This window comes from Poecile atricapillus, chromosome Z, assembly GCF_030490865.1.
Source record: "Poecile atricapillus isolate bPoeAtr1 chromosome Z, bPoeAtr1.hap1, whole genome shotgun sequence".
Lineage (NCBI taxonomy): Eukaryota > Metazoa > Chordata > Aves > Passeriformes > Paridae > Poecile > Poecile atricapillus.
This window is the reverse complement of record NC_081289.1, coordinates 135,641,455-135,713,543: the sequence shown is the minus strand read 5'-3', so window position 1 is coordinate 135,713,543 and position 72,089 is coordinate 135,641,455.

Sequence of the window (72,089 nt, the reverse complement as noted above, 5' to 3'; positions counted from 1 at the left end):
CTTGAAAACAGAGCTCATTTCATCTTAGTTCATCTTAAACCTCAGTTTGTTTATTTACCAAAATATCATCACACCCCAGATCTGAGGGAGAGGTGAATGACAGTATATTATGAACAAATTTGAGATTGTCATGACCCTAACAACAGGCTGCTTGAAATTAAAGCTAGGCAGTGTATATTGCAATAATACTTTTCAGTGTGTTTGTGGCATTGATTTTATGTAACCTTTAAAGGTTTTTGCTAGCTGTATCAATGTGAAAGGGCTTTGCTGTTTCTTCTGCTTTACATTTGTCATCCCTTAGTGAGATCTGCAGCTCCTTTTGTATTTCCTCTACTATTTATATTCTGACTGGAAGCATCCGTCTGCCTTTTGGAACACAGATATCTGGCTAAACTCGTGCTATCATAAAACAAGGAATAGCTCAAAGATTGTATCCTACTGGGCAGATAGAGCTGCTATTGATAATAAAGGTCAATTAATGTGTCTATGTATATATTTTAGCACTGTGATAAATTATACATAAAACAGTTGAATTACTCATGCCAACATGCATACTTCCCAAAGGAAGTAATTTTCTTCCTACTTCGATTATTGTCTGTAGTGACGGTACTGGACAAATGCTTTTCCCCCTGTAGTGGTTGTGAACAGCTTTGAGAATATCAGTGAGATAGTTCCTGGGGGAAAAGCTATGAGAGCTGTCACATGGATGGATATCCTTGCCATAAGCGAGGGTATTTGTAATTGTAATGGTTTAGTTAATAGAAAGAAAACTTGTTTGTATGGGCTGCCTGAAAAGTCCCTAAAGTAACCTGTAGTACATTACAGATTACAGATGCAGTAAACTTTTTGTGGTGATGTAAAGACTGCTCTTCTGTCTAGAGAAACCTTTGAACAATATTAATTTGCCATAGGTCTGTTTCTATATAACCCAATTTTTATCTTCTTTTTTTTTTTTTTTTTTTTTTTTTTTTTTTTTAAATTTTTATTTCAGAGTCATATCAGTGTATGTGATATAGCCCCCTTTCAGTAGTAGGAGAACTAGTAACTGAGTCATTCGTGTGCAGCTGGGGGGGGAGAAGGCGTATTATCTCTTTTTCATACAGTAATTACTATGTTAATATTTAATAGTAATGTGTCTTTCATTTATCCAAACAATTTGTTGTAACAGGAGAATATTTCTGGCTTATCTATTAAATTGTTTGGGAACAAACATTTTGGTGTTTTGGGAAAATTTTGTAAACAAGTTATCTGGGTATTTCCGTCACTCCTATAAATGGATTCATGACTTGGTGTTTTAATTTTGTGGCAATTTTTTTCAGGAAACTGAACTTTTTTCCTTGTGATCCTCAAGGAGCTACAAAAATCCTTATTTTTAATGTGCCACAGTTTCGGATTTTGAAAATCAACTTGCAGAGGTCACGAGACTGCTTTGTAATCTGAGTAGCTGCTGAGAAGAGTCTGTTAAACTGCAAGCTTGTGGTAATGCCATGTGAGAAGGTGAGGACAGGGAAATGCACAAATAAAGAAATTATTTTTCAGAACCTTTACAGAACATGATCCAGAAAAGGTGTGTTTGCATTTTGAAGGCAAAGACTAACCTCAAAACCACTAAAAAGCATTCTACTTGAATTTGAAACTGCTTCTCTTCAATCACAAGTTCATCAAATGTGTCCTTTTTATGAAATATTTTTGAAAAACCTAATAGAAATGTTTGGGATTCCTTTTATAAAGAAATCTTCATAGATAAACACTATGTTTACCAATACAAAATTCTTAAAGATAAGTTTATACCAAGATACAATTTTTAACTGACTTCGTAGTTTTGACACTTTGAAACAATTACCTTAACTAAATAAGTAAATTTCTGGGTAGCTTTGTGAGGACTTTGAAGCTTTCTATAAGTGGAGGTTGTGTCCTTGCTTTAAGGAAGAGACATGTTAACTTCTTGTGTGGAATTTTTGGAAAAAGAAGCTGCTGAGTGTTCTGGGCAAGGAGTTTGATCTGCTTTAGATCAGTATCACCTCAAAGCCTTGGTACTATCAGTCAGATGTATTAAATGAAAGGTACAATGGACTTGTAAGAATTGTGTATTCCGCTGAAGTAAAATTTACATGGATATTTAGCATTATTGACTAAACTTTCTTTTTTGTGTGGTTTTGTCTTCAAGAGGATTGAGATTAGCACCTAGGCAAGAAATTTCTATTTCTGCAATTGATAGTACAGTTTAGAGAATGTTGAGATTTATTTTGCATTTAGTTTCTGCTTGAATCATTGCTAATGTACTTTCATAGGCATCGTTGATTAGTACAGCATTTAGGATGGGAGTCCTTGTGCAAGGTGGGGGAATACTGTTCTGTTTCCAAACAGATCTCTTTTTCCATTATGGATCTTTCAAATGCAGGATGTATGGAAAGCATGGACAAGTGGAATAAAATAACTGATATCACTGCTTTTCACTTCAATGTATGCAAGGTCTGAATTGAAAACCTTCCTATGAAACAGCATGACAAACTGTTGGCAAATCTTCAACACTGTGTGTAATAGTTCAGAGAAGTGAGAATCTTCTTTTTCCTGGATAAACCTCAATAATGACTTGAATATTTTCTCTAACAAATATTCAGACAAACATCTGTATAAGAGGCTACTAAATGCAAGTTTTGTGCTGGCAGCAATACTTAAGTAATAAGTTATGCTGCAAATATATGTACCGGTAAGGTTGGTGATGGGCTTGAGCGGTGCCTTGGCTCAGGCATCGCCCACGAGCCGGCCGGGCTGATCCCGTGGGAGCCATGCGAGGCCACATCTCCTCAAGGACCGAGGCTCCTGGGCCATGTCTTGTCAGGACATAGCAGCAGCAGCCCGTGCTGGGACCAGACAAAGCTAAGGCTGCCACAGCCACACAGGTGCACAAGCACCAGGGCAGTGTTTGGCTGCAAGTCTCTCACTCTGCCCTCTGTGTACCTGTGGCTGCCTCGAGCCACTGAGCTCTGCTGCTCTCGTTCTGCCGGGCCCTGACCTCCCTGGCAGCGGGGACAGCTCTCCAGGTCACTCTTCAGGGCTGAGAGACACTTTACCAGTGTCAGATCTCTACAGTGAGATAAGGAGCATTTTACTTTCAAACTAAAGGTATATTGTCTGCTAGTGACATTCATATATATTCATCTATTTATTTATTGCAATGTCCACCTATTTACTACAAGTGCAATAAATAGTACAGCATTTGACAGCTATCTGAATTACTAAGTCATCATTTAAGTCTTTGTCAGATCACTCATTAATTACCCTTAAGTGATCATTTAATCACCATTTGATTACCATCTAATTTCTAGTCAACCATCAATTACTTATCATTTGACCATAATTAAATCATTAATCAAATTCTTTTAGTCAACAACTTGACAATGGCTTGGTAAATCACTGGTGATACCTAGGTGTTACTCTATGCACTTGGATTTCTTGGCTGTTGTAGAGTAGAAAAGGTCATTGCAAGTATTTATTGTAGAACTGGACTTCTATTTGTGTATGGCATATAATAACACTGCATTACTGAGTAGGAGTCCTTCACTTTGAAAGCATTTCTAAACATTCCAGATACTTCTTATATTTTATATTCAGCCTCCTCCATGTTCTGTGGAGGACTCAGTTGGGAAAACATTATAGTCATCTCAGAGGGAGTATTGGGTAAGGATGGCAAATAGTTGTGAATAAAGCTAGTTGAGTTCTCTGTACTGCTGGCTGCCAGTACTACTGAGGCATTTGCAGCACTCAGAAATGTAACATCTGTGGGAGGGCTTTTTTCCACGTACTGAGACATGAATCTTCAGTAAATACTTTGAATTTGGTTGGACAGGGATTTGAGTCATTGTTTTCAAAGTAATGAGAGTTGAAATTAAGAACATTGTCTTAAATAACACCCTCTTACTGTGTTAATGATGGGACTGAGGATTTAGAGAACAGTCCTCAATAGTGCTCAGGAAAAAAGTTCCTGTGTCAATTCTTCGTGTTGAGTTAATTGTCCAATGTTTTGCAGATATATTTTTGTCTTGTTATGCAATATGTTAAAACAAGACAATGTTCATTGTTCAAGATACTTAGAATAATATGTCTGCTGTTGCAAAGAATTCTGTTTCAGCCTGTAGGAAAACTGCCAGAGCAATGAGATGAAAACCAGCGCAGACCACATGAGTCACATAGTGCCTCCATTGCCTCAGGACTTCACTATTTTGTACAACACTGAGCATTTACTATTCTTAAATATATGAAATTTACAATTTTGGTGAAGATGGATTGCTATATCTGGACTTCTTGGCTTGTCATCTGATGAGAGGCTCAACTCAAATCTGGTTTTCTGGTACTGAAATACAGTATTTTTTGTGCTATGAAGTGTGAATTCATTTCTCTACTATGTGCTGGTTCTGAATGATCATAACTTCGGTATTGTCCTGCTTTTTGTGATTCTCCCTAAACTATCTTTCATCCCTGTCAGCTTTTCAGTGCTGGTCTGCATGCTTCCTGGGATAGCAGGAGCAATGGCACCTGTGACATCCTGCTTTCTGCTTTGCTACCTGTTCTCTCCAGCACTCCTTGGTGCCTGCTAGAAGTAGACACTAGCCTTCCTCCAGCAAAGTCTGATCTGAAAGGAAACCAGGTACTGTTGCAAAGTACAGCAGCAGTCTCTTTGGCCCTTCCTTGATGGCAAAAAAGTAACACAAAAGTGTATGAAAAATATTTCATAGAATCATAGAGCGATTTGGGTTGGGAAGAACTTTAAAGATCACCTTATTCCAACTCTCCTGCCATGAACACTTTCCACTAGACCAGGTTGGTCAGAGCCCTACCCAGCCTGGACTTGGACACTTCCAGGGATGGGGAATCCACAGCTTCTCTGTACAAACCTGTTCCAGTGTTTTGTCTTCCTCAGAGTAAAGAGCTTCTTCCTAATACCTAATCTAAATCTGCCATCTTTCAATTTAAAGCCATTAACCCTTGTTCTATCACTATATGCCCATGTAAAAGTCCCTCTTCAGCTCTCTTCAGGCACTGTAAAGTGCTATAACATCTCCCCTGTGCCTTCTTTTCTTCAGCCTGAACCATCCCAGCTCTCTCAGCTGGTCTTGGTAGGAGAGGTGCTCCAGTTCTCTTGATCTTCATGTCCCTCCTGCGGACTCCTAGCAGATCCAAGACCTTCTTATGTTGGGCACCTCAGAGCTGGGCACAGTACTACAGATGGGAGTCCATTTCCTAGTCCAGTAACTGGTTTTCAAATGAACATGCACCTTCTGTCATGAGGAAATGACACAATTGTAATTTGGGCATTGAGAAAGGCTGGCTTGCTCATCTCTGGGTTGTCTGTTTTACTCCTGCACTAGGTGAGAGGCAGGATCATCCTATGCTCTTCTAAACAGCCAACGTTTTATGAAAATCTCAGACGTGCTTTGCATAATTCTGAAGAGAGGGAACTACCTCACAGTTTAGTCAGAATGTGGATATACAATTATTTCGAGTTTTTCTTCAAGGACCAGATGTTTCAGTTATTGTGGAAAATCTAAAAATGCTGCATAAGCAAGAGGTCTGTTCCTGCTTTCTGATACATTAGAAGGCAAATGCAGTGAGGGAGAGATGCATGAGAAGTGATCATCATTTCCAGGTGATGTATCTGTAAGATTTTTCCAGTTTTCTGGCAGTTAATATGAGCAGAGCTCAATATGGGGCCAAAAATGAGATACGTACAGTTTTTCTTTCCAGGACTTTATAAGAAAGAGGTTCAACCTTGTATAATTTAATTTCATTTGTAGCCTGTAGGTCTCTCAACAGAAAGCTCACTGTTCAGATAAGACAGGACAAGAAAATGTTAATATTTGGCTTCTTCTGCATGTGTTCTCTTCTTATATGGGTCACCTCAGACACTTTAACCCAGGAAGTCTCCTCCCTGGTCAGCTCAGGAGCAGCAGTGCTCTTAGCTGACAGTGAGGAGGAGTTGGGGTAGGGTAAGTATTCAACGTGCTTCTATCCAGATCGTGAAACCTCACTATTCTCAGACATCTGATATTTCTGGGAAAGTCTGGGATCTACTTAGTTTTTCTTCAGCTTCATCTGGCAGCAGTCTTGATCCCATCATCTTTTAATCATCTGGCCTGTAATTTATTTCATTACATGTCAATTTCCAACTGCAAAAGAGGGGGATTTTTTTTTTCCTGCCTGTATTTTTTTTAATTTAACTCATGTTCTCTGCAGAATTATACATTTTCTTTGTTTGAATAGTGCACTGTTTGAATAATTGGGAAAAATGTGTAATTTCCAGCTGGAGCCTCTTGCCTCCAAAGGGTGGAGGGTGGCACACATGAAGCTTTCAGACCTCTCTGAGTGCAGCCAGCCACTAGATGTCAGCATTATTTTAGAAATAAACAGCTGCGCTACCTATTGGCCATTCCTACTGATGTGAAGTTGATGAGACTTGGTAACTTAGTGCCTAGAGGCTACAGGCTTTCATGTTTATGAAATGCTCATTGACACCTGTGTGGCTAGCAGCATACCAGGGTGAATATTACTAATAATTTCCCACTATTTTAGACATTGTGAAAAAGATGCCTGCAAAAATGGCTGAGAACATTTAATTAATTTAATAATAAGACTTCTGAAACTCAATTGTGCTTGCATTCAAGTGTCAATCTATCAGTGAAGTGAGTGAGGCAGCTCCCTGTCAGAAAAAACTGCTTTTTCATGATGGAGCCCCTGAGGAAGGCTGAGGAACTTCTGTGTGCACCTTAGGGCTGCATTTAGTGGGGAAGTTAGCTAACTTGATTTAGTGACTCACTAACTGTAGTGTGTAGACAAGATAGAGTCTTTCTTATATTCTCTCCATTGCTCTTCAAGTGACTAATTTGATAGAAAATAAGCCAACAGGAACAAGCAAGTAGTTTTCTTTTGGGAAGATGATTCCTGTCTCATCAGATTACTGCCTCTGTCAGCCCAAGGGTAAGACTGTGCAGCTGAGGGCAAGATTAAAGAAAGGCAGAGGGACAACCCTGTGACAAATGTGAGTAATTCAGTTTTTCCTATTTTCTGTTTGCATTCCTTACCTGGGAGACACAATACCTACCTGTCCTGTAGACTCAATTTCCATCCTCTTGCTCCTTTTGCTTTGACAGCTATTCCTTCCTGTTTCCTGGGTAGAGCTCAAGTGTTCTCTGCAGTTCTCTGTGCCAATTTTCCTGTCCTCAAGAGAGGACTAATCCATTGTTTTACTAATCAATCTCTTCCCATTCACATCACTCTTAAACATTTCCTTTTTCTCTATTTCCCACAGTAAGTAATTTGTAAAAGTGCAGTTAACTCTTGCTCTATTTCAAGCCTTGTATTATTGCTTCAATGTAGTTTTTTGTGTAGCCATTGGGTTTGTCTTGGCAGATCTCTTTATCCATCTTGACACTTGGAGTTTGAGAGAAGTTAAGAGTTGGCTTGAACAAATGGCAGAGCGCCTGCAACTGTAAATCCAACAGGACAAGGGCTCTCTGGTGAAGAGCTGAATAAAATCTCAGAGCTTAACAACTAACAAAGAATAACATGATAATAGCTCATTTCAGGCTCTGCTTCAGGTCAGCATGTCTGCTGACTCACAAAGGACACATAATCTCACATTCTCACCCTTTTTGGTGCGTTCCTGTGGTTCCCATGCTTCATGGTTACTATGCAGTGCATCATTTTAGGTGCTTTATAATATTTTTGGTTTTCTGTAGGCTTTTGAACACCTTTTCTAGGTACATCTTTTGCTGAACTCCTATTTTATCTATTAGCATTATTCACTTGGGGTAAATCCCACTTGACTTTCTGGAGGAAGGAAAGAAGTTAGCCCCCATGGCTTATTAATCCCTTTGTCTCAAATGTATCTGATATGAAGAGATTTTAAATTGTTATTGAATCCTATACTCCCCGAAGCACTTGCATGTTTGCAGAATTGTTATGTTTGCCAGAATCCAGTAAATACCAGACGTATGCTTTATTCTGAGTTGGGAATTTCATATACTCCTGGAACAAAATTCCTTATTTCCCACAAGTTTTGACTACAATATATTGGCGCCACTCATGTCACTCCACTTAAAATTGTGTCAGCATTCTCATTACAAGTTATTTTTCAGAGGTTATAACTTGGACATTGGAAAATTTGCTTCCACTCAGAAACTTGGTCTTAGCCCAGAAGCAATTAAAAAAAACACCAACATTTTCTTTCAATATAATTTGTGTTATTTTGGGAGGAGAAGAGAGAATAAAAAAAAATTAACACTGAAAACCAGCAAAGTGTGCATTACAATTTGTTCAACTTTGACCAAATGATGGAAAAAATCAGAATTTGACAATCTTGTTAAGCTGTGAGCTTCAATGTCTTAGTTTTATCAGTTTGGTAGGTGGAAAGGTGGAGAGAAATAGGTCTGAATATGCATGAAGGGATTCATCTGATGCCTGCCCCTGCATGTAGGGTGTGCTGGTACTCTCCCTTCCCCATTTATCAAAAGCTGTGTTATATCTCTTATGTGTCTCAGAAGTTATGATGCATAACACCTTTCTCTGGGGTGCAGGATTACACGGAACCAAAGAACGGTAAAAGTGAGCTACTCTGTTTTTTGTGACAGGCGCATGTGGACCACGTTCCTGGGCACAGCAAATGGACAGAAGGGAGTTGAGATGCTCCAGGTGGGGCCACCTCTCTTTGGGTGAATTGTGGCCAGGTCTTCTTTGTAGGGTCTTTAAGTACCTCTGTTTGGTGAGTGATAAATGGATGTTGTGGTTTAACCCCAGCCAGCAGCCAAGCCCCAGGCAGCCACTCCCTCACACCCCCACCAGTGAGGGCAATTGGAAGGGTAAAAGCTGGAAAACTCGAGGGTTGAGATAAAAAACATTTCATAGGGAAAGCAGAAGCCACACATGCAAGCAAAACAAAACAAGGAGTTAATTCATCACTTCCAATGGGCAGGCAGGAGTTCAGCCATTTCCAGGAGAGCAGTGCCCATCACATCCAAATGTCACTTGGGAAGACAAATGTCATCACGCCAAACATGTCCCCTTCCCTCTTCTTCCCTGCACTTTATATCCTGAACAAGATGTCACATGGTCTGGAATGGCCCTTTGGTCAGTTGGGGTCACCTCTCCTGGCTGTGTCTCCTCCCGGTCTCCCAAGCACCCCCAGCTTCCCTGCCAGCGTGGCAGTGTGAGAAGCAAGAAAGGCCTTGGCTCTGTGTAAGCTCTGCTCAGCAGTAACTAAAACATCTCTGTGTTCAGCACAAAGCCGAAACACAGCCCCACATCAGCCAACGTGAAGAAAACTAACTCTGCCCCAGCCAAAACCAGAGCACTGGTTTACTGGAGTTACAGTGATTCTTGGGTTTTGTATTATCAAAGACTGGAAAAATGAGCAAAAAGGATTGTTTTGGTGTTTGGATTTGTTGAAAAGTTTCTGTAAGAGTCCACTTTAATCAGTGTACCTCTCACTATGTACACTTAGAGAAAACTTGAGGGAAAGGCTTATTATAGAATAAATGGGAAAGCCAGGTGATACAATTCTTATAGTACAAGTGGGAAGGCATGCTTCATTAATAAATCTGCTGCTGAAGTTATTTTTTACTATGAGGGGGGGCTCTAGAAGCCAATTTTAACTGCCTATTATATGTGGGATTATGGAAAAAATGCATTTCAGCAAGCGAGTATTCTGTGTAGTTAGAAGTTTCAGATGTGGTTATTGCTGAGAATAGCTGTGCTAATGCTTCCACTGACCAACAGAGACTTTTAGGTCAAAAAAAAGATGTCTTTTTACAGTGAAATGTGAAGAATAAGACAGGCTCTTCTCACATTTAAAACCCAATGACTGTGGAATGTTTTAGGCTTTCCGCCCTGTACAGAATTTTGTGAGACAAAGGGAGACCTCACATCCAGTGTAAGGTTTCAGAAAATATTAGTCCTTACAAAAGATTAAACAAATATAAATTTCTGCATAATAAATAGTTTGCAGCAACAAGTCCTTTGAATCAGAACAAACCAACCTGAATCTTACCATCGCAGTCAACAAATACAGTGAAAACCAGGCTCAGAAACCAGGGAGCCTCATCAATCCTCAGTGTTATATTGCCAGTAGTTTTTCAAGTTTTGTATTGGAATAAAATATTCAAAATGAAGGCTAATATATGATGCTTCAAAGGACAGAAAACAAAATAACTTTTCTTTAGAAATTCATTTTATAGGATTTAGTACAAACAAGTATTTTTTAAGTTCAAAAACAAGTCCAAAAGAAGTTTATTCTGAAATAGAATTTGATCATGAATATATGTCTCCAAAGAGTCAAATCCTGGCCTGGGAAATCTGTTATCATGAGTCTTCTCTAGTTCAAGAAAATGTCAGCTATGATTCAGACCTGTCTTTGTGAGTGAAGGTTATCATGAGCTGAGGCTGACTCTAGGCTGGTCTGTTTTACTGGGGAGTAAAGAGGTGGCTGGTAATGAGGAGATAAAAAAAAAGGTAAGTGAAGTATATTGCCCTCAGTGTAAAAAGATGGAGTGCAAGAATGTCTGGACTTCAGTGCAGAGAAACTTGGGATATGAGCCTTGACTGAGTTGGAGGGGAGGGATAACTTAGGAGGAGAGATAACTAAGGCCCAGCTGCAGGGAGGAGAGAGAGATGAAAATGCACTTAAGTGCAGTCTCTTAGGCTTCAGTTTTGCAAACTGATCTGTTCAGGCAAACTCGTACACCCACACAAAGCCCTGTTGAAGATAATAGGATTTTGTGCAGGCTCATAAGAATCAGCTTGCAGGAATGGGGCCCTGAGTTCTCAAGAGAAGTTTACACTGAGTAACACAAGGGATAGCTGGAAATGACACATCTCAGCAGTCTCTGATTTTGAATCAGGAATTGAGAGTGTGAGCTGGTCTTGTGGGGTATCCAAGATGACAGAGTTACACTTACATTGTTATGCTCTGTGTGCTTCTGTTATAACCCCCAGTGGAATTTACATTTGGTATCTTTTCCCCCACCCCCCAATATCTTTCAGGCTAAAATCTGGCAGATTAGCGCTCAGCCTAGAAGGCTGGTGACTTCTGAAATGTGAATGCAAGTGGTTTAGATGCTTGGCTTTGCAGGGCAGCTGGAAGGGGAAAAAATAACAGCTGGTTTTCAATTTGTTTTACAAAATAGTATTCAATGATAGAAAAACTAGGTAATGTGGAGAATGTTTTTTAGGTTTGTCAATAAGATAAATTAGATTTTTGTTTACCACAGAGCCTGTAAGAACATTTGTGATGTGTTTTAGAATTACTGTGGACTTAATCCCTTGGCATACATAATGTATGTATGAATCTCACTGACAATTTCTAAACAGTAATTACAGTTAGAGGACCTTTATGTATTTCATTTTACTGTGATTGCTTTACCTAGCACAGCCTGTCTACTCTGAGTGCCTTGTTAGACCCAGCTGCAAAGACCTAATGTGACAAGGTGATGACAGAGATCTTTAGTACAACTTGATTGTTCCTAGGGCAAAGTTATTATTTGGGCTTCATCTTCTTTCATAGCATAATTGAACTCCAGGTAGGCATTCTAATCTACCACTGCTGGCTGTTTTGTAGTCACACGTTTTACAGAGTTTCTATGGGAGGTGCTTTAACCTCCTGTTTTAGCTAAATCCATCTTGTCTATGCCTAAGAGCTATACTGGTACCTTTAGTATAAATCCCTAATTATGAGTGATGAATTCCTTTGATGATACTAGGAAAAAATATTTCAAAGACTAAACAGAATCTTGAATATTTTCCTTTCAAACCTTACTCTCTATCTGAGTTTTATCCTGAATACATATTTACTGAATAAATGGTAAATCTTGCCTATTTCTTTTTGCCACAAACTAAGAAGATCACTAGCTTTATTCAGAGGCAGACACTCTTGAACAACTAGACAGATCCATACCTATGTGAGGCCCCAGCAAACACTGTGACTGCCCAGATTTACAATTAGGTTTAGGAAACACAGAAGGCAGTGGATACATTAGAGGATTGCTGTTCTCACAACTCCCATGACACAAGAAGTAGGTGGCACTGGATGAAGCTAGTTTGAGACAGCTTGAGGAAAAGGAAAACAGTGTGGGAGCCTGTTGTAACAGGGGATGGTGGTTCAAAAGGATGTGACCAAAGCATGTATATAAAGGGAATCTGGAAAAAACCAAGGAGAAATGTACTCACTAACATCCCTGGTCCTGGATACCGGGAAAGGATAGGGGAATTGACACCAGAAAGTACCATTCTCATGAGGCCATGTATCTCATTTACTAATGACAGATATGCAGTAGTGGACTAAATGGACCAGTGGTCTGACTCAAGGGCAATTTTATACAGAGTCAGGGCTCTTACAGATCCTACCTCACATTTTCACTCATTAATGAAGCAGAGAGACAAGGTCCTCCTGTGTAAGAATCACAGAATTGTTAAGGCTGGAAAAAACCTCCAAGATCAGCTCCAACCATTAATCCAGTGCGGCCAAACCCACCACCAAATTGTGTCCCTAAGTGCCATATCTTCATGTCTTTTGAATCCCTCCAGGGGTGGTGACTCAGCCAGTTCCATGGGCAGCCTGTTCAGTGCTTGGCACCTCTTTCCATGGAGAAACTTTTTCTGATGTCCAGTGTAAACCTCCCCTGGTGCAACTCAAGGCCATTTCCCCTGTCCTGTCATTTGCTCCCTGGGAGAAGAGGTTGACCCCCAGCCGCTACACCCTCCTGTCAGGCAGCTGTGGAGAGTGATCAGGTCCCTCTTGGGACTTCTCTTCCCCAGGATAAACACCCCCAGCTCCCTCAGCTGCTCCTTACAGGACTTGTGCTCCAGAGCCTTCCCCAGCTCTGTTGTTCTTCTGATAACTGTCAGTTCAGACGTATGCAGTGACAGAACTGAAATGCAAAGTTTCCTTCTGAGTGGCTGTGACAGGAAATGAACTTTCAGGATAGTGAATAGCACCAGAAATGTGGCTTGTTGGATTAGTTCCCAGTTTTGCAAGATGTGGATACATGGCTGGCAAGGCTGATGCAGAAGTTTCCAAATGCAATTCTGTTGTGGTCAGTGTGATGGCAACAGAGATTAATTTGGCCCTGGGTATCTTTTCTTAGCTTATTGAAATATAATTCTAAAATATTTTATTTCAGCTTTTAATAATATTTTTCTTATTTTTGGAAGATCTGCAAATTAAGCAACATATGACTGATAAAAAGTGGCTGTAGCTGGAGAGAAATTTCTTAGTTCATTCTTAGAAAATAATAGCGAACAAGTATCAATCTATCTTAAACATGTAGATGGAATAATGTTTAGATGTACATGTGCCTTTCTGTGGCTTTCCTTACAGTTGGTTTCAGGTTAAATTTCTTTTTCATTTGTCCAAGTCTGCCTGACTCCTTTTAGTCTGTTTCCTGTGCAGAGCTGATCCACAGAACCTGTGGAATTTGATTGTTCCTAATTTGTCATTTTTCTTAGATGTTTTCTCAATAAGTTATTACTTGTCCTGTCAATCTGATCCATGTGGACCTTTTGTATCCATTTTTAGAGCAATTCTTTCCTCTCTTCAGTTATGCAAAATACCTTATTAAATAACCTGGGTCCTTGAGTGTCACAGTGAAAAACAGGTATTTAGGTATACGTTTCTAATCCATTCTGATTTTCTGTGTTTCAATTTGGAACCCTACAGACAACACTTACATTGCTGTTAATGTAGTTTCTTGATGCAGCCAGTGGGAAAAAAACCCAAAAAACCCAAAAGGAATGAAATAATATATTCTGATTTGGGAATAAGTGATTGCATTAATAAAATGCAAGGTAAAGAGGCCCTGTGACATCTTACAAAATGATAAATGTTTTTTTCAGGAAACACAGATTTAGTGTGACAATGGCAGTAAGTTCTCTTCCAGATTTGAATTACTAAGACTAAACAAGTCTGTTCACAGGGGAAATAAACTCACAAAAATATTTCCTCCAAGGCCTAGAAGAGACCCTTTTTTAATTTTTATTTCAGCCCTTCTACAACTGCTCTGTTACCTGCTTTCCATAGGAGATATGATCTGACAACATCTTTCACTCTTGAGTGTGCTGAGTAAGAGAACTTTCTTAGCTGTGAAGTTACTTGTCCCATATGGTAAACTTGAATTAAGGGAAAATGAGAAAAAAAATCAGTCTAAGTGGCAGTATCTTTATTATCTCTCAACAATACAAATTATTTTCTATTCTTTCCTAAAATCAATCAACCTGGAGGTAGAACCTCTTGTTTCAGCACCACTTTATTTATATTCCTGTATTTCTTCAAAAGGTTTTGTTGGCCATTAGTCTTCAAAAGCAAAAGCAAACAATGAGGAGTATTCAATGGCAAAAATCCTGTTGACTTCAATATTATTGGCTCAGTAAGGCTATAATCTTAATTAGCAAAATACCCAGGAGAATCTATTCTTCTGGATAAAACTAAAAATTTAAGCATTAGGCCATACTTAATATACTTCAGTGTATTCTTTTGAGGAAGCACAGAGAATATAATTCTTTGTCTATAACTGAATTTAAGAGGTATGAAGTGCATTACTCAATGTTTAGCACATTCTCACTTCTTTTATTAACTAGTAAATTATATCTGCTGCAAATGGCTTTTTCTGGCTCTTCCTCACCTCTTCTGCTGTGAGCAGTTTTGCTGACTGCTTCTCTTCATTTCTGCTTCTTGTGCATCCAGCAAACTGCATTTCTGTGCAGAGCTCTCTGTCTCCATCCTCAGGGCAGATTATTTCCCTTTATTTCGTGTTCCCGTCCTCGCCTGTTCTCACTGTCAGTTTGCATCTTGATCTCTCATTCTTGCATTTTCTTAGCTCTCTGAGTCTGGTGTGATACATATTCTCATTCAAGTTCACCTCTTGTGTGTTCTCTGCCCTTGTCTCTGCGAGTGCCAGTCCCACAGCCGCGTGTGTCTGCTGTTACAGGATCAACAGTGGGCTCCCAGTCTGCAGGGCTGGCCCAGAGACAGGTGAAGCACCATGAGTTAAGATCAGCTTTAGGTGGTTCTCTTTTTAGGCCTTGGGGGTGGGATGGGTTAGTATTCAGGTATTTCAGTGCATATCTTCCTATCTATGTGGCCATGCAGGCTGAGAGGAAAGAGCAGGAGCTTGGACCTGGGCATTGGGTAAGGAGTGAGCTCACTCTTTTTGGTAATCAGTATAGGCATAGTTCAGCTCTACTTGGTTTTTAAAACTACATCTTGACATTTAAATAGTTTAAAGAATATGAATGAGGGCTAAAATCTGTTTTATCTTAGCATATTTTGAATATGTCACTTAGACTAAGTTAAGGGACTGAAATCCTTTGGAAGGAAGGGGGTAACCTGGAAAGTAAAGTCTGAGGACTGTTTGTATCTGAGTAAAGCTTTGTTGTCCTCACAAAAGTGTGCATCTGGACATCTCACAATCTTTTGAAATATATTTATGCCTGTGAGAGAGAAGTGAGTGCTTTCTTTTATTGCTTCTTCTGCACAGTAAGTGACCCCTAGCACACCTTATGTTTGTGTTTGGGCTCAAATGGGGATGAGAAAGAAAACAACTTTTTCAGAAAGATTACTTTGGTGTAATATGAGCCACATAACATCATCTACCCTTTTTTAAAAGGGTAGGTCAATGAGATAAATCACAGAGGCTGAAATGCTAATCTTCATCTCTTTTATCACATGATCCTTTTCACCGAAATCCTTCTGGCTCTTGCTGGGAAACCAGCATTCAGTTCGCAGTCTGGTTTGAAAATCACAGTCCTCATTTGCTGTTACGTTTGGTGAAGTAACTGACTCACATATGATTAATTTTGCCTTTCTTTGAGTCCTAGATATGGGCTACTTAAATCTGGTTCATCACTGCAAACAGGAATCAAGAATAGTTTTGGCAGATTTTTATGTCTGGAGCATGTTCCCCAGTGGAAGGATTTATCCTACTTATTGCTTTGCAATGAAAGGCAATTTGTTTTCTTAATTTGTTCCAAAGTAAAAATTGATGGGATCAGAGATTTTTCCATTTCTAAAATCGAATCTTCAATTCCTTGATTTCCTGCTGCTGCTCATAATATTATCCCTTAATATAAATCAGCAAAGTCAGCACACAGGAGTGTTGCATTGAACATGCCCAGTTCCTCAGTACCTAAGTGACCCACACTGCATTGCTGCAGGAGCTCCTCAGTGATCAAAGATGTTTGTTCATCTTCTGGCATCAAGTGTTATGTCTCTCTCTCTGAAAATAGGTCCTATTTCAGCCTATTGCTTTACATAAGCAAAAAACTCCCAAAAAATCTGCTGCAGCTCCAGGGGTAAAGGCCAAAGCCAGTGTCTGATCAGCTATTCCAGTCAAACTCTCTTGAAACAAGACCTTGTTTTCTCAGTTGCAGCAGTTTTTAGTGTAATCTCTACGGGCTACATTAATCTTCTGGAGTCAGCGACTGATGGTGTCTCACGTGGGTTGTTACTTTATTTTCTCTGGACTTCAGTGCTGCTTTGGGCAGAGTAAACCAGGCTCTTTGGAAAAATGTCTGCAAGGGTACAAGGTTGTCTGCAATGCTGTTCTAGTGGCTTTTAGCTTTCCTTAGGAAAGGTTACATTGAACTTTAACTGTGTCCAGACTGTTTTTTTGTTTTTTTTCCCTAGCTGAAAAGATTCAAGATGGATTTTTATTTTGGAATCTTAGACCTAATCAGAAGTTAAACTTATTCAAACACCTTTCTATGGCTCACATGTACATGATAAAATGTTATGCTTTCTGAAGTAGTGGCTGCATTGTGCCTGTCTGATGTGGCAATAACTAGCTACGTGGCACATGTCAAATTATTTAGAAAATACTAGTGCTAAAAAGAGAATGGGAATAACTCCTCATTGATAGGGGCCAGAAGTCCTGAATGCTGTCTTTCTTTCAATATGCCTTTCATACTCTACCAAACTGTCTTCAAAACATGGTTTTATTCTTTGTATTTAACATAAATTACCTAGAGACTGTAGCTCTCTGGTGCTTGACACTGTGCGTGGCCTAACTTTTAGGCCCAGCATGTGAACTACTTCACATATATAAGCATGCAACAAAATGTACTTTGTTCCCATATACATGCTAACGAGTCATCATTAGACCATAGGGACAGTAACTGAAATACTGAGTGATCTGAGTTGTCAGAAGAATGTAAATATTAAACTTCAGACTCACATCACTGTTGCTGAGAGCATTTTCTTAGCTCTCCTGAGTGTGTAGCATTGCCTTGTAGATGGGACTAGAGCTAATGCACTGGAATTGCATTGCATTCCCATGCAAGAAACCCAGAAAAGTCTAATTTCCTTTCATTCCTGAGCTCAGGTTTCAGTATCTTTCCTGTTTCTTCTTGGGGGCCCAGGCTCTCAGGTTGTATTTGGCTCAGGGAATGCACTCTGAGACGTAAGTGTGCACATTTGTCACATCTCAAATCTGCACAGGGCAAGACCCCAACTTTGTGACCAAAACCTGAATGCTCCAGCCAGATCTGTCTCGATGAACCTGGAATCCAGAAAACTGAGACATGTTTCAATGCACCCTCCACCACTTGCTACTGCATAGGCTGCCACATTTGCCTGGAGAGGGGCAGATGAGACTTAGATGAGATTAGCATTGCATGCACAGCAATTCTGGCCAATGATAGCCCACCAGCCTGCCAGCTGCAGAGACCCTGGAACCATTGCCAACAACTCCCCTGGGTTTGCAGACACCCTTGCAGGTGCACTGACACGTGCAGTTGATACAGCAGTGACACTGTGCCTGGAGCAGGGGGGCTGCCCTGCTGTGTGGCTGTGATCCCAGAGCACGCAGAGATGCAGAGACTGGTGACCTTCAAAATCACAAATCCTCTAAACAGTGCAAATAAATTTCAAATTTCATGTGCAGTGTTCTGCTTGTTTTCCTTTCCCATCCTTTCTCTTTCCTGCTGAATGATGGTAAATGGAGAAGGGTCTTTGTTCATGTCTTCAAATTTATCAAAAGAGGAAAGCAGAGCAGTTGATGAAATATCCTTTTGGTGGGACACCATCCTGGAGGAGAGGTCAGGCTGCAGCTCTTCCACCAACTCCTTCTGCTCCCACTTTGGTGGCTCCTGCCATTAAAGAGGTGGTAAGAGGCAGTGCAGAAGAAGCAGAGACAAAGGAATGGTATTTGGGAGGAGAGTTTAGAAGCACAAGAGGTTTTCTGGAAAACTGCATCTTCACACTTGTTTTCCCTGTCATCTCTTTCAGTGTGCCAGGCAGCTCCCACCATGTACCCTGCCTATGGGCAACTGAATCCTGGCTTGAGCCACATTAGGAAAAATCAGTTTTGGGGATGGGGTGAGTGTCTGCTTCTCCCCCCAGATTTATGACTGTGGTGGAAGTTCCTGTCACCCCTCACTCGGCACCTGTGTTTCCAGCCGCTTCTGTATTGTTGTTATTTCCAAGTGATGACTGACTGAATCTCTGCTAATGCAGCAAGTGGGCTGGGGCTGCTCCAGGTGCATGCTCCAACTCTCCAAAATGTCCACTGGCCACAGAAGACCTGCTGCCTGCAGACCTAGACATGTCTGATTAAGAGGGACCTGCCAAAAAGTATGTTGTTCTATGTTGTTCTATCTATGTTCTATCTTTTTCCAAGGGTTCCTGCCAATTAGCAAGACAGCACAGATGCAGAGCTACTGCACAGGTCGTGGAGGAGGAAGTTGTTTCTTAGCTACAGCTAAAGGTGAGAGCCTCACAGATGTCTCCCTTGTCTTGGCATCTCCCCGGATGCAAACTCAGTAAGATGATGTGAATTATACTGGATCTGTGATGTTGCACTAGCACAACTCTTGTGTATCCGGTAATAGCTACTGCTGCCTCCAGTTTTGGATCAGTGCAGGGCTCACCCACCTTTCAAGGCTGCACTTCACATACACCTTGCCAGCCCTAGCAGTGAAACTCACAGTGAAAACTTCCAGTGATCCCTTTCCTCAGCTTTGCTGCAGTGTATTTGCAGCATTTCAAATGGCATAATTTGCTCCAGCAGGGTTAATCACCACCCAAAAAAAGGTGCTCTCTGCCCTTTTTAGTTGTTCAAGCCTCAGAGCTCTGTCCTGTGCCCATGGTCACTGGAGGGCTTCCAGCTCACACAGCTCAGTGGCCAACTGGAACTTGTGTGAAAGGGGTCACAGCCAGACTGATGGCCTTGAGACCCAGATCAGCTTTGAGGAGACATCCTGAGAAAGCCACCAAGTCCTCCAAAAGACAATTCAGTAGCAATCCCACGCAGCCCACTAGATACTCATTTTTTTGGTTAACTTAAAGGCTGCATCTCTTTAGGTACTTAGATAAATCTGTTACCCTCTACACATTCCATCTGAGTTTACAATAACCTTTTACTTTGTAACACTATTTCTATTTCAATTAGTCTGCCACTTTGCCTTAATGGTCACTCCCGACCTCCAAGTGAAAGGTTGGCCGAGACTGAGCCCCAGCACTCCAGAACAGCCCAGGTGGAGAGCAGGCTGATGTTAAGATTGCAGCTGAATCTCTTCACTCCATGTGCCTGTGTTATGCAGCAAACGACAAAGAAAAGCAGGACATTAGGGGATTCCACAGAATTCAATGAACTGCTAAGAATTTATTAACAAAATATGGCAGAAATGCATCATGCAAAGCAAAACTCTTTTCCTTGCAGCCTATGCTAAATACATAGATACAAGAACCCAAAACCTGGGGTTTAGGAGATGATAACCCATCTCCCTCTATTTTGTTTGTAGCTGTTAAAATCTTTTATGTAAATATTTGCTATAATGTACTGTAAAACCCTGAAGAACAGTTCTGCTCTTGCTTTTTGGGACATCAGATAATTTAACTCATCTGAAGCCATCTAAGGTTGCTCAATGAGTAGGCTCTTAATGTATCAAAAGATGAAGCACACCAGCTCCAGAGTTAGGCTTTTAAATGTTCTTAAAGACAAGGTTAAAATGTCTGATTATTTGGGCTTGTTTTGGGCTCAGCCTCCCTGGAAGTCAGAGTCATAGTAGTAAGAATTTCTAATTTATATGTGTATTTATATACTGTCTCATGCAGAGACCAGTAATTGAACCAGAGCTGTGTACCAGTGTTGTAACATCCGTACTTGCAGGTTTCCCTCTGGCTGGGGCAGGACATGAGGGCTGCTCTGTCTTTCTTGAGGCAACCTGGAGGCTACCTTCCCATGATAACACCAGTTCTCCTGGGTGAATGGTTTCTGAACAAAGCAGTGCCTTGTGAGCTGTGCATGACTGCTGAAAATGGGACTTCGTGCTGCCTGGCAGACACAGGCTCTTTTTCTCCAGTGAGAGGGCATTTCAGAGGAAATTACTATGCATTGCACAGGGTAAAATATTTTTCCCATTGTGCTGAAATGAATCTAGAGTGGGGAAACCACACTTAGGATATGGAAAGAAGGGGAAATAACATGGGGCTGTCTACAGTGCAATAAGGGGAAAAAAACACCAGGAGAGGCATCCTGAAGTATGCTTCCTGCATGTATTGAATGCTTTAAAACATGATGCTTTTCCTTTCAAAAACAGTGAACACACTGGCATTACAATCCCTTATTTTTTTGAGTTGAGTTGATACATTCCAATCTTTGTAGGACACTTTTTTCAGCTGAGATGGCATTTGGCTGTGGTTACTATGACAAACAGAGAAGAATTGGCATGTGGCGTGCTTCAATAAATATGCAACCAGGTTCTGTAGAGAAAAATATCTATAAAAATTAATCAGATACTTCATTGTCATCTATTGCATGTTCAGAGGTCCATGGTACTGAAAATAAACAATATTTATAAGCATTTCATGGGCCATTATAAAAACACACTGCATTTTACTTTGTAACTTTATAGGATGTTTTTCAGCTTGTGTTCCTTTACAAAAGAGCTTTCTTTATTAATTATTTATTTTCTTTTAGTGTGGAAAATAGTTTCAGGCTCACCAAAGATGAGAACACAATACAATATTTGATTAATATTCTTTATTATTGTATCTTGTTTCTCCAAGATGAAAAATGTGCTGCTATTCCCAGAACTTGGTTAGAATAGCAAACCAGTCTCTGCAGGGTAACCCTGAATCAGGCATCTTCTTTCATATGCCCAGTCATTGGTCAAAAGGAGGGGACAAAAACAGGACACACAGTGGGGCACATGGAATTAATGAGGTTTCTAAGGACAATTCATTATTCTATTATCCTAAGTAATAATATTTTTATTTCTTTATGTTTAGAGGCCTCAGGCTGGAGAACTGAGGGCACAGTGGGTACATTCCTTACATGAAATGAAAGACAATCCCTGTCTGAAGAATTTGGACTGTGTAAAGAATAAAAAAATATGCAGGAAAGAAGAGTTAAGAGAGTTAAGAATCCAAAGGAAGACAAAGGGGTCTGAAACAAGTTGACCAAAAGTGCCTGAATACAAAGTTCTTAGCTTTTTTTGTATATCTTGTGTGAAGTTATGTCAGAATCTTTTAATGATGAAGTAGTGTTCTTTTAATGATCAAGCAGAACTTGATTTCAGCAGAGACTGTCAATTGTCACTTGATTCTAAACATTTTACTGCTCTTCCTGGGAGCAACTAGGGATGAAATGCTGCAGCACAGAGCATTGTTGCTCATGAACAGTGTAGTTCAGGGAGGTTTTACAGCTCCAACTCCTCATAGGTACATTCCTGGAGTGGGTCAGCATTTCACACACACTTACCTGGCAATTTAGCACATAATGAGTAACCCAGTGAGAAATCACCAGAAAACACTGTAGAAATGTTGCAGATCATTTTAGAGAGAGAGAAAAGCTGAACAAAAATTATAGACCATTCACTCACTCTGATACTTTTGGCACATATCTGTCACATTGAGAATTGTCTAATAAAGCTGGTGGATTGTCTGGCCCAGTAGTTTAGAGCATGAGATAACATTTTTTTTACCATGATTTAGTATCACAGGCAATATCTAGCTACCTTCTAACTATTGATCTCAACAATGTATTAACTACTAATTTCTCCTAAGTAGGATCTGATGAAGGATATGAGGCCCTGTGCATGGGTGGTTTCAGCATCCATTTGTGTGCGACAGAACCAGACTGTCCAGATCACTTACACCTGATCCACGTGGCAACCTGTTGGTGCCCACAACAGGTGCTTCCTCAAGGGAAGAAAAGTAGGACAAAGCAATTGAATCTGCAGGCGTGTCAGTGTCCATGCCTTTGAGATGGAAAAGGTCAGTGGATGGAGGAAAGGCGGCTAAATTCTATGGTATTTACTCATGTCCAACTACAAGGGTGGGCAATGTTACTGCTGCAAACAATAGGTAACAACTGTGACTGATATCTCAAATGATGAGAAGACTGAGCAAACTAAGAATATGTAAGAGGAAGAGACAGGAAAGGAAAGTGTCTTGGAAAAAATACATGAAGTAATAGAGCAGCTGAGAGAGGAAAAACAGCTGCTGAAGTAAGCAAGAACACTACCAGCTTCAAGCAGAAGTCTTGAAAAGTTGTGAAAAGTGACCATGACAAAGAGTCTGTGAACATTCCATACACATGTACCTGAGAGCTGAAATTGCTGCAATCCCTGCTGTTCCCAAGACCTGCCCAGTCCTGAGGCTGGATCTCCCTGTCCAGTTTTGCATAGCTGTGTGTGTATCCAGGGCAGCTGATTTGTCAGATGTCCTGTTGCAATCTTGGCTGGTGATTGTTGCCCTGCACTCATCACTTCAGCATTTACAGGCCCATATTTTGAAGGTTCCTGGTTGAGGTATGTGCAATGTTGCCAAGGTGCCATCTGAAATCTCTGCTCAGAAGCAGATCAGTAATAGTGGGCAGCAGCTAAAGTCTTGTTTTCTCTTGTAAAACCTAGATAAGGTCCCAGCCTGCAAACTGAACATTATTATTTATTTATGTCAGCATCTGGCATGTGCTAGGCATTTTATAGACAAGCAAGAAATGATAAAATATTGGTTAGACAGAGAAGCAGACAGATGCAGGGGTGGGGCAATAGCAACAGATTATTTCGGTGTAAAGTTAGCACCGACCTCTTAAAGCAAAAAAAAGATTGGAGTGCATTTTCTAAAACTACTTGGAAAGAGTTGCACAGATAGCAGCTGAAGAGACAGATAAAGGAACTTGAAAGATGGGTAGACATTGACTAGACAGTGTTTGGGATTGCTTTGAGCGCTGTCTGTGCAAGAAGGATGGGACTAATAATATTAAGGCATTCAGAAACTAGATCATCTGCTTTTTTGCTTTTGGTTCTGCAAACCTGGGGTGGAAGCACCTTGTTTAAATGTGGACAGATTTTGGTGTTGCCAGCTACACTAAGAGAAAACACCATTCAGAGTTTTTTACTCCTCTGAAAACATTCACCCATTTGGGAGTCACATCTAGTGGGATATTTGATCAGATCTGAATCTAGCTTAAGCCAAATTAGAATTGTAAATACAGATAAATATGGTTTGGAACTCAAACTCATCCACAGCCTTTTTCTACTGGAAACAGAATACGTGAAACATTACGTGAAACAGTGGTCCTACGTGATTCACTTACTTATCCCCACCCTTAGAAAAAATATATTTTGGATGCCTCTCTTTTAACCTGACTTTAATCTTCATGAAAACATGTCTGATAGCTTTGGAGACAATATTGGTATGTTCTGTACAGAAATTTTACTAGCTGCTTTTTTACTTTTTTTTTTTTTCCTTTGGCATCAACATGAAAGAATTGTTGGAAGATGATGCCTGCTGGAAACATTTATCCATTTCATTTTAAGAATGTGAGTAATTGTACAGTGTATGTCATGCATATTAAATGTTTCACTATGAAAACAAATTTTACTCATTATTGCTTCTTATGACATTCCAATATGTTCTCCTAGAATATGCTCTGCTCTCTGCCATCTGCCCATTTCTGGAATTAGGATGCAGAACTGATCCAATACTTTGTACAGATCTCAATGGTTTAAAGATTAGGCTTTGCAAGAATGCATTCCAATGGCTCTCCAGCCTGGAACCAACAACAAATAACTATGTGATGGCCTGAAAGGACACAGCCTGCTGGGAGTTTCACATCGCGTGATCAAGTGATGGAGGAGTGTTGTTAAATTTGTGCCCTGGCAGACAGGTTGTCAGTGCGGCTGAGTTCTAGTAGAACATCCTTTTTCATTGAAATCCTACACTATTTTGGTTCCTTTGAAGATCTTTTTCTGAGCATGAACAAAAAGGCCTAATAAAGCAGAGACTCTGCACAAAGCTGTAATTCAAAGACTATACAATGTAATAGTTCAGAGGTCCCACACACAGAGTGACAGAAAACACCCTTGCAGGTGCTGTGTCATGCAGGAATCATAGAAATAATGGCGTGGAGACTCCTATGTAACCCAAAGATCCAGTCTAACCTCCTGCTTAGGTCAGAACTATTGCCAACACTGAATATTAATTCTATGCATGTGCCTGGATTTCTGTTAATGAAGAATCCACCAGAGGGCAACTAACAAAGTAGCAATGAGAGAAACTGCTGGGCATTATGAAAATCACATAACCAACACAACCTGGGGTTAAACTAGCTAAAAAAAGTGTGTGAAACTTAGAGAGAAAAGATATGAAAGAGGTCATGACTTCAATGATGCAGAGTGGAGTTGCTAACCAAAGACAAAGTGTAAAAAAAGGGTATAAAAGAAGCAAAGCTAGGACCACAGGTGGCTGTTTGAAGCAGTGGGTTGTTTACTTAGGAATGAGAGAAAATAACGCAGGCAAAGCACATCAGCAGATGAGGGCTGTGCACGGACATCCCCGTCATTTGGATCTGTGAATGAACACTGCAGTATGGAGCAGGACAGTCAGCCAAGTTGTCCTGACCTGCATGGTGCATCTGCCCTGCTGGAGCAATCCACGGCCCTAAGGTGATGACCAAGGAGTGTGATTTGGGACAGAACCATGGTGCTGCTCAGAGAGGAGGAATGTGACACATAGAGCCACAGTGTGGAGAAGAGGCTTTCAACAGTGTTACCACAAGAGGAAACGGCAGCGTGCAAAGCAATTTTTCCCAGGTTGTGACAAATGCAAGTTCTGCCATAGAAAATAAGGTATGTTTTGATGTGGCTACAGTTTTGGAAAAGGAGGAAAGTACCTCACCCCTCCCTCTTTCTCATCCCAATCCCTCACAGTCTGTGAGCAAAATGCATTGAAATGTGTGAGCCCTTGAGGAAAACAGCAAAGAAATAGGAAGCTCAGTTACGAGCTTTTAATGAAGCTTCAGTTCCTTAGAATCCTGTGAAAGCAATGGAAAGTACAGTGGATCACAAGGTACTGGAGTATGTATTGTGGTTCCCTGTGCGCAGCACGCAAGGTTTTGGAAGGGCTGGGATACTTCGTGCCAGCCTTTGGGGTGGACAGACATAGCAAGACAAAGCAAGACAGTCTTGCTTTATGTTCCCTGAAACAGCTTCTGGCAAGGCTGGTGAGATGTCAGCAGGCAAGACACAAAGACTGCCAAGGTACAGCCCAGAACCCCACGGTCTGGATCACTAAACACTGGAATAGGAAAGACCTGTAGGATCACGTGCCAGCTGGACAGCCGCAAGACTGGCCTTGCTGATACGTATCCAACAATGAAGAGGTACCTGATTTTGGAGCCCCATGTGCAGTTTATGCAGCTTGATGTAAGAAAATAGCTGCAGAAACCAGTCCATCACATGCCTTTTCTGGGAAGTTTGAGATCCAGAATGAATTTCAAGCATGAGACTGTCTCGGTTAATATATAGTGTGATTATACTTGAGTAAAATTAGGCATCTAAAAGCTGGATGTGAAATGGGGAAGCAAAACAGATTTGTCAGCTATCACAACTAGATCTCAAAAGCATGAAAAAACATAAGTTAATGATACAATAAATCAACCAGATTCAGAGTCATCAGGTTTCAAATGCCATTCCCAAATCTCACCAGACATCAGCTGTGTGCAAAAAAACCCCAACTCCAGCTAATGGCAGACCTTGCTTTAGCTTCAATAGGAGCTGAACATAGTGGTATGAATGTGCAATCCTGGCTCTGTGCCTGCTCATTTCAACAAGACTTTGGTGAATGTTGATTTTGGAAAGTAACTTGAATTGAAGTTAAAGGTCTGATGTCCCTCTCTCCATCCAAGTTCAGATGAATTAATATAGCTGTCAGTGCAGATGGTTTCTGCTTGCGATTGTTGCTTAAAATCATAGAGTCACAGAATCGTTTAGGTAGGAAAAGAACTTTAGATCATGAAGTGCAACCATTAGCCCAGCACTGCCAACTCCACCACTGAGCCATGCCCCTCAGTGCCTCTTATAGTCTGTTTCTGTCACAACTGCTAAACTCCTCCAGAGACAGTGACTCTGCCACTTCCCTGGGCACCCCGTTCTAATGCTTGTCAAACATATCAGAAAATAACCTTTTCCTAATGTCTGATCTAAACAACCCCTGACAGAAACTGAGCCCATTTTCTTTTGTTCTTTTGCTTGTTTATCTGGGAGAAGAGACCAATCCCCAGCTGTCTACACCCTCCTTTCAGGTCATTTGTAGAGAGTGACAAGGTCCCTCCTGAGCATCCTTTTCTCCAGGTTAAACACCCCCAGCTCCCTCAGCTGCTCCAGACCCTTCCCCAGCTCAGCTGTCCTCTGGAATCACTCCAGCACCTCAGTGTCTTTTTCGCAGTGAGGGACCCAGAACTGAACACAGGATTCAAGATGTGGCTTTCACCAGTGCCCAGCAGAGGACAGTCACTGCTCTGGTCCTGCTGGCCACATCATTGCTGATACATTCAGGATGTCCTTGGCCTTCTTGGCCACCTGGGCACACACTGGCTCATGTTCAGCCACTGTTGACCAGCACCCCCAGGGCTTTTCCCACTGGGCAGCTTTCCAGCCACTCTGTCCCAGCCTGGAGCTGCAGGGAGCTCTTGTGACCCAAGGGCAGGACCCAGCACCTGGCCTGGCTGAGCCTCACACAACTGGCCTCAGCCCATGGATCCAGGCTGTGCAGATCCCTCTGCAGAGCCTTCCTGCCTTCCAGAGGATCAGCACTCCCACCCAGCTTGGTGCCACTTGTGAACTGGCTGAGGCTGCTCTCAATCCCCTCGTCTGGATCAGCAATAAAGAGATCACACAAGGACTGACCTTAATACTTTTCACTGTGGGACACTGTGGGGGCAGGGAAACTGGCTGATTCAGAGATCCTGGCTCTCCCTTGGAGGAAAAGTGTCACTCCCAGAAATCTTCGAGTTAGTTAGGTTGAACTCTTACACTCCATTGGTGTTCTCCCCTGTATCCCAGTTTCCCCTGCCCCTCTCCTCCCCTATAAATACCCCAGTTTTCCCCGGCTCGGAGTGGCTGTAACCGGCTCCCTTCACTGAGAGCCCTGCTTTAATAAAGTTCTCTGCGGAACGCCACACAGCACTGTAGTCCCTCCTTCCGTGTTGCCTGCAGACCACTGCCGAGCTGAGATCGCTCGCTGGGCAGAGGACGTGCCTGTGCCCCTGCGGACCGCTTCTTCTGGGTGGCACTCCTGCCACCTCCACAGCCACGGCAGGACACCACCAGTGACTGGCTGCCAACTGGATGTAACTTCATCCACCACCACTTTCTAGGCCACCACCCAGTGGTCTGGTGGGCACTTCCACCAGCTCCCTCAGTGCCCTTGGCTGGATCCCATCTGGCCCACAGACCTGTGTGCATCCAAGTGGTGCAGCAGGTCACCATTTCCCTTTGGTCATGGGGCTTCATTCTGCTCCCCATCGCTGCTTTCCAGCTCACAGGGCTGTGTACCCCGAGAACAGGTGTTACAATTATACACTGAGGCAAAGAAGGCATAAAGCACCTCAGCCTTTCTTATCCTGTGGGAATTCAAAGCACAGAAAATTCCCAAAATCTTCTGCATGCAGCCCCAAACACAGAAATGAATAGAGGGTTTCACCTGAGACCTTGGAAAAGGCGTCCAGATTTAGACACCATGAACAAGAATGTGGGTTTAAAGTTAAATAGAAAAACATTAAGCTAGGTAGTGGAAAGTTTCAAGGTTTTAAAGTTAAGATATAGAATTAATTATAAAGGTAATAAGAAGTATTAAAGTGTAGCAAGTTTTGTGAGTCATTATATGATGGATTAAGAAAATCTGCATTGTGGCAAAGATGTGTAAGACAAAATAATTAACTATTGGTATGAAAGTAGAAACATTCTTTGTGCCAGTAGTTTATTGGCTAGTTAACCTTTAAGAGACCTTGTCACTTGTGGTCTTGTGACCACTGACCACAAACATCTGGCAAATACTTTGAAGACATTCTCACTCCTTCATGAGACTGTGGAAGAAGAGTAATAAATCATGATTTAAGATGTCTCCCAGTGGTCCTGTCTCTCTCAATATCCTGATATCCTTTGTCGTTATGTTTCCACCATCTCCAATAATGGATATAAGTTCTCCTTAGCCCTCCTTTTGTTGCTGTTTGTATTTATAGGAACATTTTTTATTGCCTTTAACAGCAGTAGCCAGATTCAGTTGTAGTTGGGTTCTGGCCCTTCTAATTTCCCCCCTGCATAATTTCACAATATCTTTTTAGTTTTCCTGAGTCACCTGCCCCTTCTAGTCAGGAACTCTCCTTTTTCCCTGTCAGCCAAAACTCTCTGTTCAGCCAGGCCAGTCCTCTCCCCTGCTGGCTCAACTTTCAGCACATGGGGATGTTTCTGTACCTTTAGGATTTTTTCCTTGCAAGATATCCAGCTTCCTGGGCTTCCAGCTCCTCCTGTTTTTTGGCCACATTGCATGTATTGGTGTAAATGTATTCAATTTGGATATTGATCCCACAGCCTTTTTGTGGGAAGAAGCTCTAATTCCTATGGGACCATACACAGGTGCTTCTGTGGTTTCTAGTACATCAGTAACCCTTGGGTCTTTGCTGCTGTGTGGCTCTCCATCCCCTACCCTCAGTGAGAGGGCAGATCATTGGACCTCACTTGTATCCCTCAAAGATGAAATCATCTTTTTCTGGATCACACAACATATACTCTCATGGCATTGTTCTAATGATTGTTAGGCTTCTGCCTTTGTTACTTCTTTGCCAAGAACCCACTTATTGTCCAACACTAACAAGTGGCTTTAAAGGCTTATGAAAAGGACCATAAACATGATTTCCACTCATAGAATCACATCTTGTTAGAAAGAAAACAAAAAGTCTTCACATAAAATCTCCCTATATCCCATGCCCAACAGGCCCTGGAAGTATAACTGCACTCTTCCCCTTGTTGCCTATGTATTGGTAAATTCTTCTGTAAATCTTTATTTTCTTAATGAAGTCTCTCATGGGTTTTGCACCCTGTCTTCATCCAAAATCAGCATGAACCTTACCTTACCTTAGTAGTTCCCTCTCTTCTAGACTTAATAATGGTAGATCTGCATTTCTTTGCTTGGTAAGGAAAGGAAATAAATACCTTTAATCTGTGCTGGTCAAAATACAAAATAATTAAATCAACTGTATTGAAATCCTTACCCATGCCTGTCTAATTGTCTCCTGTATTGATAGGGTGCTGTGTATGCAGATTGTGCTGTGTTTAATACATATTAACATTTTTGTTCTCCATGGAACTGCTGTTCTGTTTTCATCCAAGAAAAATAAAGAAGTCCCTGATCTTTGTAAGTGCAGTGTTAAATTTGTAAGCCATCCTGATTATGTAAATTGCCTAGTAAATTGTAAATTTACTAAAGGTAAAGTTCTATATTTCTTTTCCCAAATTCTGCAGTTCTGGTCAGGTAATTTCTTCAAATGCTTGGATTGCTTTATCTGTTTTCTGTTTGGTACTGAGGGGACAATCAACATAATAGATTGTCCTCAACCTTCTTGGCACCAAATGGCTTGTTGAGCCTTTCTCAGGTGGTTCCATAGCCCAGCTGCCAGCCTTGTTTTGCACCTCAGGGGTGTCTCACACTCCTCTGCTGCATGTTTAACCTCATCCTTGATCATCCACTTTGATTTACTCCTAGTCTTCTTGTATCCCTGTTGCAGGCACCACAATTGAAGGGTGATTTAAATTTGAAGGCACCTCCAATGGCCACTTAATCCAGCCTCCATTCTAAGCCAATCTAATTAGATCAGATTGTTAAGGATATGAGTAGTGAAGTCTTGGAGAGTGGAAAGCATAAGGTTATACCTCCTCAGCTGGAAGATGAAGTGCTCAAACCAAGCAACCAAGAGCAAAAACCTTGGACAGAAGCTGCTGAGAAACTGCAGCCAGGTGTAGATGGCAAAACCAGCATGGCCTCATGGGAAAAGGAGACAAACATCAATCAGATGCAGGGACCCCCAGGTATTGTACCACAGAGTAACATGTTGAAAGTCAGGTATTTCTTACCTGGACATTTACTGAATGCTAAGCCTGTTTTACATGGATGTATCTGAGGGAGAATAGAATGGACAAGAAGGTGTCAAGGGCCAGAATGGCGTGGTGAAAGACAGTGAATTGCACCTTGGGAGCAGGAAGAAAACTCTCTCCAGTTCTCCTAATGCAGGAGGCAAATTTGGCTTTGAGGGGAGTGGGAAAACAGGAAGCAGGCCAGGAAAAAACTTGTCTGAAACTGAGTCACTGCTTGGAAATGGCCTCAGTGGCCCACATTGTGGCAATTCCATTGCTCTGAAATTATAAGTGATTCTACAGGAATGGTGGCTTTACCATCAGGTAGATATAGGGCTGCTGTGCCTGCAGAAGGCAGGGAAGCAGCAAGTCTTCCAATGTATCCGGCAGCAGGTACATTTGTTACATGCGGTCATGCGTGGGAGACAGAAACCACGACTTGAGTCCTCTTGGTCGTCAGACAAACAGCCTGTTTTATTGTTCAGAACCTACTTTTCTAGTTGGTTCAAAACTCTCGAGTCTAGAGAATGGATTGGTCAAGCTTTTAGCACTGCCCTGCTCCTTGACCAGTGATATGTCTGCTTTCTGGATTGAACATGACTGGCTGAAGTCCCTGCTTGGGTCTGAGTCCAACTCATCCCTGCCCTGTCCGGGAACTTGTTTCACTTACGGGCTGGTTTAGGTTTAGGGGGTCTGATATGGCCAAATTTATTTGGCAGCTATAAGCTAGCTGCCATGGTGACAAATAACCCTTTCCATTATATTAAAAAATGTAAAAATGTTCTTTGTTATCTTTCCTGCAGGCACCTTGCAGACAAGAAGACAAAGCTAGCATGTGTCTAATTTGAATGAGGCTTTTCTACTCAATTTGACAAACCTAGCTCCTCCAGCCAGGGGTGTGCTCCATCTAGCACTGGAGCTGCAGCATTCAGGTCTAGGAGCTGTCAGGCTAAACCACCAATATCATAATCCTTCAGGCTAGCATGTCACAGGTTAACTGCTTGGAAGTTACAAAGTTTTAACTTAATGATATAAACAATAAACAATTCAACTCAAAACTATTTCAATTAAAAACACACATAATTGTACCACAGATGTCTTCCAGATATTTGAGTTTCAGAGTTCGAGTAGGGTGATGGGCAGACTGCCCCACCATTATCAATCTTCTGTTTCCAACAAGTTGTTGGCTTGCTAGATTATGTTGTGAATTTATGGAAAAACATGAGAAAGAGATGAGAACATAAGAGCACCCAAGATTTTGAGGGGGGAGGTGTGCATCCACCCCATACTTCCTCTCCTTTCCTTGTTTCAACAACTACAACAGGAACAAAACATGGACCTTTGAACAAAATTAACAAGGTGAAACTTACAATTGCCTATATGCTTTACTATCACCCGGTGTCTGCCATTGCTGAGGAGTGTCCTTTTTGCAACGAGGACTTGAAAGGCTTCTTCTGGACAAAGCCTCCATGTTTATCTCAAAGGAAAGGGGTTCAGCTTTTGCAAAGCCAAATCAGCTAGTCAAAGTGATTTGCTTTCATTTTTAGCACAGAAACACCTGGGTTTGATAGTATATTTTCCCCTCCCAGTTAAGGTCACAGTTTGGCCAGAACTAAGACCTGGACTGGGAAGGCTTCCCTACCATATCTTTAAAAGAAATTTTTTGGTAACAACTCTAAAACCTCTGGTTTTGTTATCTATCCTTAGCTAAATAACTAATGATATATATATAACTTGTAAATAACTATAACTTTACACACATACATATATGCAACTCCTTCGAAATTACTATTTACCTTTTTGTTATAAACAAAGCAATTGAAAACTACCAGAGTGTTGGAGTCTGAGATACAGACTGTGTGCCCTTGCTTTTAATATTTAGTTCCAGGATTCAAAGAAACACTGAATTTCATATAATATGAAATTCATGTGCATGTTTTCATGGTGATACATGAAAACAAATGTTAAAGTTAGATAAGAAATGTGTAAATGTGTAGATTAGAAAGTTTCTTAAATCACTGGGTGAAAAAGTAGTTTAGAGAACAGGAGACAAGATGGAGGATTTAGGGTGTTGTCTCTTGTCCTTCTTCTTCCTTCTTCATGTTCTTCTCCTAGGGGTGTTTGGGTAGTAGTAAGTGATTGGGTAGAGGATGCCGCAGTGCAGCACACAGGTGTTGGGTCATTGGGTCACTAAGAAAAATAATTTAGTTGGCATCTGTTAATTGGGTAAATGGACATATAAAAGACCTTGAAGAAGATCTTTGTTAGCCATTTTACCCCTTTTCTATCATAGTGCACATAGCTCCTTGTACCTTGTAATGCTGATAAGAAAAAATAAACAACTGAGACCGAACGAGAGAAAAAAAACCGCCTCCCTCTCATCAATCTTCAGTTCAAAGGGAAAAAGAACCCAAATCTAAAAGTCCCTAAACAGACACCAGAGGAAACATTTGTTTCAGTTAGGTTTTAAAGTTTACATCTTGGTGTATAATTAAAAATGACACAGTCTTTGGGTTACTAAGTCAAAAATCTGTTCTCACCCAGACTCCTCCTGCAGACAGAACATCCCTCCTCCCCATGTTCAGTGGTGGTGCAGTGATGTAAGGTCAAATTGTAGCTGTTTGGGCTTCTGGATTTTTGATCAACACAGGGTTGCTACTCAAGCAGCTCTGTGTGGTCCCTCAGAAGCCAGCAATAGCAGATCCTGCAGCTGTGGTAGGCCAGGATGAAGGCCATGTGTTGAGATGATGGTGATGTCTGCCCCTGTGTCAATCATGCCACTCACCTTTAGCTGCGAGGGCCTCGCCTTAGGCATCGTAACAATACAAACCACGCTGGGTCTTTCACAGAATCACAGATCACAGAATCACTGGGTTGGAAGAGACCTTCAAGATCATCGAGTCCAACCGATGCCCTAACGCCTCAACTAAACCATGGCACTGAGTGCCATATCCAGTCTTTTTTTAAACACATCCAGGGATGGTGACTCCACCACCTTCCCAGGCAGACTGTTCCAGTATTTTATTACTCTTTCCATGAAGAACTTTTTCCTAACATCCAACCTAAATTTCCCTTGGTGCAACTTGAGGCTGTGTCCTCCCGTTCTGTTGGTTGCTGTCTGGTGAAAGAGACTGACCCCCACCTGCCTACAGCCACCTTTCAGGAGGTTGTAGAGAGTGATAAGGTCACCTCTGAGTCTCCTTTTCTCCAGGCTAAACAACCCCAGCTCCCTCAGTTGTTCCTCACAGGGTTTGTGTTCCCAGCCCCTCACCAGCCCCGTTGCCTCCTCTGGACGCGCTCAAGTGTCTCAACGTCCTTCCTGAACTGAGAGGCCCAGAACTGGACACAGAACTCAAGGTGTAGCCTCACCAGTGCCGATCTTTGATCACCCATGACCTGAGTCCAGTACACCTGGGGCTGTCCTGTTGATTCGAAGCCTTGGTCTCCTCACTCCACAGAATCTGGGGACAGAAGACTTAAAAGGAGTAAGTCAGGTAATTCGGGTCTCAGCAGGGATGGTCACAGGGACAGTAGGGGTCGACACCATGGCTTGTATTTGTCCTGTAGAATCAGTGTTGATAACATCTGGGTGCACCAAGATACCTTGTAAAGCTGCACTGGATCTCCCTATTAGCAGTGCACTCAGTCCTTTCTCTATGGTCTTATGGGCCCCTGGGCCTTGAGAGGGACTTTATGTACCTGTAATGATTTTATGGTTATTGGGACTGAGGTGGAAATATCCATACCAGCTGATCCTCTTGTCTTTGCTGTGAGCTGGTCATGCAGGCTTGTGCTGGAGGGTGGGAAAATACCTGTGTTTTCACATGTTTCCCCTTCATGCCGGGCTTCCTGTTTCCCTGGTCTTTGAGAAATTGTCCACTAACATGAGATTTAGACCAGCATACCTTGGCCATATGTCTGACTTTCCCACATCCGTTGCAGCTTGCATTACCACTTCTTTGTCCTTGAGATGACCCCTGTGGAATGGGTTTGTGGGGACAGTTTACCTTCACCTGGGCTTGTTGTCCACGCTTGTAGCAATGGGGTGTAGTTTAACAGCAGCTGTAATAGCATCAGCTAATATACCCATGTTATGAGATCCAGTCCCAACCTTAGCACATGCATTTATCATATCCTCTAGAGATGGATTCTCTTTAGGCAATGCATCAATAGTTTTACTACAGTCTTGGTTTGCATTATCTCATGCCAATTGTAGCATTAATTTACCCCTTGCTTCACTGTTTGTGATCTGCCTTTCCATGGCATCCTGCAAATATTCTATGAATTGCATATATAATTTGTTGGGGTTTTGTCTTATACTTGAATAGCTTTGGGTTGGCACAGACAAGTTTGTTATTTTTGTTAGAGCCTGCATTGCTAAGTTTTTCACTTGGGATAGTATTGAGGAGTTCAAGTGAGCTTGGGTTTGTGGATCTTCCATGGGGTGCAATCCCATGAGTTGAGGGATCCCTGCCCCAAAACATGGATCCTGCTCTGAAGCTCTTCAATTTTTCAATGTCCAGTTCTCTGCATAGGATCTCCAGGCTGTTTTAAACATCATATGGAGTACAGATTAATTTTGTGACGTGCTTCATATCATAGGGAGCTAATTCATTAGCAGTTATAAATTGAAGCATATTTGCAACAGCAGGCGACCCTAGTCCATATTTAGCAGCCAGCTGGAGTAGCTCTGAAAGGATTTGCCAGTTAAAGAGTATATATTTGTCAGGTGTTGTGCCATTACCTTGCAAAACTGGGAATGCTCCAATTATTCCCCCTCCCTGCTGCCAGCCCTCTTGTGATGGACATGGGTGCAGAAATCAGTTGAGCCCCCTCTATATCCCTGCTTTCAATTGCCTTTTGTTTTATCTCCACCCATAATATTACCAGATCTCGAGTGGGGATGGTTTCTGCTTGGAATATCAATGAGGTTGGAGCTGCTGTTGGCAGGGGTGCAGGGACTTGCTCTCTGGGGCTGGTGGTAGGTTGAAGACTTTGGTTGTGTCCAAGGGGATCTCGAGTTTCCATCAGTGGTGTGGTTCCTTGGGGCTGTTGGAGCCTTGGCTGCCGAGGCGTTGAGGCTGTGGCAGCCGTGGGTGCGGGGCTGGGACTGGGGCCTGGTGCCAGGATGTAATTTCCTGCTTCTGGTGTACGTCCAGGTATGACACAGGGACAAAATCCAGGGACCCGAAGTGACGTCATCTCAGGCCCTGCCCTCACACTGCAGCGGCAGGCAGGCGTGGCCAGCAGAGGCGGGACTGTGGGAGTGGTTTGTGGGTTGAGCTGATCAGCTCTGGGCAGGGCCGCTCCAGGAGTTTCCATGGCGCTGAGGGGTGTGGTGGCAGTGGGCGGTGCCCGGAGCCACATGGAGCTGCCGCAAGGCCGTGGGCTACGGTGCCAAAATGGCGGCGTTCTCCGACTCCTGGCGGCAGCTCAGTGTGGTTAGGGCGGCTGCTGGGTGCTCTGGCACCTCGCAGCACCTCCTTGGCGCAGCCATGCCTTCGCTACATGTCGTGGTTCCCCTGCCTGCAGCAGCATCGGCGCAGCTCGGGGCTCTGCTGCCCCGCCATGCAGCACCGTCCAGCCACGTGGTGGGATTGTGCAATTTGGCTCATTGCCACATGCCGCTGTCTGTTGGCCCGCTGTGGTACCGCTAGCCACCTGTGCACTGTGGCATGGCAGGGCTGTGGGAAACAGCTCACTAAAAAGTGGTTCTGGGGCAAGGGGCACATTCAGGGCAGCACAGCCCCATACAGCAGCCATTTCATCCTGCTGCCCCCTCCGTGGGCTTGGAAGGGTGCCCAAACCTCCCACTATCTCCTTTAGTGCCCAGTTAGCTCGTTATTTAAGTCCAAAATAAATTTCCAGGGCTTTATAACTTTATTGTGATTTCATTGCCTCTGGAGGCTGCCTGAATAATAAATTGATCTGTTTGTTTCCATTTATTTATATCAAGGGCAGCCTCTTTGGCTGTGTCCAATCCGTGGTCCTTAGCCCACGTTATTAAAGCCATCTTTATCATCTTCTACCTCCATTCTTGTAAAAGAAAATACCTTCTTTTACAAGAAGAAAATAACCTTCAAAGCTTGGTGTTGTTGCACTGATATCCATCCTCCCATGGCTCTGATGATTGTTTTCTTCTACTTTTAAGGCTAAGTAAAAAAAAAAAAAAAATTCTGGATTTTGTGTGGTTTTTCACCACAAACAGCTCTCCTCGCTGTAGATTTTAGACGGCGTTTTTCCATGTGCCTCTTATTTTCAGCTTTTCACCGTAGCTTGGGCTCTACTCACCTTTGTTTTTTCCAGCTCTTTTGCTGTTTTGGACAGGCTCTGCACACCCTGTCCTCTCTCTCCCCTCTGCTCTGCTTGCGGGAACGGCTGTGTCCTCAGGTAAGATACCATGTGTTACATGCTGGTCATGGGTGGGAGACAGAAACCACGACTTGAGTCCTCTTGGTCATCAGACAAACAACCTGTTTTATTGTTCAGAACCTACTTTTATAGTTGGTTCAAAACTCCTAGGTCTACAGAATAGATTGGTCAGCTCCTTGACCAGTGATATGTCTGCTTTCTGGATTGAACATGACTGGCAGAAGTCCCTGCTTGGGTCTGAATCTAACTTATCCCTGCCCCATCCAGGGACTTGTTTCACTTCTAGGCTGGTTGAGTTTGGGGGTCTGATATGTCCAAATTTATTTGGCAGCTATAAGCTAGCTGCCATAGTGACACTTCTCAAGCCAGGTACACAGCTGTGCAAAACTCAGATGTTGCCCCCAAGAGCTCCCCAAAGGTGGCCTTCATGGGGTCAGTCAGAAGCCTCTCAGTTCTGTGAGTGCTGTGCCATGTGTGCTCAGACTCTGGCAGGCTGGACCCCCCTTGGCATTTGGGAACAGAGCCAATGGAAGGGCTGATATTCGAGGATGGGGCCCCACTGTGTGTGGGAGCCAAATCATCAGTACATGCAACTGCACTATTAAATGTTTAGTCCTGAAATACAGACGCTCCTAGGGCCTCCTGATGCTGCTGGAAACTCATCCAGAGCCTTGCACATACGTCTTCCTCCTTTTCAATTCTATTCTCCAAAGTTAGGTTACTTTTATATTTTTTTAATATACATTATTGTGACTGCCAGCACAGGTTCTTCTCAGGGAGCAGGTAAATGATGACCTTTCTGGCTCCAGAGAGTTAAAATCTGCTGTGGTTGTTCCTGCTCTACCTCCTGCAAGCTTTTGAACACTCAGATCCCAAAGTATTACTCTGTGTGTCAGTGTCCCAGTATAACTCCCCAGGTTACTGCAAGTGAAAAGCAAATATTAAAGATGAACAGAACTGGACAGTCTGTGTGTTGAAGATGATGGTGAGGTGATACTGTGAAGAGACTCATTGCATGAGGCTTTTTCTGCAGTGCTCAACCACCCTCCTTTGTAGGCTGCAACTGCACAGAGCAGTTCTGCCCTGAGGTCTTGCATTACAGGGAGCAGCACAGAGCCCCCAGAAAAGAAAACCAGCTTGAAATCCTGTGGCTTGTGACATTCCCCCCTTGCTGCAATAAGACTTTAAGTCCCTTCACATTCCAAATGCCTCTTATCTGTATCTCAAGTCTGCAAGGTCAGAACCAGTATTTCTTTCTTGTACCGACCTTTGCGAAAACATTTGGATGAATGTTATTAATCTCCTTGGTGCCCTGCATGCCTAGGAGATGTCAACAAAACAGCACACAAGCAGTGCTTGGAATGAACATAATGAGGCAGGTTTGATCCAAATAACAACGGAAACCTGTCACACCTAAATAAACAGGGGAGCATGCCAATGAACACAGCAGTTTGCAGGGTGATGGGGTAGGAGCAGGCCATTGCTGACTGGGAGTCAGGCTGAAGGCTCTTCCACACAAAAATGGCATAGATTGTTCTGCTGGGCCCAGCCACCGGGCTCTGGTTTTATTCAGAGCACCATGGAAGAGCTTTGGTGTTGGTCCTCTTAATCCTCTCAATGCACTGCACAAACAGTGGCCTCTGCCCTCTCCTCTGTGAGATACAGGGCCATTTCCTGTTCTGCAGATGTGGCAGGGAAGCACAGCCAGGGTGGCTGCTCTGTGAACAGAGCAAAAAAATCCAAAAGAATCCAAACAGCTCTAAGGTGGACATAGGTTCAAGTATCCAGGATGAGCAGTGGGAAATTAGCAGCTGTGCCACAGCAGGCCACAGGCTATGGAACCTTAGGCATGTGTTTCTTGTAACTCTCCCTGTGCTGAGGTGGAGACCTTTCAGACAGAATGCACCAGAGAAAATGTGACCTGAGGTGATCAGGACATTAGAGGTATCTGCAATTCAGCTGAGGATTTTTGTCAGAACTTACCTGAGAGGCTTTGGAGATAAGATGCCAACTTGAAATGAATTGGAATAGGAGAAATGGCTAAAAATAAGGGCAGGGTTTGGGTGCCCTGTTGCACACAGCTAGCAGAGAGGAGCAGCAGGGGACATCGTGCCTGCTAGTTCCCAGTACATCTGGTTCCTTGACAAAGCAAGGGACAAAGCCTGGGACAATCTGGTGGCAGAGTAAAACCACCAGCACTCTGCCTTGCTGCTGGGCCATGTGCAGAACACAGATGAGTGATTTAAAGATCCCCATGCATTAGCCTGTGTCCAGGCAGCTGCTGTAGAGAAGATGAGGGTCTACTATAAACTGCCCAAGGAAGAGCTTTGTATAACCTTTTCTATCTCATCATGTAAAATCATGCCCACCTGTGTCTAGATAGCTCTGTAAGCTGTTATGTCAAAGCCACAGCAGGATCCAAAGAAAACCAGGAGATGATGGCAGTGAACCTTGGGACGGTGTCTTGGATGCTCAGCAGTTCCATTTTGGCTGTATAAATGAAAGAGCCAACTATTGTGAGAAAGCACTGGGAAAGCAGTAAGATGGGATTCACTGCTAAAGGCGTATCTTAAATCAGTCAATTAAAAACCTGTCCCTTTAAATTTGAAACTGCAGTGTGTTTGCTATCACCTCAAAAGCAGGTCTTGTCTGCAGCTGTACACCGAGTTAAGGACTTCATCTGTACTAACTCAATCTTATGTCCCTGGTCAATCAGATACAGCACCTGCATTTAAAACATGTATTTCCTGTTGTGAATTTTTCTTCCAGCCTTATTGTCCCGCAGTTATCTCTTCTGGACTATGTTTGATAGCTGCTTGTTCCAAATACTTGGACAGGCTTTTACATCCTTTTGTATCTGAGCAGAGATTTGCCAAATCCAAACAGCAAACCTGGAAACCTTGCTTTTACATTTGTCTGGTTTAGTTACACAAATCAAGAAGCCAGGACATCCTAGGGGCTCTGTACTGCCCTTTGGTACCCTTATTTCATATCCACATCCTTTCTGTTAATCTACATAATTTAAGGAACATTGACTTCTGCCTTCACTCTTGAAAGGCTTCAGGCAGCCTTACTTGTGTGACAGCTGCACATCCCCAGGCAGGCATTTAAACCAGATTCCCTGAAATGTCTTTAGAAATTTTCAGCTTTGAAGAGCCAAGGCAACACAGCTAGAAAGGATATGCTTTTAAAAATGCCCCATCTGCAAGGCATAAGCCCTTAGCACGGTTTATAAGTGTTCTGTCACAAGTTAAATCAAACTAATCCTTTCATTTCCCACTACATTAATGCTACTGGGAAAATGAGTTTGTTTACCTAGTTCTCAGCAACTTTTACAGGGACCATGAAATCAATAATTTATTCAATTTTTGTGCTTCTTCAACACCTTCCTTTCCAGGATCAGAATGTGTCCCTGGCTGGGTTCAGGAAACTTCCTGTAGTACTTGCATTAAATTAAATTACTTGCTCACCGTGTGCAAATAATAAGGCAGACCCTATCACTGTATTCCCATGCTAGTCTGACATTGGATTCAACAACTTCCAAGAGTTTCCAAGCTTTCCAGAAAAAATTAATTTGGAAACTGGTTGTATACATCTTTAATTAGTTAATAAGCATTTAAGATTAAGTTTTCCTTGATTATTTTTGCAGTTTAGAAAGACCCTGTTTTCCCTGCTGCGTAACTGCATAAAACCAATGTCCCACAATTCAAACTCTCAGCACCTTGACCTGTGTTTCACATTTCCCCCTGCCCATTGCCCTCTGAAGCCGCGGCTTACTCTCCCAGTGTGAAAGCAGCAGAGGACGTAGCCTGACGCCCTTTTGCATGTACTGTCATTTTTCTAGGGTTCTTTCTGCCCACATGAGGCTCCTGCAGGCCTCATTCCCAGCTGTGTGCTGCTCTGCCGGAGTTAATGGTCCCGTTGAGCTTTAGACCGCGGGAGTCAGGATTTCCTGGTGCTGGCTGCGGACACAGATTCCTGACGCTGCAGCACTCTAGTGTGAGAATAGGGGAAATCGATGACTTCTGGGGGATAAGTTATTGCTTTTTGTTTACTTTGGCCTTTGTTTGTAAGCCACGCAATGCGCTCTGCGTTTCTTTAACTCTCCCATCACAAGTTTTCCGGGCTGGTGGAAGGTGCTCACGTCTCCCCAAGTGCCTGTTTGCCATTCCTGATGTGATGTCGCTCCAGTGTTGGTGTCGGCTGCCTGCAGGTGAAGGACTCTGCCTTTGGACATGCTCATGGGACCAAACCTTTCCAGCCTGGTGCTCAGGGTGTCTCCCTGGTACCTCAAACCTGGACAAAGCCCCTCTGAGGGGACCAAGGCTGTGTGGTCGTGCAGCTCTCTTTGCAGCCCTGAGCCACTGAAATCCCACATGAATCATTCCCTTCACCCCCCACCCCTCCTCTCTCTGCAAATCTCTTATCTCTATAAACACTTCCTGGACTGCCTGAGTTCTCATAGTGCCCCAGAGCTCCAACACAATTCGACTGAACAGATTACTGAACTGGGAGATTTATGCTGTTTGTGAGTGGGACTGCAGGTTGTTTTTGTTCCAATTAAACAATGGGAATAAGGAAAAACAAGTGTTGCTGTTAAAAATCACAGAATCTATGTGATGTGGGTGACAAAAATGAAGTTCACTGCTCCTTTGCATATATGTGAGCACTCCTGTATATAGATGAATTACCGATGAAGCAAAACTAAATGTAATGCTTAAATATGCAATACCTGGTGTTACACAACTTGCTTAGACCTTAATCTAAGTTCTAAATCATGTGTTTTGAAAGAGAACCTAAACACAGTGAATATTTTTAGGTATAAGTTTTATTGTAGTGCTCAAAAGCTCACAGAACCATCCCAGGTTTGGGGAAAACAAAATTCAAGGCCATCTTGTGCTGTATTGCAATAAGGACTTTAACTTACAATTAAATGAAAGTTAGGCCAAGCTTTCAACATTTATTTAATAGTTGTATTTCCCCTCATTTTTTCCCCTTGCCTGTGTGTGACTGTGAGAGCCTGCTTGTGCTATTGCTTTTCTCCAGCTGTTTTGCAGATATCTTCTGATGTCTTCTGGCTGACCGGGTGCAGACAGCTCCAGCTGGGGCATGCTGTGCTAGGCCACTTGTAGACAGATTTTGATTTTTTTTGTTTTGTTTTGTTTAGCTTGTCTCTAATGAAGTTTGTTTATTTGGGCACAGGTACCTACTTTTTCAGGCAGAGCAATAAAAGACAGCAAATGGGACTCTTCACAGGGCCATGCCTGTTTAGAACTTACCTGTCATATACAGCAGATAATGTAACAGCATAGAGAAATATATCTGAAAAAAATTCTCATCTGATCTGATGACTTATGCAACAAACCAGAACATTTGCTTGTACAAAGGATAAGTTTTTTACACATCTAAAGATTGTTTTTATTAAGAATACCACTGCATGTAGCCTCAGAGGAGCTTTTTACAATACTGTATCATTTACAGCAGGAGTCAAATTACTTGTCCAGTTTTGCATTTGAGAAAATAAGATATTTAAACTTTCATCTGTAATTCTTGAAGGGATAAGGACTTTGCAAATTATTTGTTATTGCCTTCTCTCTGTAATAGGATTGGAAACAACATCAAGACCAAGATTCACCCTATGTAGCCACCTGAGGGATTCTGAGGGAATGGTCCTTGCACGGTGAATGAAGGAAGATGAGTTTCAGCTGAGCCTTTCACTGAGGTTCTTCTAGGAAGGGAGTCTGAATCATTCGTAATCTAAAAGGGATGAAATTCATCCTTTAGTGTAATTTGTGTGTTCATCAAAGCAGCTGTCCTGGGTCAGACCAAGGTCTCCACCAGCTCAGTGTCCTGTCTCCAGCAGTGGCTGTGATAAACACTGAGAAGCAAAGCCAGGAAAAGCAAATGGGATGCTTCCCTGGAACATCCTCCCAACCTCTGCCTTCAGCTTGGGAATTTCTTCAGCTGCATGGGTCTTCCATGCATTTAGTAATCCTCAATGCATATCTCTTCCAAGTACTAGCCTGATCTCCCCCTAAACTGAGCTATATTTCACAATTGTCACAGCATCTGCTGGGGGGGACACCAAGTGCCACCTCCATCTGGGTGTTTCAAACCCTACTGACAGGAGATTCTCTGAGGTCTTTAATGACCCAGAGAGATGTATGTGAACACAGTCGATACCTCTCATCTCCTTCCATCCCGGGAAGAAGCTGGAAAGGTGCCAAGTCACACATTGCCCACACCCTGTGCACACCCAGGGGCTCTGGGGTTTGTGCTGCCCAGGCTCCTGGCCAGCTCACTTGAAGCAAACAGGCACTTTGCCAGGGTACTGAGAAAACAGTCATTGTGAAAGAGCAGTGGGAATCCTGGCTGAGGTCTCCTCTGCTTTGCCCATCAGCTCCAGTCAAGCACAGGCCATTGCTGCCGTTCTGAGCTGTGTTGTGGAAACGCCAGTGTTCAGCCTTGCACCTTGCTCATTGTCACCCTAAACCACTGACCTGCCTTTGTAGCTTGGCCTCTCATCACTGTGGACCTGTCTGACAATCATAAAGTCATAGAATGGATTGGGTTGGAAGGGGACCTTAAACATCTTCTCGTTCCAACCCCTCTGCCATGGGCAGGGACACTTTCCACTAGACCAGGTTGCCCAAAGCCCCATTGAACACGGTCTTGAACACTGTCAGGGATGGGGTACCCGCAGCTTCTCTGCGCAACCTGTGCCAGTGCCTCATCACCCTCACAGTAAAGAACTCCCAAAGCTCTAATCTAAGCCTACTCTATTTCAGTTTAAAGCCATTCCTCCTTGTCTTATCACTACATGCCCTAGTGAAAAGGGCTGTGGCTGACCCTGCCTGAGCATCCATGGACGAAAAATGGGGTTTTTGGTGCCACCTCTCTCATGGCCTTGCTGTCACCCTTGGCTCTGGCTTGCTGTTCTCTGCAGAGCATCTGGCTCTGACATGCCTTGTGGTCTCCCCAGTGCATTACCAAGTTGTCATGTCATTCTGGATTGACAAACAAATCCAGGTATATTGCAGCAGTGTCCTCCCTTCTCCTCCCTAGCTCTACTGCAGCTACAACACTTGCATATCAGCGATTGGTCAAGCTGACAGTTTCAGTCCTTGGCCAGTCTCTTTCCTTCATCCACTGCATCCTCTCTGCGAATAGGACAGCCTGACTCATATGACTTGGCTGTGAACAAGCCTAATCACTTCTAGGCATAAAATAAGGAAGTCTTAAAAACTTTCAGTTTCAGCATGTCAGAGACATAAAGAGAATGATGACTTTGAAGCCATGTGAGAATGCCAGAGAATTATAGATCTGTTAATGTTTACTGTGACATTGTTACATTATTTCATCAGTTCTCACTTGTGGAAATTAAGGGCATGATAAGGTGATGATCTTACTGTCTGCACGGAAGCATAAGCAAAGCAATTAGTCTTTCAAGAAATCTATTTTGAAATGGTCTTGGAAGCTGTATTTTCTTACAGTTCTGATGCATTGGTAAGCATCTGAGTTTCTGGAGTTAATTTACAGTTAGTGGATTAAGAGAGATGTGCTTTTTTATCTTATTACAAGTTCTTGCCTAAAGTGCAATGAAGGGATGAGATTTATTTGCTAGTTTGAATTGCTGTGTCCTGCTCACCCTCCTTGTTCCCTGTTACAAATCCTCTGGCCAGGTTGCTAGGCAGAAGGGAAATAGTGTCATTTGTTAAACAAAGCAGACAATGTCTTTCTTTGTAGGCTTCGAACATTCTTTCAGGGGTGTGAAATCCGTGTTAACAATCAGCTCACAGTAAAAAGGTCCCAGTTAAATATTACCACAAGAGCTGTGAGGTTTGTGTACTATCTGAGGACATGAAAGATGCCATTTCCTGAAAATTTACCTGGATCCTTCAACTGGTCAAGGAGCTTGTTGCCAAAGTTTTCTGACAAGGAGAACAGAAACATGCTGTGTGCAGGAGAGGAAGACACAGGACAGACACCTGGCAGTGAGGGTGACACAGGTCAAACTTGTGTTCATTTTTTGTTCCCTTGTCCTCTGTGTTTTTCTGATATTTTTATTCTGGTAATTTTAGATTTTTTTATTTTTTTTTTTTAATCCCACTAGAGTTAGGAATAAGGAGAAATACAGTTTGTTTAAAGAGTAATCTTTTTATAAGCTGTCCTAGAATAGTCCCCCAGTACCCTCTAAACTCCACCTACTGCTGGGGTGCCTTGTGCAGTCTCAGGTCCTAGATGGCCTTTTGTGTTCTGCTGAATGACATCTTCAGGGACTGATGGAGAGGGAGACACTAGGAAATGCCTTCTTATAAAAACTTGTATTTTGAGTGGTCTTTTCTTGCTGAAGCTTGCCTTTTTCCTGCCTAGGCTGCATTGGAGGGAGGCAGTTCTTTGCGTTTTAAGGGGATGACTGCAGGATAGACACAGCTATTCAAAGGACTCATATCTCACCTTTCAGAAGTGAAAGAATGCAGATCTTTCCTATGCTCAGCCATATCTGACCCAAAGTTCTGTTATGGTCAGCAGGTATTTGCTGAGTGGAGACATCACCATGTACAGGGAATGTTCTACCTCTCCAACCTGGGCCATACCCAGGGTGTGACAGAAGAAAGGAATTTGAATAAATTCTCCCTTTCCATCTGCATGACTTAACACCTAAGCCTCAGCTTTAAAGATGCTACTTCAGCTTCAAGCATTAGGAACTAATTAGGCCACTTAAACCCAAGAACCTCTCTGCTGCTGCATATTTGTTACAAATTTCTAAGACCAGAAAGACTTCCTGAAGTAGTCTGATCTATTTAGAATTCCCTGTGTTAACCGCTATTTTGAGTACGTGCTTCTGAGGTAGAGCATATTTTTAAGGAAGACTTTGATTTGCATTTCCAGGAACATGGTATCCACCTCACAAATACACTGCTCTGGTAAATAGCTGTGTTTATCATTAAATCTTTATTTAAATTTCCAGTTAAGTAATTTAACACTTACTGTCAGTAAGTGGAAATAAGTCAGTATGATGCCACTGCTCTAGTTTATAAATCCAGGAAGTCAGTCTCATTATTCTCAGATTTGCATTGGGAGAAATTATTGGTCTACTGGCTAAAGGGAACTTCCCTTTTTAAGTAGTTTCTAGTCAGAAGAGTTTTTATATTGATAGATATATATATATATATATATAGCTAGCTTTGATGTCCTGAAAGGAAGACTTATTTATGTTGGAGTAAAACTAAATCCATGGCAACTTGTTCACCTTAAGTCACCAGGCCAAACACCATCCCCTCCAAAATGCTTTCCCGAGGGCTTGGTCTTGTACCATCTTTGGGTTTTAACACATCGCTGTTGGGAGGCCAGGCTGTATAAATTAAATCACTGGAAGAAGCATTGCAGATCACCTACAGTGTTGCTGTAAAGTTATTCTCTACTGTTCCCATTTCAGGGACCAGTGAGCTCACTCTCTCATCTGCTTGCAGCTGCAGGACTTTCCCTCTCAAATTCTTTAACTTCACCAAGTTTTGACACTGAGCAAGTTTCTAAAAATAGAAAGCTGTAGTTCAGAGCAGGATATTAAAGTGGCTTTTACACATTTATTCTGTGGGATCAGTGACTGCTTCTTCTCATCAAGGCAGGGGTACAGCTTCTCTAGCTGAGATGTATGGATTCAGCCTAGGCTTGGCCAGATCTCTCTGTTCTCTGGGGTAGTCACAGCCACTGTGTTTTATTCTTTGAAGTTGGCTTTGGCTTTCCTCGAAGTGCAAAAAAAGCTCTAACACTGCTGCTACTGCCTCCCAGGAGAGGCACACACAACCATGTTTTTCTCAACTGGCACTGCAGGAGAAGAGCAGCCCCATTCTGGTCACCTTTGTTATCCCCCTGGCACGTCCTGGGGAATGGGACAGCCTGTGTATGAAGCAGACAATTAGGGCCTGACAATCTTCAGGGGCATTAAAGGGACCACTCGGTCATCAAAATCAACTATTCACCAGAGGAGAAACGAATAATAAAAGCAAACTGAAAAGAAAGGCAGAGCAGGTGTGAGCAGCCACTGCAGATTTCCTGGCCTTATCCAGTGGTCACAGCAAGGTTGAGCTCCACCACACTTGGCATCTACATTTCGTGTGTTTGCAGCCACCAGAGCGTCTGTGTTCCTTCTTACAGGTCACAACAGGAATATAGACTATTCTGGGGAAAGTTTGTAGGAACTGCAAGTACCCTTTTGTGTTGAAACATTCCCCAGGAGCCTGGGTGGTGTGTGCCAGGTTCAGGTGTAATGGGTGCTGTGATGTAGCTGCTGTGCCTCCCCTTCAGAAGAACCATGCCAGCCACGTCTCCCAGCACAGATCCACCTGGGCTTTGCTGGGAGGTGGCATTTCAATTTTTGATCCAGAGAAACCCAGCTCAGTTGTAGACACAGCAAAAAAAGACCACCCTAAAGAGCACAAATGTTAAAGATCTGTCACGTGTTCAAAGAGCAGAGAGATCATCAGCTCCACAGCAAAACCCCTCCAGATATCCAGCTGTCCATCCTCTGCCTCCAAACCAAAGGGCAGCCTTTGAAACCTGGGATGCAGGACTGGAATGAGGATCAGGAACACCAAAGCTTTCATCTCATTTATGATGGAGGAGCTTTGAGCTGATGTGGAAGTCATTTGATCTGACTGACCTTTAAGAGAATTAATTGCTGGCTTAGAATTTAAAGTTAACAATTTGTTTCTAGAGAAGGTGCTCCAGCAGGAAGGCAATGTTGGAGCAAGGGGAGGCCTGGGTTTGAAAGGGGAAACATGTCTGCCAAGAATGGAGTTATTTTGGATGCCTTTGGAGAAGAGCAAACTGGATTAAGGAAGGCAAAATAAAAGGAGTAATTCTCCTCCATTCTCAATTGATTTCTGCTAGCCAATTCACTTTGAATCTTTTTAGGATCTGGAAACATTACGGTCCACTTTGAATCAAAATAAATTATTCTGGTTTCCAAGCTGATCTCATGGTATTTTCTGTTAGCAGAGGAAATTCTGAAAATCTTGTAAGACATCCTGTTCTCATAAAATGCCCAGCCCAATTTTGTAAATTCAGGAGGTTTTGGCTAGGCCAGATAAGCTTTGGAGAAGCATTTGAATATTCACTCAAGCTGAACCCACACTCCAGACAGTGGTGTAAATAGTTTCCTGCATTTCTGAGCTTCTGATGCTTTAAAAAAATTTTACTGATTCTCAAAGCATGAGAGCAGTGAGGAAAAAAAATACAAACAAACAAACAACCTGTTTCACATCTATAGTTAGTATATTGGATAAAGAGAAGCACGTTTAGTTGCCCAAAGGCTGAAGGATGAGATAAATTCAGCATGGTAAATGTCCTCTCCCCAGCAGCATGCAAATAAGGGACTGTGAAAGCTTCCAGATCCAGAGATCTCCTGGAAAATAATAGTTATAGAGGCTGCTTTGGTGGTGATGGCTTAGGGTAAAAATTGCCTAATAATTACTGCCAGTACTGCATATATAAAACGTAACTCCCACAAGAAAAAATGTGTCCCATTCAGCTCCAGTGCTTATGCACTTCCCATCACAGCAGCAAGGAGCTGAGAGTATTGTTGCTGTGTGGGGAGTTGCTGGGGGTAGCAGGGCTTGTTGGAGACCACTCTGCCAGGCAGGAGTTTTATGTCCAGTCGTTGACTAGGACACACAAACCTTCCTGCAGTCACACAGTGAGGAAGTCCCCTTCACATGACTTCAACAACAGTAAAAGTCCAGGTTTTCCCTTTGTTATAAAATCAATCCTTTAGTACCAAACATTTACTGTGCTATCAGCACTCTAATGTTAACAAGGTCTTGCCATTAGCCCAGCCTCCTCAAGTCTGGGTCATGTGCTTGTCCTTAACATCACCAGTCCCTGTTTTAGGAACAGAGTGGGTGCCTGTGCAGTAAGCATTCATTGAATACAATACAAAACTTCAGGCAAATAGACTGAGGGCTGTAATGCTTCCTTTTGTCAGCACAAACCTATCAGTGCATCAAAAGTTCTGTTCCAAAATTGTTAGTTGGAGTTTTCAAAGTTTTTTTAGTTTGTAGGAGTCTGGACATTTTCAACTAGAAATGAAAACTCCTATGAAGTGAATTTAAATCTAACGATATGATGGTGACATGCATCTTTCATGTATCTTTCTAAGTATCCTTGAGAAAAAAATGTTAGAAGAAAATGCAATATAGAAAAGGAGTTTTCCAGGATCACTTCCTCTTTTGAAATAATAATCTCTTTTCTTCAGTCCAAGTCAGCCTTCCAGAAGATGTGGCCCAGTCTTGCCTGCCTTTCTGGACAACTTGTGCCACAGACTTTTCATCTCTAAATAACCCATATATATATATATATATATATATATATGTATGTATGTATGTATGTATGTATGTATGTATGTATGTATGTATGTATATGTATATATATATTAAAAATGTATATATATATAATGTATATATATATAATATGCATATATGTATATATGTATATAATAACACCAGATCCCAGCTTGCATTGCAATCTATACTTGTCGTTGTTCCACATTTTGAAGCAGAAGCTGGCAGTCAGTACCCGTGGACAATGGCAGCACTGACAACAAAATCAGACAGTAAGGGAAAGGCAACATTACAAGCATATGACATGACTTTAATATGTTAATAACAAACAACTAAGGAAACACTGGAATTAAAGTTAGCTGTAGAATTACAGCTCTGTCCTCTGCCATAAAACACCTTTTCATTATGTTTTGCTATTCGTTATTTTCCCTAAATAGTTTTTGATTTCTAATGTACATTTCTTCCCTGAAATTCTGCCTTTATAGTCAAGCTCTCAGAAATAATTACCTTATACAGCATCATTCAAATGTGAAGGATATGAGTCCCTTTTCACTCACTAGCTCTGAAGATTAATGGAAAGAATACATATTAATTTTGGTGTCTGGGCTGAAGCTGTGCATTTCACATATTAGATGTGGCAGGCAAAAATTCTGACTCCAGGCTCTGCGGTTTGTTCCAGGCAAACAAGGTCCCAGGTGAGAAAAGACTTGTCTGGACTTCTCCTCCCTCCTCTGGATTAATTGCCCCCATTCTCCAGAGCTACCACATCCTTCTGCCTCCCGCCACTGTCCTGCCTTGCACCCTACACTTCTGGTCACACCCACATGCCATCCCCAGCCTTGTCCTTCTGCTCCTCTTGTTGGGAGGATTCCTGAGTCTTCCTTCCCCCATCACCACCCACACGTCTGGCTCTTGTCCTTTCTGCATTTGAATCCAGGAATTTTTCTCCTCCACGTTGTCTCACCCCACTGAACATCACCAAAAGTGCAAGAGACAGACTCCTGGCTCTTGTTCTTCAGGTGCTTGGCCTTGCCATGGGGTGTGAAAGTCTGCAGCTGAAACTGCAAGGGAAGTCCTGCTTGAACTGCGGTTGGAACCTGCTCAGGGAGGATGAAAACTTCAGGAGTTCAATTGCTAAAATGAAAGGAATCTCATAGTTATCCCCTGAGCATGTCCAAATTCAGCTTCCTAAAGGCATATAACATAGCCAGATTTGGGCAGGTTTTCAGGAGGGCCAAAGGGATATCTCTGATGAAAGGAAACCCTCTCCAAGGAAGAGAGATGCCAGAGCTTTTCAAAGGAAAGGTCACAATTGCTTTTTAACTTGGAGAAAACATTGAATTTTTCCTTACCCTCATTTTTGGAAACGGCTAAGTTTGTGGATATTTTCCAAGAACTTCAGCCTGAGGCAGATACCTGGCATGGAAAATTTCATTCCAAATGGTTATAGTTTGGCAACATTTTAAGTGCTTGAAAATGGGCTCTTATAGTCCAAAGGATCAAGCCTTCACTGCACTATGAAAGGCTGAGCCACTGGCCCTACCTGCAATCACAGCCCAACATTTTGCTTCATCAACCTGCCAACAGAGTAGGGATTCACATGCGGGGCTGCTTTCCATCCTGTCCAGAAAGAAATTGCTGGGATTGATACTGAAGAAATTGGTTAGGATGAACATTTGGCAATACAAAGAAATTTCTAGCATAGAGGATCTTTGGGCAGCAGGGGTTACAGACCCCCTTTCTGAGTTCTGCAAATCTGCAGGACTTGTCTACACTCATTCATACACTTCACTTAAATGAGGTTTTCAGTTTTCTAAAAAATGTGTTAGCAACAGCTTATCCACATCATCCTGATAGACTCACAGAGCTTAGTTTCCAGCTCACTTAACTTGGTTTGTCCTTAACTCAGCCATCCTTCTTTTCTCACACCACTTCCACCACCTCTGCCTTGAGTAATGCTCTGGAATAATGAATGCACAGACACAGACAACACCCAAGCAAAATTAGAGCAGCTGGCTGCTGATGTTGCATAGCATGGGGTTTTTCAGGGAGAAGCCATCAGCTCCTTCCCAGTGGATCCTTTCCTGAGTGTCAAGCACAGTCCCCACCTTTTTGCCTGCAATTCTGACACTATGAGAGATGCGTGCGCCATATTCTGCAGGCACAGATCAGTTCCTGGAATAGGCAGAGGGGTAATGAATGGCTAACGAGCACCAGCTGAGTTACAGGTATTTCACATCTGCCCTGTATGACTCAGAACGTGGTATCCTCCCCCACGGCCAGATGGCTGAAAGGTCAGAGAACCTCAGGACAAATGAGCCATGGCAGAAACGTGGCCATCCTGTGATGCTGCTGAGAGACCCGAGATCAATTCATGTCAGTTTTTCACCATGTAGGTGCACTGTGTTCCCTGGGCAGCGCTGCACTGGCTCCCCTTGGAAAGATGTGAGCCCAGCATGGGGATGTTGTGGCAGGGCACACTGCCTGTGTAACACCAGCTCTGTTTGCACAGGTGTTGGACAGCTTCAGAGCCTGGAACCATTGATGCTGGGAGAGTCCAGGAGGTCTCCTGTGCCTCATGGCATCTGCTGGGAGGTGAACACTTTCACAATGAAATCCTCTTTAGAACTGCTGACACTTTCATGAGTAACAGTCCTCATGTGCAAATAAAGGTTTTCTTATTGCCCAAGTTATTTCACACATTTTCTTTCTTTTTTTATTTTTTTTTTTTTCCCTGAATAGTGGTAGAGAAATATAAAAATCTGAATAGATAACATCTTTATTGTGAGCTTATTGGACCGTCAGAGAGGGGCTGATGATAGTTTGCAGGTGTAGGAGAGGGGGGAATATTTGTAGCACTTCTAGAAAGGTTTAGAGGCAATCACAGCAGCATCTGACTAAAACCAGAACTGACTGAAATCAGAAGAAAGGTGAGAAGGGGAATGAATAAAACACGGATGGGCTGAAAGCGTAGCAAAACACAGTATGCGCAGAAACACTGGCCTTTTATCTTACACCTCGAGTGTAACAAAGGTGTTTTCCAGCGGAAGGGATAACAGCCAGACGCTGTTTTGGGAAGTCTGGAGCAGGCTGGTGGGATCAGGAGCATCCCCGGCAGCTAGAGGGCACCGCCGGCCGCGGTATGGGAGCTGCTGCCGCCAGCACTGCAGGGTCCTGCAAAACCAACGAGGTAAATCTTGCTCAGAAGGTTCATCAGGAATAAAATCCCTGACAACCCGGTGATACCTGAGAGCTCACCGACAGGTATGTGTTTCCAGGCTTTGCTGAGTAATCTTTCTCAGTGCTCTCCGAACCACACATGTTTTTCTGGAACAGTTAAAATGTTTAATAACAATGAGAGACAGCACCATTGTGAAAGATATTTTGGTTTTACTTTTGTTTCCTCTGTGCTGATATTATATAAGGCTAAAAATTTGTTGTTGTCAGTTGGCCTGGAGGAGGTTCATAAGCTACATAAGCAGAGTAACAGCTCCAGGTGACTTTTCAGGCCATTAAATTCCTGCCTTCACCCACTGAGGTGGGTACAGTCACACTCCTCAGAACTGCATGCAGCTTGTTGCTGGTGAACATTTTAATATTGCTTTCCACCCGGGCACCCTTTTAATCCCGATGAACTACAGACCTGAGAGCTTTCCCAGGTTATGTCCTGACCCAGTCTGTGACCTGACAGTCTATCAAACTACCTCCATAACAGTAAATTCTGCTGGAATGAGAAGAAAAGAGAGGATTTCTGTTACATGTTGCACTTGCAATAATCAGAAAAGCACAGTTTGCTGTGGTTTCATATTCCCTACAAATCTCTTCAGCAATTTCTTCTGATTACTTTCCCCCTGATTCTCACTCATCCCCTCACCAACACATTTTTGTTAGTGAGCGAAGCGGGATGATATCAGAGGAATGGCTCCATCCTTGTCTTCATCCCCTGACTGTCTCAGGGTGCTGTGTGTGTCAGGGAGGCTCCACGGGCTGTTGGCCAGGGTCAGTAAGGTTTACTGGTGCCCTCAGGGCTTTGACAGCAGATTTAAAGTGTCAGCTGCTGTCTACTGACCTCAGCAGCATTAAAATACCCACATGGACAAATGGGAGCAAAAAACCCACAAAAAACCAAACCCCCTAAACCCCTCCAAACAAACCATAAACCACCAAACCAACCCACAAACCCCCAGAACAGCTTTGCTTTCGGGACTTTGTTCAATTCTAAGTTGACAAATTCCAGCCACAGCACAAGCTGAAGAGCCAACTCATGTGTCACCCACCCTTGACTTTTAGAGAAAGGGGCAAAAAGTTAACAATGGGCTGAATGAAGCCAAAATGAGACCCCAATGGTCTATACTATATATTAGGTATTGCGAAAAAAATGTAACATTCTTCCTTTCCCACAGCTCCACACCCTTGGAAACACTCCTAGGTAGCACAAGCTACCTGCTCTGCAGGAGGGGTCCTGTTCTGCCAGTTACCAGGCAATGATACAAAATGCAAACCCACCCCTCCAAAATACATCCAGGACTGTTACCCAAGCGGAATAAAATACAACTGAGCTCCAGCAGAGGAAGAACCTGGATGTAATCTGGTACAATACTACACAACTAATAATTTCTTACTGTAATGGGCTTGCAGGGTGAAGTTTTGCTAACAGGGGGCTACACTGGTGGCTTCTGTGAGAGGCTGCCAGAAGCTTCCACTGTGTCAAACCAGATGGATCAAAGATGGACCCACTGCTGGCCAAGGCTGGACCAGCTGGTGGCATTGACAATGCCTCTGGGATATTAGATTTAAGAAGGGGGAAGAAACCTGAACACAGAGAGGAGCAGCTCTGCAGACACAAGGTCAGTGAAGGAAGAGGGGCAGGAGCTGCTCCAGGTACCAGAGCACAGATTCCCCTGCAGCCTGAGGTGCAGCCCCTGGGGAGGCAGCTGTGCTTCTGCAGTCCCTGGAGATCCAGGGGGGAGCAGAGATCCACCTGCAGCACCTGGAGGAGCCCACACCAGAGCAGGTGGATGCCCAAAGGAGGCTGTGATCCCATGAGAAGCCCTCCTGGCAGGACCTGTGGCCTGTGGAGAGGAGCCCAGGCTGGAGCAGATTTGCTGATAGGACTTGTGAGCCTGTGGGGGGCCCATGCTGGAGCACCCTGCACCAGGGTGCTCCTGAAGGAGTGCACCCTGTGGAAGGGACCCAGACTGGAGCAGTCTGTCCCTGAAATACCGACATACAAGTACCCAGTGGACAGTACTGACATTGGAGCAGCCTGCTCCTGAAGGACTCTACCCTGTGGAGGGGACCCAGACTGGAGCAGTTCATGGAGAGCTGCAGTCTGTGGGAAGGAGTCACATTGTAACTCAAATTTGTGGAGGACTGTCTTTTGTGTGAGATCCTTGCATGTGCCCCCAAACCCCTCTGAACAAGCCCAAATTCATCAGCTGTAGGCTGCAGAAGCACCACAGCAGGCAAGGCATCTGGAGGAGCACAGCTCTGCTCAGGAAACTTGGAGAAGAAGCTTTGCAACTGTGACGTTCCTTGCCAAGTCTCTCTTGCTTTTCCCTGCGGCTTCCAGGCAAAATGAATGATGAGTTGTGAGCCAGAAAACAATGTCATTTCCAAAGAAAAAAACATACCAAGAAGTTAATCTCAAATGGAGGTGGCAAAATATCTCTCCAGTGGGATCTTTTACTCCTCATGTTTTACTTGCTGTGGCTACCTCACATTCGGAGGGGGCTGTGTAAGCTGTGGTGTGAAATCCAAAGAGCAGGCAGTGTTTTTGTTGCTCCTACTTCTGCTGCAGAGGTGACCAGTTTCCCTCACCAACTTGCTCTGTTTTTCACCCTGACTCTTCCCTCTCAACACAGCTCATTTCCCTTCTGTCTCAGAAACATTTCCCTCAGTGTCTCTGCAGTTTACCACAGCTCCTTTTCCTCCAGTGTCTGTCCTCCAACTCAACTGTTCTATACAGATGGACAAGATGCCCTCCTGCACAGGCTAAAAATCTAATCTAGGCTAAAATCCTTCCTTGATCCTGTCTGTGTACAAACTCAAGCCCGTGGCTCAGCGGCCATCCTGCAGGGTTTCTGTAGCTGCAGCCCCAGCAGTGCTCATATGCCCCCAGCCAGGACTGACCCCGCAGCCTCTTGTCCTCCCAGCCCCAGCTGGTGACACCTGCCATGCAGTGACGTCCTTAGCCCAGAATGACATCCTGTGGTTTGAGCTGGAAACCAGAGCACAGCTTCTTACCAGAAACCCTGTGTGTCATGTTCCTATTACATACTTAAATTGTAGGAAACTTTTATCACTGTTGGTTGATGAAAAAAAAAAAAAAAAGAAAAGAAAGGAGCATTCATTTTAAAATACCCAAAAGAAATGTGGTACAGGCAGTTTTATATGAGGATGTGTATAAGCAATTTTTGAAACAACAAAAGTAGCAGCTCTTTCCTCATCCTGCACCTTGACTCGTTACTTAAAATTGCTTGTTTGAAGCTTCTGTTTCTGCAAACAATCTCTTGTAGTGATAATCTCTTTACAGAAACACTTAAACCCTAGACTCCTTGGTCACTCTGTTAATTAGGCCAGAGAGACACTGAACAAATTCCCCTCAAGAAGGGGAACTCCCTGCTGCTGGCAGTGGCTCAAGCATTTACTACAAGGGGAAAAGGGTGCACATCTGTGCCGTGCTGGGGGCAGCCAGGACTGTAGCCAAACCCAAATCTACGTGCTCAGCCCTCCAACGTCGCAGCTGTGTCTCACTCCGATGACACAACGCTCTCCAAGCACAGCAGTGGGATGGTGAAACTTACCACAGCAGCCCTTAAGCACTCTGAGCTCCAAGGCTCACTGTTTTTCTCCAACAATTGTTGAAATAACTCCAAATTTAATATAAGAAGAGATGTTGCATCAGTTTTGACAAATTGCTTTTAGTGTAAATGTTCATTTTTACATTTAGCATTTAGGCTGGTTTGGAAAACATGTTTTTGTTGGGTTTTTTTGGGTTTTTTTTAAGTGTGGGTCCAGGGTGAAAAATAGCTTTCTTCGGTTATTGAATGAAAAATATCTTAATATCAAGGGGTAATTGTTTCCAATACATGTAGGTCAGGGTTAACACTGTGTAATTCTAAACTAGGCTACTTAATGACTATGATATGCAAAGAATTTGTGTTTCCAAACCAATACAAGCCAAAGGTTCTCCTTAGCAGCATCATAAAATCACTATGACGTCCCTCAGAGAAGGGATAAATGTGCACATATACTTTATTAGTTATAAATCTTTGCCTCTCACTATGATTTTCTTACTTTTTTGCATGCTGACTAGAAAGAAAGGCAAGGTCTCTCTTTGTCCAATCAGCCTGTACAGAAATGCTGATATTTCTGACCATGCTGACACCTTGGCACCAAAACTTTGAATTTGTTTTTGGTATTGACTAAACCATGTCTATTGCCTTCAACTGTGACCAGCCCGAGGAAGAACCCACAGATGTTTACCTTAAAATTCTGCTTTACTGTGCCGTTCTGACAACTCCATTAAATGTTTTTTTGTTTGTTTGTTTGTTTGTTTATATTTTTGTTTGTTTTTCGTTTGGTTGGTTTTTGTTTGTTTCTTTGGGTTTTGGTTTGTTTGTTTGCTTGTCAGGTTTTTTTGTAGATAAGCCACTTATTATTTGCTCGAATGACATTTTGCCTCTCAGTCCTTTCCCAGATGCTACCAGTGCTGATCATATTTAAAAAAACCTCAATAAAACAAGAAGTCTTCTCACCTGAGTAGTAATCCATCATATTTACTGAGATGCTCACCTTTCCCTTCACCTCCTTAATCCTCACCAAAGAGCCAAAAGGAAGGGCATGGAGGGAATATGGCTATGAATCTGCTCCTCTTGTCCCAGGCCCTGTGTAGGAGTTGTTTGATGGTGGTGAGGTGACCAACACCACAGAGAATGGAGGTGTAATGAGGAAACACTCGAGTGTTGCTGGGTATGGGCAATGAAATTCCAGAAATTACTTTGGAGGTCTCAGCAGCCCTGGATGGAACCACAAGATGCAGAATAACTGGCCAGCATTTTTCTGTGGAAAAGTCATCAGGGAAACCTTGCTGCGAGGCCTCCTGTGGGTTGGGGTTTTTTATTATTATTTTATTTTTTACTTTTTTTTTTTTATATTTTCTGCATATATTGCACAAATGTGTATTTCACAGTTTTCTGCACAAAAGCAAGAAAACCTTGCTGTGGGGCAATGGAGAAAAATGAATAGACTGAAACCATGAAGAATTTAGTAAGCCTACTGAAGAGATGTTGGCCTGATTCAAAAGTAGTGAATAAGGACCTGTGGAAAAGGGAACTGGAGAGACCACTGCTTTTTAATTTTTATTTTATTTTTATTTATTTATTTTTTTTTTCCAAGATGAAGCTGTGGTGGAATGTGCTCTTCTGTTGTACTTTTCCTCATTTTGAACCTGAAGGTTTATTTGGAGGTAATCACTGCTACACTCAGTTTCCTTGAGAGTGAAGAGGAACAGGTAAACACATATCTTAGGCTAACACAAGGGCTCAACAGGCTGGGAAAAGAATGGGAATATGACAGGACATTGCCTATAGCTCCATGGGTAAATGTCCACTGGATAGAGAGACTGCTCTTGACTTCAGTCATCTGCTCCAGAGCCATTAGTACTACCAGATTTAATGCCAGAAGAACAGGGCGAGTTATAGAGGACCTTATACTTCCCACTTTAAAAGAATTAAAGTTACCCTCCATTTTCTCAGGGGGCTCTTCGCATGCCAGCTGCAGAGGGTCAGTCTGTTGGGGTACATCAGTGCAGCTCTGGGCAGGCTGGACAGCACCTGTGGCTGCAAGAGCAGGAAAATAGTGAAAGGAGGTGTGAGTGTAGAGGGACTTAAATGTTTTCAAGCTGGATGGTTAAGGCAGATGTGTTGCACCTGGAGATGAGAAACTCCTCAAGGAGAAGCATATTGCAGGCAGCTTTCTGGGAGATTTCTAGGAATTGCACAGAAATGTCAAAGACCATGCGTAAGGAAATGGTATCAGGTCTGTCCATGGAGGAAAGAAGGGCTTTTCCATCCAAGTCACTGAAGTATTTCAGAATCAAAGGAAGGTTAGTCACATAGTCTGTACATTCCAGGACAAAAAAGAGCAAATTCCCTGGGACAGAAACTCTTCCTCTGCTCCTCACCTCTGCTAAAGCATAAAGTGACCTTTGGTTTTCCCTTCAGGAAGGAGAATTTCAGAGCTTCTAATTGAAGCAAAGCTTCCTGCAGTATTTGGATTATATCACTGTACATCATGAAAACTTTATCTTTCAAATAATAGCAGCCCAAGACTTTCATTGAAATAGACACCCTATTGTTGGCAAAAAATTGTTTTATGCTCTCAAAATTTATTTTGAATGCTTAGGTTTGTGGTTTTGTTTACTTTCATTTTGCTGTATTGCTGGCTTACAGTAGCCAATCCGAATGCTGCCCAGAGGTTGTAGGGCAGTCTTCTTTTAAGGCTTCAAAATGTTTGTGAAGAAAATTATTTTCCTTTAAAGACCATACCTTTGTTTATCCTTCCCCTAGAAAGTAATTCTCTTTTAAAGGATGATGTGTCTTGGGCACTGTGGTTATAAGAAAGGTATAATTGTGTAATGCTGCAGTTTGTAACCCTTCCTTCCCGTCTTGACCTGCTGTGGCACTGTGGGGTCTTGTTCTCATCCCACCATGGCCGTGGTCACCAAGAGTTTACAATACCAATACCTAATGCAGTGGCTAAACTGAAAGGCAGAAAAGTGAAAGCAATGTAAATAATTGCTAATAATTTCTTTTTTACATAGAGAACTCCAAAAGAGATGTACTGAGATCATCTGCTGGTTGCTGGAAGATGCTGGCTTCAAAAGCAAAGAGAAGTGCTGCTTTCCTTCACACAGAAAATTCTTCCCACTAGATGGAAGGGATAAACCAATATGTAGCAAATAAACTGCCTGCCTAATTCTGATCCCCACCTCTCCCAGGTGCATAATGAAAAATGGATTGGTAATATTTTTTTGCTTATATAGACCTGGGGCTTTGATCTTCCAGTGGGATGAGAAGCAAAGTCCGCGAGGAACAGAAAAAAATTAATGAGGTACCATGGGGTCAAGTCAGTCTCCCCCTGATGATTGTGGTACTTGTGTGGATTAGGAAATACATTAGAGGGTGAGAGAGCCTTCCAGGAATGGCTGTCCCAGCAGGACAGTGGGTACACTTGGGAGAGGTTGCCTCTGACCTTTAGGCATGATGTGTGGATCAGCAGAGTGTTTTTGAAGAAAATGTCCTGTTCCTGCTTCCCAGGGTTTGTTTTGCATCGTGGAGCAGTGTCAGGGTGTATGAACTGGCCTCTCTTTTTGCTGCTACCAAAGGATGGAAGCACCTCAGGAGAGCTGGAGATCCAAGCAGGCATTTGGTCCCTGGGATCAGAGCTGAGCTAGACCTGTAAAGACAAGACACCCAGAAGGGTGCTCAGGGCACCCAGTACAGATACGGTCAGTGTAAACATCTCTCTTTGGCTATTATTGCTCCCTGCACCCAAACCCAAGGCTGTCATAGGGACCTGGAGGCTGGAGGATGACTCAGAGCTGACCCTGCCAGGAGAGCACTCTTGGAGGCTGCTGTTCCTCTGGGAGAGATGTGGTTGGGGCTAGAGAGAGCCTGGCATGTGGTTATGGCTTGACTTCTCATCAAAACATTTTGCTGGTGGATGCTGAGTAAGCTCATGGCCTTGGCAACCCCACTGGCAGAGGGAAATGGCTAATTAAAGATCTTTTCCTTGCCCTTGATTACTTTTTTCATGGTCTAGCCATGGTCCAGGGTGAGATGTAGAACATTGCTAAATAGCCACTGATTTGACAGACTGACACGCCTCAGTCTCTCTAATGAACATGTTCATGCTCTCTTTCTCAGGAAGGTCCCTTCCCTTCCCTTCCCTTCCCTTCCCTTCCCTTCCCTTCCCTTCCCTTCCCTTCCCTTCCCTTCCCTTCCCTTCCCTTCCCTTCCCTTCCCTTCCCTTCCCTTCCCTTCCCTTCCCTTCCCTTCCCTTCCCTTCCCTTCCCTTCCCTTCCCTTCCCTTCCCTTCCCTTCCCTTCCCTTCCCTTCCCTTCCCTTCCCTTCCCTTCCCTTCCCTTCCTTTTAACCCCCTGAACAATCACCAGCTGAAATGGATGAACTTAATCCATTTCACATCTTTTCAAAGGCTGAGTTTACCATAAGATAACAAACAAACTCGAGAGAGGGCAGCTGTGAGAGCTGCAGGAATTCCTATTTGTTCCACCAAGAGTGAAGAAATTTCACTAAGTATCCAAGTTTGTATATTTCCAGAACTTCTACATTTCTACTTTACAACATGGACATTAGATTTTCACAAAAAAATTTCACAATTACCCATATTAAGATGCTTAAAAAATTACACAGTACTCAAAAGGGTCCCACTTATATGTGAAGAAAGAGTCCTTTTTTTGTCTAAACAGAGAAAAAGCATCTGCTGTATTTCTATAAAACTCATGTTAGCATGGAGGGCACTGATATTCATGGTACCTAGAAAATACTTTCAAGAGTTTGGATTATCTCCAATACACTTATGAGAGAATTATAACATCTCAAAAAAGGGCCATAAAACTTTATGTGACAGCTTCACAGATGGTTAGAGAACCACAAAAACACTTGACATTTCTGCTTGGATATGCTTTCACTGAAAATTCCCCTTGGAAGTTTCATTGCTTAATTTTGGCAAAGAGGATTAATTTTATGTCTTTCAGTTTGTCCCCTGAGAAAAGAAATGATGGAGAAGCAATATTTTCAAAAATTATTACTAATTATTAGTTCTCACACTTTATTGCACATTTTTCTGTATTTCACAATACACTTTACTGATTAATGGAAAATTTGTTGTGTAGAAAATAATTACTAGGATAAATAAAATCAAATCAAACATTTAAATTCAAGCTCATGACTAATTTTGATTTGTGAAGGAAGAGTCATACCTATAATTCAGTGTGTTTTATGACATACTTCACACAGAGATTAACAACTGGTGGGAATTAGTTAAATGTATCAACCTTTCAATATTTTGGGGTCATACATAAAGGAGACGGTTCTCTGCTTATGGAGGAACCTGATATCCCCTGTAGCAGCCAACTCATGCATAATTCTGTAGCATCACATGCATAAATGTTCTCAGCACACTCTTTAGCTTTAAATTAAAAACTCAGCCTACAAATAATTTCTGCTAGGATCACACCCTGCTTTTTCGTCAGCTATGCAGACATGCACAGAGCATACACAGGGAATTAATGTTACAGAAAATCCTTTGCTGGGCTTCTGTGGCCGCTTCCTCTCCCCGGGAATCTGTTCCCTGTTTTGTGTGCAGGGATGTCCTTTCTTGCTTTAGGCATAAAATAACTTGAACTGCCTTATAAACAACACTTACTTTTGTTTCTGCTTTTTTGGTAATAGTACGTTCTGTAAGCTGTATCTTTTGTTGTGCCATCCAGAAAATCATGTCAGTAGATAGCAGTCAACCGGGGAAATACTGATGTTATGTTTTCTTGACACCAAACAGAAACTTTAGTGCAGTCCAAGAGCCGCTTGAAAGCTTCCTGGCAAGATATTATGATTTGGACTTTTGATACTACGACGAACATCACATCATTTAGCAAATGGTAGAACTGCACACTGACAAAAATATTTATGATTCTCTCAGGAAGCCTGCAATCAAGAATTTATTGCTATTGCTAAAATACTGAAACTTAGCATTTGAGAATCCTTCCTTACTTAGAAATCAGCAAGTTTAGTCCATGTTTCTTATGTTCAAAGTTCTTATGAACTTGAAAAGGGTGAATGTATTGAAGAGCTCCTAAATAAATAACTCAAATTTAACCAGCCAAGTACACACTAAGAAATTCTTATTTGGAAACAGAAATTTTCTATGGTGAACAATTACTCTAAAACAGTGCAAATTAGTTATTTCTTCCCAGGAAGCTTGAAACTCCAAACAAAAGCACAGCTAGTTCTTTTTGGTTTTGCACCTACTGTCTCTATGGGATATTTTTTCTGCTTGGGAGTTACTATTCAGGCAGTAATATTAAAAATCATTCTGTCTTCAGAGAAGTAACCACAGGAGGTGCTGCTAGTCAGAGACTACTCTTTTGCAACCTATATTTCAACTTCTCTATGCTGTTAGACCCTTCAGACAAAATTTTCTATTTCAGACATACTATTTATGGTTATGATACTTTAAAATGAACATGAGGCTTGTTTAAAGAGAAAGGAATACTGTCTTCCTGTGTTTGAAGAAGATGTCTGCTCCTGGGTAGCAGCTGCAACAGTAGGTTCTCTCTCATGATCCTTTCTGATATCCTTCAGATTCAACAACAAAAAACTGGAATTAGAGAAATAGTAAAAGACTGAGCTTGGCTTGAACAGTTCAATATCCACTCACAGCAAAATTTCTTCTCAAGCAGGATGTGAAGAAGGGGATGAACTCCCCAACTAAAGATTATGATTCTCCTAAGAGTCCTTTAAGCTGTCAGAAATTCTGGGAAAGTATTAGCTTTTCCGAACATCAGAGTGATCAGGAACCTCTCCTTCTCCAAGAGCTTCCCTAATCTTCTGACCAGCCCCCCACAGACACTTGGGGAGCTGGTGTGGTAATGGAGTCCACCCAGCTGGCTCAGCGTCAGAGAAATCAGATAAATCAACACTTCTTGCTTCAGGTTCCAAAAGGGATCCCCTGAGTTTCAGAAGAAATACACATGTGCTCTTGATGGGAAAAACTTAGCTTTTTAGAATAAAGAAAAGATTAAATTCCAACCTTCATCCAACAAACCCTGGACCTGTGTGCGTGCAGCAAATCCAATGTGAACAACAGTTCCTCTCTCCTATTTTGTAATGTTATTGTACTGATCTCCTTGGATGAAATTACTTTAATTGAACTTTTACAATGAAAAAATATTCAGCTACATTGGTAAACAGAAGTACTCCATAGCCTTGAACAGCAATTGTTATATGACATTATCTTTCTATTCCTAGCATTAGCCTTAGGACAGGATTTCCTTAGAGGAGCCCTAATGCTATTTTTAATTATTTATTAATAGCAATGTTGAAATTTTAAGCAATTGTCATCATATCTATGTAAGCATTTAAGTTTTTTCTTTATTCTAAGAGATCTGAATATGAAATTGCATCTGATTTTGCTCTAATGAGTTGAATTGTACTCAAAAATCCTTGGAGTACTTTGGTAAAATTTCACAATCACATTTACCAGCTAAGCATGTTAGTAGTCATGATAATTGATTTTATGATTAGTCTACTTCAGTTCATTCATAAATATGTGAATTAAATTTTGAGCTCTAAGCAACTGACTACTATTTATTGTCCTCATTGAAGACTCTGATATTGCTGGCTGGTAATTATTGCCAAAATACGAATAGTAGAGCTGTACATAATAAAATATTTTTTAACACATTGTTCAATTGTGTTCCTTTGTTTATCTGCATAAAACAGCACATGTTTTACTGGCTTTGTTGGAATCAATAAACCATCTAATTAAAAGTAAATAAGTCCTTTGGCAGGCCTCAAATGTATGAAAGGGCAAAGTGGGAATGTGAATTTTGTTTTGTGGTAACTATTGATAATTCCATTGTTTATTTAAGGTTTCCCTCATAGCTGAGGGGCAATTGTTTAAATCAATATAATTCTCAACGATTATGAACATTAAAATTTTGGTTCAGCAGTTTGAATCACATTAAGTGATGCTCAACAGCTTTGTGAAATATTCTGTTGCTCTTAGATATGCTGTCCCAATAAAGACTCTGCTTTAAAGACTTCATAGTCATAAGAGAAAAGTGTGTGCCTGGGTGAGAAGATTAGGAAACACTGCCTGTTTTGTTCCAGCACTTGCTGATCCACAGGGGCTGAAGGATATTTGTGTGGATTCAGAGCAATGCCATCCTCTGCGGGTATGCAGCTGGTACTTTGCTGGTAGCTGCCCTAACCCTGGGATGTGCTCTTTGTTTTAAGGCTATGACAATCTGTTGGTACTGGTAGGTTAAAACCTTTGACAAAACATTTTAAAAGCATTTCAGGAGAGCCTCTGTTTCCCTTTCTTGTGCTGTGTTGCTGCCTACCCCAGGAGTTTTCAGCAAGACAGGCCTCTGCACATATAGTGCTTATGTATATGAAATAAAGGGAGGAAAAAAAGCCCTGAAGAAAGCCCTCAAATGTCCTCTTTTGAAAGGCTCTTGAAATGCTCTGTGTGCCATCTCATCATCCACCTTCTCCCTGCTGCAGCCTGCTAGAAGGCATGCCCTCACCATGATAATGAAACACATTCAGCTCAAAATGACCTGCCCTGGTTTCCTGCCTGCTCCTCTGCCAGGAGAAGCTTTCTGCTCGTGGGTGTGGAGGTCACCCACCCCATGACCCCCAGGATGGGGCAGAACAAGGGGGATCATTCTCCCCCTCCATGGGCTGACTCATGCTTCTCAAAGACCAGGACGCAAAGTGATTTACATTCCTAAGCAGCAAGTCATGTTTCTTGAAACTAGGATGTGGGCTTCTAGCTTGTGAACAATTTAAGAAAAGGCCAAATTTGTGCAGCTTCTGAAAAAGGAAGAAGCAGTTCACTGTGGACAGTGTGAATGCAGACATAGCTCATTGCACAGTGGCTGGAAGCTGACCTGTGACAGGAGTGAGCACGACCTGGCTGTAAAAATCACCCTTTTCAACTATGTGTGCTCTGCCGGGAAATGATTGTATTTTAGGGGTTAAATCTTCCCAGTTGACATAATAAAGTAGCTATGCTTTCTTCTAGACATTCTGGTCCCTTGTTCAGTGTTTATTTCAGTTGCCAGATTCTTTGAAGGTGGTGTATTTGACTTGCAACCTATGTGCTATGTTTGGGGCAGAGGACACATCTTATGAAATATGTATTTACAGATCTACTACTTCTCCCCCAAAAGATTAAACACTTTGATATTTAAATATAAATGCAATGAAGAGATGCCATTTCTCATGCATGTAGTTTCAGTATCTGCTGTGAACAGAACCATATTCCTGCCAAAAGCTTCAGCTCCAGTATTATCTAGTGAGTCAATGTCTTCCATTTCTCCTTCAAATGTTCTTCTAAGATCAACATTTTCACTGATCATATTTTCAGATTTTCAGTAATTTTGAATTCTGCATTCTGGAGTATCCTGTCTCCCTGCTGTTGATCAGAATCCAATTCTTCACTGAGCAGCCTATGAAATCTTAAACTGCTCTCAGTGCTACCAAATCATGATAGTGCAGATCCTCTAATGATTAGTTTAATTTCTGTGATTCATGAAACTTTATAAAAGCTTTACAGATTGGGGATTTTTAGCAGCAGTAACGAAAGTACAATTTTGTTTTGTTTTCACATGTGCTGACCTCGCTGCCCAGCCATTCTTACCACAAAACACTCCAGAAGTTGTTCAAGACACTCTTTGAGCTGCAAGTCCTTACCAAAACTTTAATTGCTCAAGCATAGATTCTTCAACAACTTTAAAACATAAAAATGAGCAAGGGTAATCTTGTTTGAGTGCAGGCATTGTTCTGCATGTCTTACAGTTGGTTTTTCTTTTCCAAATAGTGAGTTAAATGAAATGGCAAACTGGGCCCTGAACTGACAGGAATCTTTGCTGTTTGCCCACAGGCAGTGGATTCTACCCAGCAATAAGTAGCCTGCTGAGAGAAAAAATGTGATTTATTTCCAGAATTACTACCACACTATGATAGTGACATAATCACTGAAATTCACATATTTTGCTGCCTGTGTCGCTTATTTCCTTATAAAAAGTTTCATTATATTCTATCCACAAAAACAACTGTTCCAGTATGGTGCAAAACACTGCAAAAGTATAATTTATTTATATAATTTCTTAGCCAGGAGCTCTCTCACTGCCCAGGAAGCTGTGTTGCAAATCTGATGAAACACCATGGCTTACCTCATGCAGCCCAGCTAATGTGCAACATGAGAGGCTCCAAAAAAGGCAAACCTGGTTGTAAGTCTTTGGGTTAATTCTGGCTTTACTGATTCAACAGCTGTTTGATCTCAGTGTGCAATGACTTCTGTTTCAATATCCTTACAAACAGCTTGTGTACTGTGCTTTATACCCCATGGGAGATGAAAAGAAAAAACAAAACAAACCATCAGACATATTTTAAAACCAAGGACTTATAACTGAAATTTTACAAGTTTCACAGAGGTCTGCCTTTTCCAGGTTTGAGCCTGGAAGCTGATTTGTGTAGGTGTTGGGTTGATAACATGTTCTCCATGTCTTTTTTCCAAGAAGGAATGACAGGATTTTACTAGAGGAAAGGTAGGATTATCAATAAGGTAAGAAAATTAATTCTTACACTGAAAAATCTAGAAAACGTACATTTTAAAATTCTTGTGTAATTTCATGATAGCTTAGCTGTTTCTTTGTGTAACACAATGCCCTCATTTTAAAAGTCAAAGTTGTCATGTATGGTCATCAGGAAAGATTTGTCCCTTGTAAAGAAGGTGGCATGCAAGGGGCCTGTAAGCAAGAAACCAATGTGTGCTCTGCAGCCAACAGGGAAAAGAGGAAATCTGATCAAACACATCTCTGCAGCTCCTGTACCAGCTGCACTGTGCCAGTGGTGGCAGTGAAATCTGCAAGCTGTACCTCCCACTGTAGCTGTGTATTTGCTCTGTAAGTGCCTGATTCCTCTGCATTTGTTCTAGTGTTTTGTATGTACATTTCAGAAATCAAAGGCATGGTGTGTGCTGGTAAAGTATTAGGTGTGCAGGCTCTCTATATTATAATCATCTGACTTCATCTATCCAGAAAAACTTGGCATTTTTAGTTGCTTCTTGTGACACAGTAATGATTTCTGTGTCTCAGACACCACTGAGTCTGTCAATAAATCCAGGATCAGAAACAGTGGGATGTTAGCTCACTATTATGTGGGACAAATGTTTGGTATGCCAGTGTTTAGAATTTATAAAAGTCATACTTGAACCCAGCTAGTCGAAAAAATTAAATCCAGAAACTTACTCCAAATACATGTTAGTGATAACTGACTTCTCTCCATAGTGTAATGTCTGTTGCAGATTTCAGTTTATACAATTGTTGTTATCAAAACCACCTAAAAATATTAGACTAAAAGTCTGACACTAATTAAGATATAGGTCAAGAGTTGATATTTCATCTTCTTTATGTTGGTGTTTGAACTTACATCATACATGAGGCTTTTTCTATAAAGCCCTTTACTACTTTTTGTATCTGTTAAAAGATTTAAAATGGAAAAATCCAAGGTGTGTCTTGTGTGGAAAAGCCCAATAATAAATTCCTGCTGCTTCAGCACATTATTTTAACAAATATATTGAGTGGAAAGACTGGCTGAAGATTTAACATGGTACTTAAATTCTTACCACCATTATTTTCTGAACTTTCAAATAAAAGGCATGCAATATGTATGGATGGATTTTGAAATATCCGTTGTTGGTTCAGGTGTTCAAATTAAGCTTTCCCTTCAATCAAAGCTTGGCACTTAATCCAAACTTCCAAATGTGAACTAAAGGAGATTTTTCTCTCCTTTTAATAAAAGTGTGTGCATATACATATGTAGTCACATCACAAAACACTTTACATAATGCAAATATAACTCAATTTACTTTGCTCTAGGGCAACTTCCATTCTGTATCAAGAGTTATTTTATCATCAGAAAAGTGTGGTGAAAACTGTTACATAGCCAAAATCCTGAAAAGATGTGTATATTCCCAGCACAAAACTTGTGACTTTCACAGCAATTATTACCTTTCTTTGAGAACTTCCCTTGCATATAAAAGAATTCCAAATAAAGATGTGTGAGGTAAATTCCAACAAGGTGACCACAAGGCCTAGAAAGGAGAAGACAGTGTTAAACTGCAAGAAAAGGGTGTTTTTGAAAAATTTTTTGTATGCTGTGAGCACTGACCAGTTCAAGCTCTGGCTCTTGATGTGATACTGCCATTGCCATTTCTGGGGGGAGGTTTTGCAGTTTGTTGCTTCCATAGGTAAGTAATTCTGATCCAAAAGTCTGGAGTCTGGCCAAGCAAATATGAAATTTAAACAGTGATGTCAGAATGCCTTGTCTAAACAGCCTGTAAATTGAAGCTTGGAAGGAAACTCTTTTTCTATCCCCTTTTATTTTTAAATACTTCAACTTATTACATTTCTGCAGTGGGATGAAAACAAGACCATTTGAAGCCTTGTTCCATGCTGCAGCTTACAAGGCTTCTTGCTTGCAGGATGCTTCTTCTCCTTTGGACATAGCCATCTCTCCTCTGGAGAAGAGCAACTACATTTTCAAGAAAGGAAATGGAGGTTTGCTCCACCATTTTCCCCAGGAAAAACGCAATTTCTCACCCTTCATGTCTGCTGGACAGAATGTTCCAAACTCCAGGGACAGTTCTTTGGGTATTTACCTTATCCCAGTTCCTAGTGGAATCTGGAGACATGTGAACATGTCTCACATAGAAATAGCTGGCCTCTGTTTCCAGTAGGTCTTCAGAAATGCTGTCTGTGTGGAGAAAATATGTAATAACGTGAATTTAATATTTAGTATTCAACTGACATCAGCCCGCTCAATATGTAAGGACCTTCTCATAAGCCTGACAAATGGTCTCTTTTTTCCTGTAAATTTTTATTCGAATAATTTGGCCCATTTCAGTTCTGTCCCTTAAAAAAATGAACAAAAATTATAATTCTTCTTAGCCACTGAGAGGTTATGATGGAGGTAGTTCTGATTTCCAAAGGGCACAGGAGCTGGCAAATCCTAAATGTCTTGAGTCGAGCAGATGAAGTAAGCTTGGCTGAACAGGGTCCTTTTCTTGGAATTAAAGTGAAAAAGGAAGGTTTATGGACAGAGTAAGCATCACAGAGAAGAACACAAAGAGGCTGCTTGCTGCTGTACTGAGAAAATTTATGCAGCCAAAGCTGAGTTCAAACTGAAGTTAACCAGAACTGTGGGGAAAATTAAAAGGTTTCTTAAAATACATGGATAGCAAAAGGCTGAGACAAAATAATACCAGCCTGTTACAGAAGGAGGGTGGTCACCTCACCAAGAGGGACACAGGTGAGGCAGGTGTGTTTACTGCAGTCTTTGCCTCCATCTTGCCCATGGACTATGGACCAAGAGGGTCCCAGTGGCCTGAGATGCAGGACCATGACTGCGAGAATGATCAGCTCCCTGTTGCCTCTGAACACATGTGGGATCTGCTGCTCCATCTGGATCCTTACAAATGTATTGAGGGATTCATCTGAAAATGCTCAGAGACCTGCTGTCATTGCAAAGCCTCCCTGGATGATTTTTGAGAGGTCTTGGGAATACAGAGAGGTCCCAGCGGCCCGGAATCTGCAAATGTCCCAATTTTCAAGAAGTGTGAGAAGGAGGAGCCTGGAAACTACAGGCCTGTCAGTCTCATTGCATGGCATTGTAAAATCATAGAAAAGATTATGCTGGGAAGTACTGAAAAACACCTGGAGGACAATGCAGTCACTGGTCACAGCCAGTGAGGCTTCATGAGAAGAAGGTTGTCTTATGAAACCTGATTTCCTTCTATGATATGGTAACCCACTGAATTGGTCTAGGAAATCCATTTGATGTCATCTTTTTTGCACTTCAGCAAAGCTTTTGATAGTGTTTCTCACAGGATCCTTCTGGACAAAATGTCCCACAACTGGATAAACACATTCTGTGATAGGTGAGCAACTGGCTCACTGGTGGGGCACAAAGGGTTACAGTGACCGGTGACATTAGGCTGGTGACCTATCACTGATGGGGCTCCATAGAGAACTTGTGGGTTATTTCCAACTCAGAATACTCTATGATTCTATAAATTAAATTAAATTATCCCAGTTCTCAGAAAGAGTTTGTTAGGTTTGGCCCGGGAACACAGTTCCTCTCTTCAGACATAAGGTAAGTTTTGCAAAATTTGATGAAAGTAAAGTACTATGGAGTGAAGTTTTCTATATAATACGATGAAAAGAAGATGTTGGCAAAATGTGTATTGTAGCGTGACTGTCAGTCACTGCTCAGAAATAAATTAAGCCATTATGGCTGAGTAGCAAAGGTTGTTTGCTCCCACTGTTTTGTTACCCTCACAAGGAGCTGTGAAGATGGAATGAGACTTTCTGGGTTCTCACTACCAAGAAGGGAGAGACAAATGTTAAAAAAATTCCTCTGCAGAGAGACTTTCCATGGGCTGGGCAGGGCAGAAGGTCTGTTTGGAGGTTGGCTACTGCCCAGCCGTGTCCTGTGGGATCTCAGTGTTAGCAGTGGGAGTAATGTCTCTGCTTCCTCCTAAATCCATGCAAGGGGGACATTTTGAGCTAAAGGACTGAACCACAACCACTTCACCAGACAGGAGCTGAGAATGAGCAGCATTAAGACCTCATGTCAGAGGACTTGTTAAGACCCTGGGGACCTGTGAAGATGAGGAGGAGCAGAGAAGGCAAAATGATAGATAGGCACTGTTGGAAAATGAACAACTTTTATTAGCATCAAAATTTCTCTACATCAAATCCTAAATGGGTCTGTAATTCTAATAATCTAATCTGGGCCCTTTTCCAGGCCTCTCTGTTCTTCTGCCTGCTCCTTTGATCCTGTTGTTTCATAGATCTTGCTGCTCCATAGTCTGGAGTATGCATAGCCTTGTGCAGTATCCCGCTTCTGATCTACTGGGCTGTGTCCAGCAGATTCGTGGCGCTGGCTATTGGTTCCTGCTTCTGCCTCTCCCCTGTGCCACAGGTTGTGGGGAAGGTTGAGGGTATGGCTCAGCCACCTCTCACGAGCTACAGTATTGATGACAGTAGAGGCAAGAAGGTTGTAGGCACATCCTGCAGGTCTTGCAATTGCTTCATCTGGGCTTTGTTCCCAGTCCTGCTGCTCCTTCACCTCTTGGAAAGGTCTCTGGACCACAAGATGGCCAGTCTTTACAATCTCAGCTCTGATGCAGTTGGCCATGTCCATCAGAGGTGGGTTATCGACTGTGGGGCTGTGTGGGGCGTGTGCTGAGCTCCCTGGCCCCTCTGCTCTGGCTGTTGCTTCTGTTGCCTCATCCATGCTTCTTTCCTCCTCCCACTCCTCTTCTGGCTCCTGGATAAGTCCCTGGATCATAAGCCAGGCCTTCTTAACAACCTCAGTCCTGATGTAGTCAGCCATGTCCAGCAGAGGAGGGTTATCGACTGTGGGGCTCTGTGGGGGATGTGCTGGGCTCTCTGGCCCCTCTGCTCTGGCTGTTGCTTCTGTTGCCTCATCCATGCTTCTTTCCTCCTCCCACTCTTCTTCTGGCTCCTGGACAAGTCCCTGGATCATAAGCCAGGCCCTCTTAACGATCTCAGTTGTGATGTAGTCAGCTGAGTCCAGCAGTAGCAGAGTATTGGTTGTAGGGCTGGTCAGGCCAACTTCCAGATTCTCTACCCTTTCTTCTGTGGTTGTGTCTCCTGTGACCTTGTCCTTGCCTTGTTCCTGGCTCCACATTTCTCTTGGTGGCTCATCAAGTCCCTGGACCACAAGCACAGCCCTGTCCAGGTCCTCAGCCCCCACGGACTGGGCTGTGTCCAGCTGAGCTGGGCCATCCGCTGTAGGGACATACGGAGCAGGTGCCTGGTTCTCTGCTCCTGCTGCTCTTGCTGCCTCCATGGGGGCAGAAGAAGCTGGTGGCTCTGCCTCCTCATGTTTGAGAGGTCGGTGGTGCTCCTCTTCCTCAGGAGCTACAAGAGGGGCAGAATCAGCCAGCTGAAGATCTGATGGACACACAGGGGAAGAAGATGCTCTCAGCAGTTTGCCAGCTGCCTCTCCTGTACTGGTGGGGCAGCTGGGACCCTCTGTTGGACCAGTGTTGTCCTCTAACTCCCAGGAACTGACCCAGTAGTGTGCAGGAGATGATCCAACAGTATCTGTCCCTTGAGACAGGCCTGTGTCT